The 72,089-nt window shown below is 38.5% G+C and overlaps 2 protein-coding genes across 2 annotated transcripts; one reads left to right on the forward strand and one right to left on the reverse strand.

The window, feature by feature from the left end:
- The first annotated feature begins 7,450 nt into the window (after nucleotides 1-7,450).
- On the forward strand, nucleotides 7,451-10,119 carry lbx2 (ladybird homeobox 2). The gene is made up of 2 exons (XM_026179230.1): nucleotides 7,451-8,175; nucleotides 8,958-10,119. Exons 1-2 carry the CDS (start codon nucleotides 7,851-7,853, stop codon nucleotides 9,419-9,421), a joined length of 789 nt encoding a protein of 262 aa, XP_026035015.1. The 5' UTR covers nucleotides 7,451-7,850; the 3' UTR covers nucleotides 9,422-10,119.
- Nucleotides 10,120-14,768: 4,649 nt separating this feature from the next.
- pcgf1 (polycomb group ring finger 1) lies at nucleotides 14,769-27,007 on the reverse strand. The gene is made up of 9 exons (XM_026183314.1): nucleotides 26,856-27,007; nucleotides 23,005-23,110; nucleotides 22,708-22,860; nucleotides 22,401-22,472; nucleotides 19,433-19,535; nucleotides 19,185-19,230; nucleotides 16,449-16,535; nucleotides 15,226-15,306; nucleotides 14,769-14,946 (listed from the first exon to the last, which is right to left on the reverse strand). Exons 1-9 carry the CDS (start codon nucleotides 26,940-26,942, stop codon nucleotides 14,896-14,898), a joined length of 786 nt encoding a protein of 261 aa, XP_026039099.1. The 5' UTR covers nucleotides 26,943-27,007; the 3' UTR covers nucleotides 14,769-14,895.
- Nucleotides 27,008-72,089: the final 45,082 nt, after the last annotated feature.

The following is a 72,089-nucleotide window of genomic DNA, read 5'->3' on the forward strand; positions in this document are numbered from 1 at the left end:
TTAGAAGTGTGGATTGTATACTGCCCATCCATACAAAGACATAAAAAGTCTGCTCTTCTGAAGACAGCATGGATAATGTGACCCATGCCATGTCCTGACCTCCAACCAATTGCGGCACATTTCTGCTTCTCCCTCAGCCTCGTTCTGCTGGAGGTTTTTTCCTGCTAAAGTGGAGTTGTTCCTTGCACTGTCACCAAGTGCTTGCTCAAAGGGTCTCTTTGATAGTTGGGTTTTCACTGTATTGTTTTAGGGAAATTACCTTACAGTGTAAAGTGCCTTGAGGTGACTGTTGTTGTGATTTGGCATTACATAAATAAAATTCAGAATGCTTTGATCAAAACAACATTCACACAACCTTTATAGAGGCATTGTAGACATGCAGAAATCTGGAAAAGACTACAGATGCACTTCTGAAGATCTCGATGTGCTAACCACAAAAGGACACATTGTCTAGAAATTTACGAAAATTCGAGATTGCTACTCTCCCTAAGAGAGGCCAATCTTCAAAGAATATACCAAACACAATTCTAAATAGGGTTTAAAAAAACCCCAAAGTGTAACAAGAAGACATCTACAGATAGCTCTGCAATTTATTAAACTATCCATATTGTATGTCCACTAAGGAAAACCCTGAATAAAAATGGTGGTATTGGAAAGAAACCTGTTCAAACACACAAACACAGACAGCGAGAGAGAAAGTATGTAAAAATACATGACATTATGTTTGCAGGAAAATAAAAATAAATAAATAAAAAAACACTGCACACCTATCCCAAAGTCACATTTCAGCTGTGAAGTATAATAAATGTGAGCACTTGCTCTGATACATTGAGGTCTTGACACTTTGCGGCAGTGAACGATGAATTAAAAACATCATGGCAGCCCTGGCTGGCTGATGCATCATGAGAATAACCAAGTAAATCAAGAACAGAGTTGCTGAAAACACACACACAAAAACGTGCTTTAGAAATGTCCCAGTCAGTCCTGACCTTAGCCCGATGCTGCGGGATGACCTCAAGAGGGCTGTTTAATCAAGACATCCCACAAATATTGATAATACTGAAAAATGTCTGCTGAACAAATGATCCTGCAACGTTCCCTCGGTGTTAGGAAAGTATTTTGAACAGCTAAAGGAAATGCCTTATGTAGGTTGTTACTGCTAAAGTTACAGCATTTAAGAGTTCACTTATTTTTTTGTAGCCTGCACTGTGAATGGTTACTCTGTGTATTCTGCAATGGCATGGAAAGTACAAGAGTTTATGTGTTATTGGTTTTAAATCAGGGTCCGATAGCACTTTGTCAGTAATCAGTACTGGAATTCTGGCAGTTCTGGATTCACAGTTCTTTTCTGTTTGTGTGTCTTTTAATCTTGTTTTAATGAGCTACTCTTAATTTTGAAAACAAATTAAAATAATTTTTTTTAAAATTTATTTTAAATTCTCACATTAACTGAAAGATGCTGTTAGTCTTACTTTTGCAAAATGTATGCATAATTTAAAATAAACAAAGAATATTACACTGTTACTCTCAAATAAAATGTTGTAGGTTGCAATGAAGCAATTGTCAAATTAGAGTCATCTTACCCAGCTTCCCAGGAGAGAGCTACCTTACTTTTCAGGAGGTCATAAATCATCATGAGGAAAATTTATAGCAAACATGAAGAGGTTTTAATGACAGCAAGTTCAATGACTGATGCAATTCTGAGCTGATTTTGTTAAGAACGTATGTGATTTTCCCTTTTTTTGCATGGTGCCAAGCTGCAGTTTAAACTGTCCTGTATACCAAAGGTTATGAAGGTCTTAACTCTGCTATCCTCTTGGCTTGTTTAGCGTTCATGCTGTGGTCGCTCCTGATCACAGAGCAACTGAGTGGCAGAATCCCATCACCGTCTATAAATAGATCTGGCCACGTGAACTATGTGAGTGTCTGTATGTGTGTTGACAAAATACTGAATTACTCTACAACATATCCAGTAACTTTTATCTGATAATTTCCTGGAAAACATTTTCAGATTACATTAAAAATAGATTGCTGGTTATAATATGCTTAAATGCAAGATTTCCTGAACAAAACTGTAAAAGTAATATTTGTATATTTGTATAAGTGTGATTTAAAAATTCTGCAATAAACATGAACAATTAATGAGAATAAGCAGCTTTCATATATAAATGTAAACCCACATTTGACACTATTAAAACTGCAATAATCATAATTATAATAATAATAGTAATATAGTTTGTATCACTGGCAGTTCTAAGTGCTCATCCGTGGGCGACATATCAAAACATCAACAATGTAAATCTCATGTTTCATATCAGATTGCATGCTCTGTACTTCCAGTCAGCAGGCTAATTACACAGTAATGAAGCTAGTCAAACAGGACAAACATTCACCCGTAATGCTGTAATCCTGCCTGAACCTTCTTGTCATCCTTCTTTATGATCTTAAATGGGCCCCAGTGGGCCATTAGAGGGCAACTAGGACGACCACAGTCAACTCCCATGAGAGAGTTGGGGGTGGAGAGGGGGGCGGCGGGCTCAGGCAATGAAGTAGCTTTGTGTTTAAATGTGTTGGAGAGCTTGGAAATGCTTATGTTTATTTGAAAATCTCAGCAGCCTTGCAGGGAATGTCAGTGATGCTACCATATAATGCATAACAGTCACAGGAGGTGACTTGTTGATGGTAGATCAACACAACATGCTCACTTCAATCACTCAATCCATCTATGATGGAAGCAGGTATTTTATGTTTATGACGTGAGGACTGTGATCTCTTCATCAATCATTGCAATAACAGCAGTATCTTGTTCATGCTGTCTGTGACTCAGTTATTACCCATTAATGTTACCAGTTAGAGATTACTGGAATGTATTATGTTTAATTTAAAAGGATGTTCTAATTTTATTCTACCTGAGCTTGATGTCTGGGCCACCTGACAATTCAGAAGTTGTTCCCACTATAATTAATCGCATTTATTGCATACTTCAACTACTTTTGAAGAAAAAGGGGCAAACATTTTCTACTTGGATAGGTATGTTCTTGTCAAAATAAGAATTATAATAACATTATAGTTATTAAAGCAGCTGTGGCTACAATGTAGCTTGCCATCACCAGTGTGTGAATGTGTGTGTGAATGGGTGAATGACTGAATGTAGTGTAAAGCGCTTTGGGGTCCTTAAGGACTAGAAAAGCGCTATACAAATGCAGGCCATTTACCATTAAATATTAATATTAAATTATGTTTGTGACATTTCAAAAGCAAATCATGAAAAAAAGAAAATTGAATAAATGATGATGAAAACAGTAATTATTTTCATCATCTTTGCCAGGTGGCATAAGTAGGAGAAGTTTAAGGCAATAATATCAAAAGTTTGAAGCAAAATTACTGTTGAAAATGTTTAAAGCTAGCAAAGAAGTCATGAAACCAATACAATGATTTAAAATCTACCAGCAGTAGGTGCTTCATTGTGTACAAACTGTTACCTGCAGACTGATTCTAATCATAAGAGTCAAAACTGCTCTGTCACCAGTTATTGTTCCAGTGTCTCTCTTCAGAAATACAACCAACAGCTTTCAAAATAATATATTAAGATACAACCCTTAGGATAAAAGCTTTAATGTATGGTGTTGGATTGAGACTGCTGACCAATGAGAACTGACAACGTCACAGCGCAAAAGGACGCGTCACTTCCAAACAGAGTGAAGCTGCTGTGAAGGTGAACACCTGTGCGTCTCCGCTGCCGATTGAGTTGTCAGACCGTAACGGTGCGTTCAAGGACAGCTTAGAAAGAAGACACTCCTGTACTGACACCATAACAACACCGTCACCCACGAGTTGGCCTGATACTTGATGTTTTGGGCGAGAGCGAGGCAGGTGCACGACACCATCGCCACTACGCAAATAAAAATAAGTAAAAACTAATAATTAAAAAAACAAAAAATAAATTCTAACCCTTTATGGTCAAATTTATGGTCCCCAAATAATAATTCATTATTATCCATCTGCATTCGTGTTTTTATTATTTTGCATTCTGCCCACGCATCGTTTAAAACAGCCAACGAAGATATTTTCCTTTCTGACCAGAAGCTATTAGTATGGCTGTGGGTGGCAGAAAACTGAATCTATAAAAGGTGCCACACATGATCCACTTAATTTGGTATCACACCGACGTAACGTGGAGCCTCATCAACACGCGCCTTCATCAGGCTTTTCAGTCAGCCGCACAGTGTGTTTTACAGTGGAAACAGTCCAGTTAAGAATGGAAACAAACACACCCACAGCGCCCCGAGCAGCCTTCTCCTGTATCATGTTATACTGAGAGGCGTTTACAGCTGTTTTGTACAGGACGACATGCTGCGCTGTAAGAGCTGCCTCTTTACGACAACATTAAAGCCTCCACGGCCTTTGCAAATAGAAATTATTAGTATTTTAATTTCTTCAAGGGACAGATTTACCTCAGTTATCGACAGTGACCTTGAAAACATCAGAATGGGTTTAAAGTGTCTGTTTGGTTCTGTGTTTATAGTGTTTATAGTGACATTAAACTAAGTTGTTATTTTTATCAACAATAAAAATATATTTTATAAACATTTCTGTGGATTAGTGGGGTGGGCATAAATCGTTTTAAAATTATTAGTTTGATAGTTAACAAAATTAACTTAACGATAATAATTTTTTATTTTAAAAATATTTTAATTAGAATGCAATAAAGAAACAAACGTGTCTATGGAACCTGTGCATGTTAAACGTGAATATCTACTTCAAAATTAGTTTTTCCTGTAAATGTTTATTATTTAATTCTAGAATGAGCAAAATGTGCTTTACTCCATAATTAACAGCGTTGTCGAAATCGAAAGAAGTGCATTCATATTTATCCTTTGCTTCGAGACTTTTTTTTTTTATTCCTTTTGTGAAACACCTGAGTTGCAGCGGTGAAGATGCACGGCCTCTTGCAAGGGGAGAAAAGACTGTCGGTAACGCGTTACAGCACTGTAACAAATTACATTGTCGCTATTATTTTTTGCAGTTGTTGCATTTGTCATCGCCTTCTTTGAGTCTCCAGTGGAGCCTGAATTGCATCCCCTGATATTCGCCCTGGACCGCAGTGAATTAATTTGGTGATTAATGACAGAAAGGTTGGCCTTTATCGGGAGGGAGTTCTCACACTGCTTTGAATTTATCGAGTTAATGGGTGACACAAACACGCTTGGCCCTTCTGATAGTAGATCTGTGATTCCTAAAGATAAGAAGAAAAAACGAAATGTGACGCAGTACTACCATTCAATACACAGCTCCTCACAAAAAGAAGCTTCTTAAATGATTTTTTTAAAGCATTTAACGCGCAATATTTTGGAGAGCGATAACCTAGGAGGCAAAAATCGAAGCGAATCATCCAATTAAATCCCTCAAGAGCTGATGATTGATGGTGTCAGCTGTTCTGCTTCTAATTAACGTTTAAATTAAGCCAGAGGAGGGGAATATGTTTCGGACCAACTTCACTTGAGAACTGAAAGCCAACTGAACCAATAGTAGAAAGGTCTCAGGGTTATTTAGGCTTAAACCCAATTTAAGGTTAATCATGTACAGAAGTCCGGATCTGAGCGGAGCTCAGAGGAGGTCCATCTTTGTGAAGAGCATATAACTACACCTCAAGTAGAGGATTTTTTGCCCCTTTTATAACTATGTTTGATAGATGATATGACTAATAAATATGATACAATGCCCAGATGTTTTTAAATGATTTTGAATATTAAAAATGTAAAGAGAGTTTTGCTAAGACAAAATATATATTTAAAAGTACTCGCCCATGTCTATAAAATCAAACCTTTTTTCTTTTTCTTTTTTGCACAGCAAAATAAAACAAGATTAGCTTCTAACTTCCTTAAATTTCAACCTAATTTTGAATTCAAGTCTGAAGTGTCAGGTTAAATCGCCTTCTTTGTGATATTAATATATTTTCAGGTACCAGCACTTTCTCCAAAACCGTGCACATTTCTGTCCAAATTCCCTAACTGAATTTATCCCCACCAACTCCTGCTCGTTATGGAGAAATATGTATTCAAAGCAGTCACAAAGGGTGGACCTCCAAGGCAGATAATAGAATTTCCTGCTGTTTTATAGCTCTGTCCCTAAACCAATGTCACCATATGCTCCTGTTGGCACAAGATTCTCCGCAGTGGCTTCCTGGGCGGCAGGCTTTACCCAGTGGGGTCACAAAAAATATGACTGTATTGTAAAAATGTTTCTCCAGCGTTTGTAATATTCAGCCCCCGGCCGCTTTCAGCAGGTGGTACTCGAATTCTAATACAACTGCTAAAATATGGTCTGCATTGTTTATTTATCATGAGAAGCTTTTGTTGCGTTTTGCATAAAGAAATGCCCATTAAAGTTGCGCTTGATTCAAGGTGGCGTATGTAAGATACATAATTCTGTATCTTAATATCTGAAAAATGCTAATTTAATTCAGCCGACAAGTCTCATGTAATTCATCTAAACGAATATATCATCCAAATCGTGACAAAGACCACCGAACCTTAAATAAAACAAGGTGTGTCCCTCTGATCAGACGTACCTGCTGCTCTCCCATGCGTCCCACGCGTCCCACGCGTCCTCCTTTCTCTCTCTTTTCTCTCTTTACATCCTAAGCCTCCTTCAGTGAAATTCACATTCTCCGTCCTCAGACTCTGAGCCACAGCACGGCGTCACCTTTATTATTCGCTTGTTTCACGGTACAGCATTAAATTACACTGGAACTCGGGGTTTTACCTGCAGGGAAATACCGGAGCACGTGTGGCATTACCAAAGAGAAACAAAAGAACTTAATCGACAAAACCGAATAAACAACTGAGTCCAGAGATTAAGCTGACTTTCTCTGTTCTTTCATCCTCGAATCTGTCCACAAAATGAAAAGATTTTGTAGCAGACGTGTTTTCCCCAGAGACTTCAGCACATTACTATTTTTAAATTTATTTTTAAAATATAATGACAATATTTACTCTCAGATTCCTTATTTCCTGTCGTTAAAAATAATGAATAAAATAAAAATCCAAAAAATATTCTATCGTGGTTCTGTTGCATTTTAATATGTCCCATAACCGAGTCCCTCAATGTGCTCATTGTGTCTATTTTTAACTCAAATTTCAGTCCAACAAGGCGTCTGTATAACACATTACGCAAAACGTTATATGCGTAATTACGCACAAAAGTGACAGAACGACTAAATTCACATGACGGCAAGAGATTGTTGCTGGTTCTTTCTTCCTCCAGACTTTTCAATAATGCAGAAATGTTGGTGGCTCTATTCTAATGGCTATTAACTCTCCCTTTTTTAGGAGAATACTCCAGCAGAGGGAAACAGATGCATAAACATTTCAGGGCATCTTTCTCCTCGGCAGCAACAGACTCCTCCTATTCCCCACGTCCAATTAGTTATTATGGTCCGGCCCTTTAAGACGCAGCAGCGGGTCAGCAAGTAGTGTAGTGTTTCTCTAATTGAACTTCGCCCAATCAACAATAACTCGTTAGCAGTCGCTTTCTTTTTCTCTCTGCCTGTGAAAGCTTTCTTGCCTTGCAGGGTTTCACCCCCTCCAGCCGGTTACTTCCAAAAGATCTACATGGAACTTGGCAGAGGAACTGGGACTCTGAAGGGAATATAGTCCGGCTGCCTTTACAACTACGCCCGAAGCATGGTTATTTTGGAGGAAGGCTCTTACACGAGCTAAGTTGCAGCATTCGTTTCAAAATATTGTGGAGGTCTACGAGAGCACCAGAGTTAAACTTGTGGACGCTTAAATCTGCCATTTGAATGAAATAATCAACTTTCCTGAAAGCAGCACTTCTTCGGGACTGCGATGACCTCCAGTAAAGACATGAAAGCAGGTTCTGTGTTGCAGTCCGGCGGCGAGGAGAGGAGGCGGGCTCCCTTGGACCAGCTGCCGCCGCCGGCCAACTCCAACAAACCGTTAACGCCTTTCAGTATTGAGGATATCCTTAACAAACCCTCCGTGAAGAAGTCGGTCGCAAGTATCTGTCCGGCCAGAGTGCTTGAGAAAGTGACGGGCTCCAACTCAGCGAGGAACGGGATCACCACTCCGTCCTCGCCGCTGTGCGCGCTGGAGGAGCTGGCCAGCAAAACGTTTAAGGGTCTGGAAGTCAGCGTTATCCAGGCAGCGGAAGGTAAAAACTTTCTTGACCCAATTTTGAATTTTCGGGAAGGCAGGATAAGCATTCAAACTAGTTTTTAAGGGGAACAAGTACAGTAAATGCGGGATTCAGAACTAAGGTCACTGCTAGCTGGGTTTGTTTTGACTTTTTAATACAGACATGCTAGGACAGCTGCATGGGAATGCGTGTAGAATTCAAGATAAGGAAAAGGACACGGAACATTTACGCATGCAAATATGCGTGCATATCATACATAAACTGATGTAAGTGGGTAATCTTTTGAATATGCTCGTGTCTGTTGTCAAAACATCAAATAGCCACTATGGCCTGCTGCATGCAGCGCTGCGTTGGATTAAATAAACAGATTTTTTTTTCTTTTTACAACTGACGCTATTTTACATCCTGATTCCTGATGTAGGCCTGCAGCAGAAATATGTAAGCATAGCTATTCTTAGTCAACTCCCTTATTTTTTGCTTGGCTAATGATATGGTGGGAATTGAAAGGTTAATTTCCAGTGCAAATTTACTTCTTTCTTTTTTTTTTTTACACAGTATTTAAACCACTCCAAAATGATCGCAGCAGTGGTTACCTTGACTCTGCAGGGTAAAATTTAAATGTCGTCATTAGAAATTAAGTGTGATAAATAGTTTGCTACAAGGAAAATGTCAAAAGCAAGCCCGCAGAGCGTGGTCAGACCTGTTCTGCACTGCCCTCTGTTGCTGTTGGAGTTTGAGGGTAAGTGACTCTTGCGGCTATTTCATCCCTCTTGTTTTTCTTCTCCCACTCATCCAAGGTCGTGAGCATGTAAATGCTTTTGGACAGAGGCAGACGTCTAAGAAGAGGAGAAAGTCGCGGACAGCCTTCACGAACCACCAGATTTATGAATTGGAGAAGAGGTTTTTGTACCAGAAGTACCTTTCTCCGGCCGACCGTGACCAAATCGCGCAGCAGTTGGGACTCTCCAACGCGCAGGTCATCACCTGGTTTCAGAATCGCAGAGCTAAACTCAAGAGGGATCTGGAGGAGATGAAAGCAGATGTCGAGTCGCTCAAGAAAATCACCCCACAGACCCTGCAGAAGCTTGTCACCATGGACAACATTGAGGACCCCCAGAGTGGGGGCCCCGGGGCCAGATCGCCCAGTTGCTCCCCGACTTCTCAAGGACAACGGGCCTTCCCACAGTCCCCCTCCTCGTCAAGAGACCAAACCACGGATGAATTCTCGGAGGATGACGAGGAAATCGAGGTGGACGATTGACAGTCAGGGGGGTCTGTGATTCATAAGCAGCAACAACAACAAAATATCAAAAGGGGACATTTTTCTTGCCAAACTTTTGCACGGATGATAGACAAGAGGAGAATACACACATATATAAACATTTCGGGAAAGTTTTTCCTCCCCCATTTTTCTTTTCGTCTTCATGTTAATTTATTATTGGAACTTGTAAAGCCTTCCGGGTCTGTCATTTAAGTTTCACCACAAAAAAATCTGAGGAATCCCTGCTATTCTTTCAGACAGACCAAATTGTTATGGTACAGGAAGACTGATAATTGTATAGACTAAACATTTAAGTATACATTTTATTATTTCGTGATTCAAGGGGGTGGAAAAGTTGTGCAATTATTTTTGCCATTTATTCGCCTTTTTTAATAAAATTAATCGGACGTGACAAATATTTAAATCACACCCCCTATGATTTTTTAAGCAAATAAACCCCAACTTGTAGGTTCATCCTACCTTAAGAGTAGACTTATTTTTTTTGTCCTGAGAGAAAGGTGTGTCTGCAAGCTTGGAGGCCTATTCGCAGCGCAAAGAAGGCGTCCATCGCTATCGACTGCAAACTTTTACACGCTCTGAATTCTGTATATAGATCAAACATCCTATGCGATAATTTTATTGTAACATTCTATTTAATCAGCATCTATGTAAATAAAGGTTATATGGTATTTCAAGAAGCTTTCGGCGCTGTTGGATGTGTGATTGTGCACATGAGCCCAAATTTAAAAAATAAACCAGAGAGTTAACTGAAATAAACGGGGTTTGATTTTACATTTTAGAGGGAGGAAAATGGGCCATAATCCCTGTTTTCTATAAAAAAAAATCTTCTATCATAAAGACGCACTAAATAGAATTCAAACGACCTCTGGATTTGCTTTGAGAGTTTAAGAAGACACATAAAACATTCACCCTAAAATTTGCTTCGCTTGGTAAAAACGGGACTTTCTGAATAATTGACCTCTGCTTTCAAGCCTGAAGTGCCATGACTTCAATTAGCAGCCGTCCACCGCCTTTATTCCCATTCTCTCCACCGGCTTTGAATACATCTTGTCGCAAGAAGGTCCCGGTCTGGCTGCGGTGTTAAGAAAAGCTTGCCTCCACCCCTGCGCCATATGTTTTCTTCCTCCTTCTATGAATCGTCTTTAACACAACTAGTGGACATGATTGATTAGGTTAACCCGCCTTTGCCTTGCATAAAACAGCTTCCACCGAGCCGTGGGCAATAATGGCACGCATCTGCCACTCTTGACTCGGGTTTGTTTGGAAAAAAGGAGAAGAAGGCACCAATGAATGGCAAATGGGTTAGTGTGAGGATCCTAATGAATAAACCTCAATGGGAGGCAGTGGAAATGCGACGTGCTGCTGCTGCTGCCAGCCGACCATTTGCAACAGTTTTGTAGCCACACCAAAAGTTTGGTGAATGTGCGTTAGTGAGGGAGGGGAGGTGGCTGCTGTTGTAGTTTATATAATGACAGAACGTAATTTATCTTAAACTGAGTTTCCCTTAAGCTTATGTTCAACATAAAAACCGTCCTGCAGGATTTTTAAAATTGCTTTTCCGCGCTTCCCTTTAAAATATTTTCGAGTTATTTTTTTTTCAATTTAGAAACCTAATCAGATAAGCGTATTCAAATGTATGATTTTTAACCGAAATTAATTTAAAATGCTCTTAATATTTCAGAAGAAAAATCGGATAATTCGCATTCAGTTTGTCGACCATGAAATAAGGAAAATAAAAATGAATTTAACAACATTTCAAATTAAATTAGAAAGAATAAAACATTTTACAAAATAAACGCAAAAGGTATCACATCGTTTATTTATTTATTTTATTGCTAAGAAGAACAGACTGAAAAATGTTTTCTTATTTGAGACAATTGTCTTTTATTTTTAATTGTCCGTTATTAGAAAAACTCACTTCAATCAAAAAAAAAAAAGAAGGTGAAACTGAGGGAAAACTAAAGGGCTTGTTAGGACCGAGTTTTTTCTTCTCTTCTTTTGGGCGGGCAGATAAACACAGCAGACTGGCAAACACAATAGAAGTAATCGGCTGGAATCGTGGAGGTTGAAAAGTCAAGTAGGCCTTTTATTATAAAGACACTCTGGCAGCAGGAACAACGCAGGGGATGGAGCCTTAAATAAAAGTCAGTGTAAAATGGATAAAGCTACCAATAGGATTAACCTCCTGATAAAGCTACAACATTCTCTTTATAAATAACACTTCAATTCATTGTGATTTTTACTGAGCTTATAACAACCGCTTTAATTATTAATCAGATAAATCTCTACAATCCTTTATTTTTTTTGTTACAAAGTATCAATTTCATTAATTAAAACTTGGTTTAGAAATAATAATTAACATGTTTAATTGAATTGCTGTATGAATAGCTGTTTTTCTTTGTATGGTAACGTGTACCATCTATTTGACTCTTTTCTTCAAATTGACTTTAAAACACAGATGGTCCTGTGCATCAAGAGACAGCAGGCACTTGGCTTTCAAAGTCACTGGGTCACGTTTAGATGCACATTTATAATTTAGTATAAAGAGGACCAAAAAACCCAGAGACAACCTGTAATGTGGTTAAAAGCTCCAACAGAGAACTGGAAACATATATTTTGGCGTGAAGGTCACAGCTTTAGAAGATTATCGTTTTGTTTGCAACATAAGAGTACCCTGAAGAGACATCCTCAAGGGTGGAAAATCACGTGTGTGTTTGTTGGGGGGGGGGGGGGGGGGGGGGGGGGGTTTATAGTAACGTTTAGATGTTATCAAGCTTAATGTAAAAAACATGGAAAATACTTTTTTCCCTCAAGCTCCACCATGAGAAATTCCAGTGATTCTTTACTCAACAGCTGCCTTACTACAGCTTACTGACCTCCACACTTGGAAAATTGTTTACCCCTTGATGAAGACGAGGATTTCTTCAATATGAACTCTAAAGTTATTTCTAACCTTTGCCCTTTAAGACACATGAACACTGATGTCTGTCCACATCTAGCACAGAACAAAAATATCCTAGATGTTATCTATGCAATATTACACAACTGTTAAACATTTACTGTTATTTTTTTTCTTAATATAAATGTCCAAAAAAGATCTTTAAGAAACCCATCGAGCAGCCCAGCAAACTGTTGCTTAAATGGTTTGGCAGCAACACCACAGCGTACTTAGAAAGAGTAGAGACAGAAGGCTTGTATGTATTATCAGATCATGTCAGGTTATCAGAGACTTTGCTTTCACTCAGGACAAGATCGCACACATCAAAGCTAGTCCGATAACTGAAAAGCACCAAGTGTGCCATCTAGTGCCCATCTGGGAGGATTCGCTTTGCAAGAAGGGCAAAACAGCCACAGAATGTGACAGAGATAAAACTCAGTGCAAAGATAAAACTCCCTCAGTTTTCCCCAAAAGCCATGTGGAAAAATATCCATGTGTTATAGAAAGAAGGGGGGGGGGGGGGGGGGGGAAAGAAAGGAGGTGGTTTTACATTCTGTTATTCCAAAGAGAAAATTCACTGGACTCACTGAACAATATGAAGGTCACCATAAGAAGCGCTGCAGTGACTCTGAAAACAGCAGTTCGGTTGAAACGGGGGAGCTTTCTAAAGCACTTATCTCCAGTTTGGGATGTGAACCACAGATTTGTAACAGAGTGTGGGAGCATGGTGCTTCATAGATAGGGGCATTTATCAGGTATGCAGGACCTAATGAAAACTTTTGCTGGTTTCAGGGATTGTTTGAGACCATATAATCTCAGGATGCGTCGCCACAAATTTCGTGATTTTTAAAAATCTGTATATTGCAGGAATCCTAACTTATGAGTTGAAATGTTTAACTGCTAAGAAAAAACAACAACAACAACAAAAAGTTGTAACTAAGTGACTTTGAGGACAAACACTTTAAGGTTCAGACTTTTTATATTACTGAATTACTTCGTAATTTTCCTGACCTGCTTTGTAAATAAAAGCAAACAATTCATGTGGATGACTGGAAAACACACACACACACACACACACACACACACACACACACACACACACACACAGTTGCATAAGCAGTGAGCTTAAATGTGCATGTAGGGATAATCCTGAGTAATCTACACACTGACATGTTTACAGAGAACTACCATGCAGGGGAGGGATAGTAGTTGTTTCCAAGGCGCTGAATATCGCTCAGATTACAGTAAGGTCAATTATAAAAATGGAAAAGACATGGCATGGCTGTAAATCTAGCCTGAGCAGGCCTGTAAGAGAGGAAACCAAGTGGTCTGTGTCAACACAGAAGCAGCTACATGGCTGAGATAGGAGACGCATATTCACACTTCCTAATATTAGGAGTCACAGGTTTCTGACTGGACAAAAAAACTACTGCTGTGGGGCGTGGGCGACTATTAAAACCACGATCTTTGAAACAATCATACACCCAACTTTTCTGTGAGAGGCCCCAGAAAAACTGAAAATGCAAAAACCAGTGTGAAATGTGCTGCGCTCTGCAAACAAACTTAGAAGATGTTTTATTTCAGAGATAAACTACCTGCAGAAGCATGAACAGTTTTCTCATGGAAGATGGGGAAATAGTCCAGATGTGTAAAGCATGGCAGACGTATTCGGGGCTGTATCTGCAGCCAAAACAGATTTTACTTTAATCATGAAAGTGGGGAAAAAAGCTAAGGAATCTGATTTTGTTTTTCACATTTGATCTTTATATCTTCTGCACATCATTTATTTTGCTAGTAGTCATTTAAAGTTTAAAACTTAAACTAAAAAAAAAAAGAAATCATGAAAAACATCCAATAACTTCATGGCAAAACAAGTAATGATTATATATTTTTAATGTAAACATAGGAAAATAATTTGTGTTCAATTTTGAAATTAAACGAAACACTGCACTCACAGTGCCAACACATGGCTGCAGTTAAGCTATTTGTTGACAAGTTTTAATAATAAGGCACACAACCCCCCCCCCCCCCCCCCTCCAAAAAAACCCAACCCCCCCATAAATAATATGGTTTCACAACTGCAGCCGTAACCTCACTAATGATTATGGATTTGTACGCAGGGAAAAGAAAATCCACTGCTGAGTGGATTTTCTTCATTGCCAACTGGATCATAACTCACACGTACTGAATAACTTATTGCAGCTTTTATCAAGATATTAAATCAAACTGCAATGAGCACCAATCTCTTTGTATTCTGTCCACAACCCTCCATTCAGCCTGTCAGGTGATGTGTACAATAAATAATGAATTAGACACCGAGAACCTTTTGCGTATGCAGGCCTTATGCTGATGGAAACATCTACCCAGTCATTAACACAAGCTCATTTTTTCCATTTAAAATTTTATTTTCAAAAATACAAAACAAGGAAAATAAGTATATGTACACAAACACTATTAAAATAGAATATGTATTGTACAAAATATGTACAGCTTTTGTCCAACTGAAAAACAAGTCCTATCTGTTCCTTTTGTCCTTGATGGTGTAGTGAAGAACTAATGGCTGGGCCTAAAGGGAAAAGATATTGCAGTATTTAAAGTGAGATATACATAACCATACACATCTTGCACAGATAACACAAAACCTATCCCACTACTTCCAGACTGTTTTATTCAATTGAAACAGATTGTTTTAACAGTTATTTTTCAAGCTATGACTGGAATTTTTTATTATACATCTTAAAACTTTCTCCTTATTTACCAACTGAATTCTAGTACAAAGGAATTGTTCAGGTGTAAAGAAATGTGTGGCATTTATCTGTGCTAGCTGACAGTGGGTGCACTGTACCTTGCCAAACCAGTGTGAGAGCCATAACCGCTTCATGGTCATGTGATCTGGCAGAAACTCGTTATTGAACAGCATCTGGACCTGTAGGGAGGCCATACAAACAGATGTGAAGAAAAACTTGATATAGACTTCTATTACTTCTTTCTTCACTGAAAACATGACTGGGCAGCTTGCGTTAATGACACTGCTACTGTCATGGACTAAACTACTTTATTCTGAATTTTTTAAATGGAATTTGTCCCTGAGAGACCTTAATGAAAACAAAAACAACCCAAAAACATAATAGCACATTTGTTTGACCAGTGTGTCCAGGCTTTATTAAGTCTATATGTGATGGAAAGAATACAAATCTATTTTGATCCTTTTGTAGCACACATGAGGAAAATACAGCCTGAGAGCTGGAACTGACAGAGCAAGTCAGCTAAGGTCCTAACAGTAAAACACTATACTAATGTTATTATTACTGCATATAATACAGCCCTCTTTGGAAGATTAACCAACATTTTAATTAGCTTTTTTTTTTCTGTCTGAGAATCTAAAACCTATCTCAGTGAAACACAAGAAAACAAAATGGGCAAGAAAGAACAGACAAAGATAAACACAGAAATGGCTTATGTTATGAATGCGCCACAATGACACCCGCAAACAAAACATTCAAGTAAGGACGAGCAGAAACATTAATAGGTAGAGTTGTGATTTATAATGTAAAGATAAAATGATCTTAATGGAAATTAAATTAAGTCCGACTTAACCATTTTGACACAAATAAAGGTAAACAGTAAGTTCTTTACTTCTTAAACAAGGATGCAGCTTTATTGTGTCTGTTGGGTTTACCAAGATGTGACACAGTTTAACACATTTAAACTGAAACATGTGGTATGTCGTTAATTATTAGTAGCGCAAATGCAAACAGGAAAAAGGCCCTTTAAGGTATGTAGTCCTGGGGTGAAATTCTAGCTATTATTAGAGAAATTCACTGGATTTTTTGGTCTGAAATCGACAAACATGTCTAATAAAGATTAAAAATTAATTGTAATTAAGGGCCAGGATAAGTTGACCCTGTAAAAAATAAGCATGAGGGATCAAGAGTGGGGTTGGTTAGACAGATCAATTATTTTACACAGTAATTAAAACAACTTTTTATATCAGGGAAGAACAAAAATGCTGGGAAATAATATTGTAATGTTACAGTTTGATGAGATAAAAGAGTATGGCTGACTTACCTGGTGTTTTTCTACGTTTAATCGATGACAAAGCACTTTCCGTAGGTGCCTCACTTCTGCTCGAACAGAACAGCGAACAAACTTCTGCTGCAGAGATAAAGTCAAACAGTGCACTGTAAAACTTCAGACAAGCAATATAATGAGTCATTAACATGTTCAAACTGAAAATAATTCAAATAAATTATGGCCAGCTGCACATTTATTTTACTGCATAGCCTCCTATAACCCCAGGGGAGATGTTCAGGGACTGTTCTTGTTTATTCTGAAGGTAAATATGTCAAATTTATACCTTTTTCTTAAAAAAAAACCCTGTAAAACTGATAAACTGGGCTCAGTTAAACTTCTGGACTTTAACACTCACACTTTGTATTGATGGAGGAACTGTTGCAGGGTTGAGTCAAAGTTTTATACCAATAGTTATAAAAAGTATTTATAGATTTGTCTGTAAAGCTAGAAAAGCACGCCTCTGTCTTAACAGTGGTCTTAAATTTTGTCCTTAAAATAATAAAATGTTTATAATATCAACATTTGTACAGTCTCACCCACTCTAACCGTGTTTTGTTACAAAAGCACATTTCAAGTATTAAGGAAATATAAACTAAGATAAATTAGATGGGAGTGAAACACCAGGGTGTGGCTTATTCGTGTTACAATTAGATTTACAGTGAAGAAAAATTCTGCTTCCTGCTCGACATTTTCCAGTCCCGACTGACTTATTCGACACTCTTAAGCCACGGTGCTAAACTTACTTATCCCCACGAAAGCAGGGTGAGTTTTACTGTTCTTTTTGTAGAACTCAGAAATTTGCTTTAATTATTTCACGTCTCAGTAAAAAAAAAAAAAACAACGCAGACTACGACTGCAAATGCAGAGTAGTGAGAAAGTGGTCAGGGTGAAGTACAACTGAATATAGTCACTAATTTTTTCAATACTAAAAGTTGTGATGAAACACCTAAACAACAAAGCCCAAATCTGCCTTATTATGAAATTGAACCCATGCAAAATCAAAATTAACTCTCCCAATCAAACTCCTCTTAAGTGGAAGAGTTTAGGAAATGGGCATGGCTTTGGAATCACATGAACGTCTGTGAAACAATGGTGCCCTCTGCTGGAGAAACAAGTCATTGCACTTTTGATGATTTACAGCAGCGGTCCCCAACCCCGGGGCCACGAGAGTTGAGGCTTGGCTGTGAAATTTATGGGTTTTGTCGGTTTTTGTCATCATTTTTTATCGTTAACTCGGTTTACCCGGGTCTTTTCCTGTGTGTTATGAATAAATCTTTTTTTTTTGTACCAGTACTGGTTTTATTTTGTTATATTTATCTGCGACACCTGAAAGGCCGGCCCGTCACATAAACCGATCCGTGGCACAAAAAAGGTTGGGGACCGATGATGTACAGCATGTTTGGATTAAATGGATCCCCTAATAATCCTTATACCCAACCTGAACTGGACAATAAGTTCCATTTTACTTTGTACTTATCTGTCCTTCAATAAATTTGTCAATCAAAATTAACCCATTAAACCAAAATATGGAAATGTTTAGTAGGCAACATTTCCACCAATATATTTTTCTTTTTTCCATGTTTCATATTGTCAAAATACTGTGCAATAGACATTTGGCTGCTACATTTCGTTAATGAGTATATTTCATTGCTTACTTATATATTCTGTATTTATATATGTATAATAATAATAATACATTTTATTTAAGAAAGTGCCTTTCAAAACACTCAAGGACATTGTACACAACCAAAAACAACAACAAACATAACAATTATGTATGTATAAATTTAAATATATATGTATATATTTAAAATTTGTTGTTGTAATGTACAGAAGCAAAAGTAGAAAAAAAAACTGTCTGTCCAAATATATATGGACCTGTCTATATACAGTACGCTGAGTACAAGTTTTGGCTTTCCAGCAAAAGGAAATCCCCTGAAACGAAATAAGAACATTTCACCATTTCTGTAAGTGTGGGTTTCAATTTACTGCATAAAATAATAGTTTTTTGCTTGTAAAGTTGAGCATTCCAGGTTTGAGAAACACTGTCCGAAATATATATAGAGCAAAGATCCATTGAAGCCATTCTAGTAGCAGCCTTCATTTTCCATGAATCCAAACGGTTTGGCCCAAAGAATAGATGACATAACAACGAGTAAGCGGTTGTGCACTTAGAGAGCAAAAACTTGACAAGTATACATTAATAGATCTGGTCCCCAAAGCAATTTAAAACAATGTATTAGTTCCAACTATTTAATGATACACTTCTTTGTGATGTTTGATCTAACACAGCTTGTTTGACATAAGGACCTCAACACTAACCACTGCTAACATTACCCAACAGCTTAAGCCTCCGCTTTCAATACGTGGGCCAAAGATACTACGAAAATCCAGTTATTGAGAAAGAAGCAGTTTGGTTGGGAAATAAAGAATGATTATATGCCTCACTGGTGTATTTCTCCCACTTATCCCTGTCTCTCTGTGAGTGTGATGTTTCATCAGCAGCCAGACAAACCAGACCTTCTATGTCCGCACTTGTCACTGTGCCATGTATTTGCTGTACAGTTAAGTGTGGAAATAACTTGTAAAAGCTTCAAAAAAATGTGCCCCGGAGACATGTTTGAAAGAGGCCACTTTAAAAGCAATAATAAACACTTAACAATCTCACAAAGTAAAAAGACTTGCTGATGTACGTTTATGGTACTCTATCAGGGCTTATTAGTGACTTACCTGAAGAGTAAGCTTTGTTTTATCTTTTTTTTCAGCTAGTGATGAACTGAAACACAAGAAATAAAGAGCTTTGAAACATGCATGCTTTGTTAAAACAGGTTTATCTTGAACCTCATAGCTTACAACATGCAGACTAATATAATCACCTTCATATTTACATTCTATCAGCCTTATCTCAAATAAATATTTTATTAAAGTACACACAGATCACTTTAAGATAATCCATTACAGGCAAAAGTACAGCCTACCTTAACCTTTCTAAACACAGTGAAACCTGCTCGTCGTATCTGTAGAAGTGAGCTTTTGAGTGGTCAAAGCTTGTGTAAGGTACTGTAGCATCTGGTACACCATCTAGACAGAAAAAAGACAATCACAGCAAAAATTGGAGTGTTGAAATGTGCTGCAGTAAATGTCTCAGAGTTGATTTTAAGCCTCAAAGTGTGATTTAAACACTTTCTGACTTAAATTGTACTCAATGTTGGAGTTATTTGACAAAATGTATCCCATCATTGTTGATTTAACTTTTAAAAGAGAAAATTCCAAATTCTGAAACTCTGCACAGAGGTTGGTTAAAAATGTTAACTCTGTCATCAGTTAACTTAATAGCTTTAACTCTGTATAGAGTTCATTTTGAACTCAAGTTAAGCCCAGCCCTCCCAGACACCCCCAGTGCGGACATTTTTCTTCATCAGTTGGAGCCTCATGGAAGAACAGTACTGATTTTGCACCTGCATGCAGTTCTACAGGGTAAGTAGAACTTACAAAGATAGTTAGAAACTGGTGCTATAAAATGTATTTTGTGCATTTAAAAGATTTAAACAAAGAAAATATGCTAGCTATTGGCGCTGGCAATAAAGAGTTAACGCAAACTGTTAACAGCTTCTAACTATCTATCTATGTTACAGATCACATTCAAGCTGTTAGTGATGAAAAAAACCAAAGTAAACTGTTCAGGCTGGCATTAATGCCCCTCTATTGTTCGATGTTTTGTGGAATTTGACATGCAGTTTGACATCAAAAGAACTGCAAAAAAAATAAAGGCAACGTGCTGTTAACAGTATTCACCGATCATGGTGAGATACACTAAAAAGTATAATCAAGCACTTTATATTCAATTGAACAAATTATTTGACATTTTCCTTTTCTTTAGTGTTTCCTGACCTGTCTTCTGCTTCTGAGTTGCCTGACTCCAACTCAAGCTTCAGCTCACGTGCCTCAACTATAATCGTAGATGAGGTCCCATGCAAGAGATGCAGAGTTAACAATACTGCTGCAGTATTTGCTAAACAGGTTGCTACAAAGCTTGACACTTGTGCTTTGTTTTTTCCTCTCAAGTTCCTAGAAAGATTCCTTATTGCCAGGTTTTTCCTCAATGTTCATTTTTCTCTTTTTGTTTGTTTTTTCATTTTTAATAGTTAATTGAAACTGTCTTAGGAAGTAAGTTTGGTGGTGACCAAGTAAATACAGGAATACCAAGCAACAAACACCACGAAGGATGCCACAAGATGACAAATGGTTAACATACTTGTGGCTCACATGATTGATAGTCATGGGTATGTATTCAGTGTATGTTGTGTTCTTTATAGTTGTGCCAAATAAATGCATACTAACTGACTAAATTTAAAAAACTTTAAAATTTCTTGTGTATCTCTAAAAATTGATCTACTTTTTACAACTTTCAACTTTAACTTTCCCTGTTTTCATTGTAAAACAGATCAGTACATTTGATGAAATTGTATTAATTTTGTGTCTTTTCATCTTCAGCCTTTAAACAAGAAATGTCATCGCTGTTGTTGTTGTTACATCTCCTTCCACCACCACCAGGAGGACAAAGGTCCAAAAATCAGCGCAAGTGATGCAAGTCAGAGACTTGTAGTCTTTCATAAGGTAATTATATCATGAAATTTCAATAATATGTCTTTGAGCAATCTCTTCTATATTTATTTATTTATTTCTGTATTTGGACATCATTTCTGTGAATAATTTTCAGTTTCCTTATGTCAACCCCAGTCATGCTGCAGTCTGGAAGAGCATCTCTGCAATTGATGCTCTTCCAGAGGAGGTATGGTTGGCAACCATACCTCCTCGCTGTCAGGCATCAGAAGAGCAAGACTGACACCTTCTACATCACAATGGATAAGCATCTCACATTCCATGCCAGGCAGCCACTCACTTGGAGCATTTGATGAACTTTTCAAAGCACACTTTGTGTTTAATTTGTCCCAAGATAATATAAAGCTGGACTTGTTATTTCCAGTGCAGTTGAAGAAGACCTGCCTGTCTTTTGCCAAACAAGTGATTTACTTTTGGTTGAGATGTCATCTTTTTATGGGAAACATGTTGTTTACAGAGTGTTTTGATAACCATCTATATGCATTCAGAGTTGTACATACTGAGGAGAGATGCATAGTGAAAATGTCAAAAATAAAGTTTTATAAACCTTTCGATATGCAAAGGTCATACAATGTTTCAGATTAGACAGTCTACATTGTACCCTCTTAACAATTTTTAGATGACAAAATAAATGTCCTTTTTGGGAAAATTTATTGTGCGCAATATAATTCTTTCTCAGAATTTAATTTTAACACTTTCCAGTGTAGAAAGCCTGATACTATAGGGAGTGAAGCCAACACTAACCAGAAGGTTAAAAACTGTATCTCAGCAGAGTCACTTATTCAGTCTCTAAAGTGTTACTTTAACTCTGTTTTGCGAGTTAAAACATGAACTCTGGGAAAGTGTTAAATATTTTAAGTATTTCAAAAGTGTTGATTTAACTCTAGAGAGTGTGGAGCTATATAAATCCTGAAAAAGTGTTGAAAATGACTCTGTGGGAGTTCATTTAACACTGGTCTTTTTGCTGTGTGCAGTTTGACTCAGGGCAGACAATCACCACCTCTGTCACTAACTGACTATGGTGCTCAGGACTTGCAAAAAAGCATAAATGCTTGAAATTTGATGATAACCTTGAAAAAGAATTTGCAGCTGTGGCCAGTGTGGCATAATTCTGTCCAGTATATCAGCCAAAAGGTAAGATTTGTGTTATTAAGATAAACATCAGTCTCATAGTCACTCATTAACTAATTCAAAACCACTGCATTATTTGATAACAGCTTGGTCAATATGGCATGATTTGCATTCAACCAATTAATGCACTGGATTCCAGATAGTGTCTTTTTGTATAATGCTGACAGATGCAAGAATAAAATGAAGACTTACCATCTCCAGCAGGTTGAATGACTCTCTCTAATCCACGTGACTGATAAAATTCCTTTATTCTTTTGTCTTCACCTAAGCAAACACAACAAAGGATTTTACTAAGAAAATCATTCAAATGTGAAAGGCAGCAACTCATAAGAACAGCCTACATCACTTAAAAACTTCATTCTGTTAAAGGATGCTTTCATTTGGTTATTACTCCAGCATTCACTTGCTTGGCAGGTGCAAAACAAGCACACGTGCCTTGAAAAACTAACCGACTCCAACTATAACTAGCAAATAGTAGAGAGCAGTTTTGTTTACATACTTTCTTGTAATCCAGGCACCAGTTTGTAGACAATGTCTTGCATCACTCGATCCAATTTGAGGTTGAGTAACGGCTGCGTTTCATGAATTTTGATGTTGCACATTGGACAATATTTGCTTGTTTGCAAATACTTTACGATACAACTTTTACAGACTGTAGAGGAAAAAAAGAAACAGAGATATTTTCTTCACATTATGCTGATAACAGACAGTTTAATAGTGCCTGTGAAATGGCATTAAGGCTGTTGGCAGCAAATGATATTAGAATAAATGATCATTTGGCTCTGTTAACACTCACAGGTGTGTAAACACTCTGTTATTGTTGTGGCATCTATGAAGTAGCCTGCACAAAGGTAGCAGACAATGTGTTCGTTCAGGTCCTTGATCTTCAACTTCACTTCCTCCTGTGGAGACAAAAACAAAGTGTTTTGACAAGCTGGCTACTTTGTTAGGTGGAACTGCTTGTTTACACAAATATCTAGCAGGTCATATGGCAGCAACACGAAATTTAGGCATGCAGACATGGTCAACAGAGCCTGCTAAATTTAAACCCCAGTATCAGAATGGAGGGGAAAAATGACTTGAAGTGATTTTCAATATGGCATGGTTCTTGTTGCCAAAAGGACTGGACTGAGTATTTTGCTACTCTATTGGGATTTTCACACACAAACATCTCTAGGGTTTATAGACAATGTTCCCAAAAAGAGAAAATGCCTCAGACTGCTTTGACAACGAATCACTCATGAAACCAAGGTATGCAGAAGAGCATCTCTGAACATGTCAAACCTTGAAGCAGATGGGCTACACCAACAGATGGCCACACTGGTGCCACTATTTTCAGCTAAGAGCAGGATATAAAACTGGACATTGTGTAACTAACACAAAAGCATGGATCCATCCTGCCTTGTATCAATGGTTTAGGCTGGATGTGGTCCAGTAGGAAAAGGCCCTATGTCACAAAGTACAAATCTTTGCTTATTATGTATTAGAGCTGGGCGATATGAGATTTTTTCATATCACGATATGTTTTTTTCATTTCAGGCGATAACGATATCTATCACGATATAAGCCAAATAACTATATTTGTAAGATTTAAATGTGCCGTTGCTCACAAGTAAAATGTGAAATAATCAGCAGCTTGTTTTGATTTAAATATTTATTTCTCATAATAAGTTCAACAGGGTAGATGTACTTAAGGAACATGAGACTTTTTCAGATAAATAAAGGCAAATATTGCAAACTACACAAAAGGCAGCTGCTAAAGCGTTTAAGTTTCAAAATAGAACAAACGAAACAGACTAAATTGTCAATTCCACTTAGAAACAAAATATTAATTCTAAAAATAAATCTTAGTTTGTTTTACAGAAGAACAGACAAAACTGACTAACTTTTGTCAATATCCAATAAACTGAGAACTAAAAGGAAATTCTCAATCTCTCCTTGTTGTATAGCTTATCTTTTCAAACAGTTTTAACAGTTACTTTAGTCTGACAAAAGCCGAATGACGAATTAGCGCTTCCATTCAGAGACTGAGGCTACGTCCACACGTACACGGGTATTTTTGAAAACTGAGATTTTCCGTTTTCGTTTTAAAAAATAATCCCGTCCACACATAAAGGGAGAAATGAAGGAAAACGCTGCTATGAACATGCCAAAGCAGCAGGTGGTGCTAGATTCCTAACCGTGCCGATATGCTGGCCAATCAGAAGTCTAGAAGCCTCGGTGGGAAAAAGTAAACAAAGCTGGGGCATAGAAGCAGAACCGAGTCGTATGTGCGGAGGGACAGTAACTGTGTGTATATGTAAGCATTTAAACACTGCAGAGAGTAGAATTAACAGTAACAGTATTGTAGAAATTCATTTCACCGAAACAATAACGTGGCGCACAGTGTGACGCATGCACCAGTTTATTGTATTTCCAGACTTGTTTTCGGCACAATTTACAGTGCACGCTACTCTGTTTTTTGTCAGACTTGAAATAGCCGAAATACCTTCACACTACGGAACTTCTATGGCTCTTCCGTTCGACAATCTCTCCGGCATTGGAACCATCATCTGTTTTCTCTTCGGTCACGCTCGGTTGATTTTTCTAGTCGGCACACTCATTTCCTCCATTAGGCGCTGGCTCCATTACCCGCTGGCTGCTTCCCAAACAAACACACGTGCGGCTTGGCACTTGTGCTGTACGTAACAAGTCACGCGACGTGACGCTGCGGCTGTGATTGGTTCGGCTCTGCGCTACTTAATTTGGATTGGCTGACCTTTTTTTTTAAGAGTACAAGAGCGGCGAGGTCTATCGCGATAGCTTAATTTCTCTATCGAGTAAAAGTTATATCGCGATACATATCGTTATCGTTCTATCGCCCAGCTCTATTATGTATGTATGAATTGTGTCATTTATGGGAAATATTTAAAGTCAAAATAAAAGTACATAAAACTGTAAAGATTCTTACAAAAACACTGCTTTTATGCATTTATGTCACAACATTGATGTCTAATTTCTTTGAATGTAATGGTTATTGTGATACCCGTAGTAGAATTATACTTACAAAACAGTAAGGGTATAATTCCAGTGAAAACACTGCTGTGAAATATAGCCAAAGTCAAAGGGCATATGGCCAGTGTTTAACAAAACAAATAAACCACTGATTCATTTGAGTTGTTGGTCTGATGAAGGCTGTTCCATAGTTTAGGCACTACATGTACAAAAATCAAAATTATGATTGCCTCTGGATTTAAACTAAGAACATGGAAAAATAGGGAACAGCTTATAAGCCTTGATGAGATGAGAGAAGGACTGCTGGCAAAAGCAAGCAAAAGGCCATAAAAAGAAACTCTGCATTTAAATAACAAGAGCTATGGATGAAGGCACTATCAAACTAGAAAGCTTACTTAAAAATCTGAATGAGCTGGGATTTTCACAAGATAAAGGTAACAGACTATTAAGGACAACTTTGTAGTGCAGTGTATTCCCCTCTTTCTAAAGGAACAACAGAGACCAAATTAAAATGTCCCCTACAGCACAATTCCTGTGGAGTCATAGTATGCGGTCACTGCAAAGGTCGAGCATTCTGACTTGTACTGTTTTTATATCCATGCGCACAATGGGCCTTTGAATGGTGATTCTGCACTTAAGCCCAGTTGATCTACATACAGTTTTTGTGGGTTTTGCTATATTTTTAGCAGACATTTTTTTTAAAGTTTCAGAAAATTTAATATTTAAAAAACTTAGAAAGGTGCAGTACTGAAGATTTTCTTTGGAATGGAAAAGGCTCTTTAGTGGGTGCCATTTTTTTTAAATGTATGAAAACTCGGAGTTTAAAGCTGAATTTAACAAGAACTTTTTTATAACTCATCCCTGTAGACAAGTGTCTGTGTTTTGCTCAAGTAGTCAAACATGAAAACGTGTTTGTCCAGCTCAGAGAGGTGCTGCGCTAAGCTGACCCTGACCTTTGACCTCTGTGGGAAAGACCCACGAACCGAACAAAAACAAAAGAAAGTTTTCCTACTAGTGGCGCCGGTGAATATTGATACAAAACATGGGTTAAACTGAAACAAAGGGGGACATTTTAATAGAAAAGTGGAATGATGTTTGTCACGTTTTTGCACAGATTTGGTGGAAACTACGGGCAGCATCGCGATGAAACATTGAAAATCGAGTAAAAGCAACGAAGCGTTCTCTTACTAACAACTGCGTACGATCAAATCAACCACAAACCAACAGCAGTTCGAAACGAGAGCCGTTACTTCATTACACAACGAGAAAGAACTCACGGAGTGCAACGATCGTTACCGCCCCACTTCACTCACACAAGGCTTGAATTAAATGTAAATAAACAAAAAAACCCAACTTGAACTGAGAATAAGTGCTAAATGTGTGCTCTGGAAAAAGCAAAATAACAGTTAGTTGAAAAGGTTTCAGCACGCTGCTCTACAAAACAACACGATCGCACTCATGCCCTCTACGCATGCTCAAGCACGTCTCTCCTCGCAGCGCTTCAGCAGCATCGCTCTCCTCTCTCTCCATCAGCGCCGCGGAGGCGACAACGATCTGCCGCTAATACGTGGGATTAAGTCCCCCTTGCTACACTTCGACGCTCGGTACCTTCCCCCCTCTGTGAGGACGAGCTCAAGTAACACCAATACTCACCTCGTTTCGCAGTGGGTCCAGTTTGTAAACGGACTGTAGCTGATTTCGTAGCCGCATCGCTATGGCCATCGGACCTTGCTCCGCCATCTTTGGGACTTATGCTAAGTTCCGGGTAAACCGGAAGTGGCTGTGGTGGTGTTAAGTTGAGGCGGGGAGCTGCGAAATGAAATAGGAGAAAAACGAATTTTAAATAAGGACAATAAAAGAATAATGACTTAAAGAACGAGTGGGAGCAAACGCCGATTTTTTCCCCAATGGAAACATAAAAAAAACCCACAATTGTTATGAAAAAAATATTATTTAAATAAGGGCGTGAGAGTGTGGGAAACGGCTTAAAAACTAAAGATAATACTAAATAGATAATAAAATGGTGAAATACGTGGCTGAAACTAAATTAGTCATCTGTTAGCTAAACTGTCAGAAAGACGTGTACGCTCACTGGCAACTTTATTAAGTACACTTTTTAGTACCAAATTGGACTCCCTTTAACCTTCGGAACGGCCTTAACTCTTTTTGTCTGAGTCAATATGATACTGGAAACATTAGAAATTAGAGATCTTAGAGACTGTTGTACATACTGACATAATAACATCTGAGAGTTGCCGCAGATTTGTGAGCTGCACATTCTTAGTGTTACTCTCCCATTCCACCTAATTTTATTAGTGCTTTTGGATTAAGATTTAGTAATAGTGGAGTCCATATGGGTACAGTTACATCAACAGTATTCAGGAAGGCTGGGACATTTATATTGTGTTTAATTGGTATTAAGGAGGTTAAGGTTTGCCTAGAAAATATCCCTCACAGCATTACACCACTACTACCAGCCTGAACCATTGATACAATGGCAGATCAATGCTTTCATGTTGTTTATGCCAAATTCTGACTCTACCATCTCAATTGAGACTTAATTTCTCAGTTGAGTTCAATTCACCTCATCAGGCCAGGCAACATTATTCCATTCCATTATTCTGTTGTCCAGTTTTGGTGAGTCCATGCATATCGTAGCCTCAGTTTCCTGTTCTTAGCTAACAGGGGTGACACCTGGTGTGGTGTTCTGCTGCTGTAGCCTAACTGCTTTAAGTTTTGATGTGCTGTGCATTCAGAGATACATACCTTTGTTGTAGCAAATGGTTATTTGAGTCACTGTTTCCTTCCCATCAACTCAGCATTCTCCTTTGGCCTCTGACATTTTCACCCAGAGAATTCCCACTCACTGGATATTTTCTCTTTTTTAGACCATCCATCCATTCGCTTCCACTTATCCTTTTCAGGGTTGCGGGGGGCGCTGGAGCCTATCCCAGCTGTCATAGGGCGAGAGGCGGGGTACACCCTGGACAGGTCGCCAGTTTTTTTTTTGGCCATTCTCTATAAACCCTAGAGATGGTTGTGTAAGAAAATCTCAGTTGACTGGCAGCTTCTGAAATACTCACATTAGACTGTCAAATTTAAATAATCTTTCTTCCCCTTTCTTACGTTCTGTTTGAACTAATGTAGGTGAGCTTGACCATCTCTACATCTCTAAATGCATTGAAATTCATTGACATTCAAATATCTAACCAGTTGGCTGATTAGATTTGTGTACCTAATGAAGTGACCAGTGAGTATTTGTGTTATTATGAAGTTAAAGGTTACAGAAAATGGTTGTAATTATGATTAATTAAAATGAGTTGAAATAGTCAAGCAATGGACACATGGTAATGGAAAAAGAGGCTAGTAACATTTTTAGCTAAACATAAGCGATACATGTCTAGAACATCCAGGATCTGTCTCCAAATGGTAGTAGGAGTGTAATGTTTAGTAAACTTTGTCACTGAGATAACAGAAATGGACGTTCATGTTAAAATCCTCACAGATCATTTTAAGTCCAACCCACCTGTAGCGAGGATCTTTTTCCACTAACTGTAGAGGTGCTTGAAGGCTCTTGCTTCCCAGACAGAGTGGCTCAAAACTCGGCAGACCTCCCTTAATTGAGGGAAACTGCCATAAGCAAGCATTAAATAAAGCATATAAAGAGTAGTTAAAGTAAAACTCTCCTGTATGTATTGTGTTTGACTTAATGGTCAAACACAGTACACCAAAAACCGTCTTTAAAATGCCACTAGTCTCTCTGGTGATTTAAAATGTGTGTATGGCTAAGTCAGATTTTTACTTAAAGATTCTGATCAGTTGTCACTAGAATCCTAAATTCTTTAACATTAAAAGTGTATTAACAGCTTAAAAATTTCCACCAACTAAGATCTGTTACAAAGGGAGCTGCTGTTAACCAAAGCGGTTCTAGATATTCTTGGGTTTGGCCAGTAAGGATACTTATAGAAAGATAGAAATGGAAGAGTAATTACCCTCAACTCAGCTTTTTTTGCACTGTTGCCTCACAGCAAAAAGATTCTCTGGGTTTGGATCCACCAATTAGCTGAAGCCTTTCTGTGTGGAGTTTGCATGTACTCTCCTGTATGTCTGTATGGGTTGTCTCAGGGTACTCAGGCTTCTTCCCACAGTCCAAAGACATGTGGGGATTAGGTTAACGGATGATTCTAAATTGTCAATAAGTGTGAATGACAGTGTGAATGTTTGTCTGTCTTTCTGTGTTAGCCCTGTGACAGACTGTCCAGGGATAGTCTTCGAGCTCAGTCTAGGAAGCATTCATTCATAAGTTAGTCTCCACTTTTGGCAATAGAGGGTGCTGCAGTCACACAATTGATTTAGTTGTCTGCAGGCTTTCAGGTCTTCTGATTTGCTGCTGATTAAATAGATCTCTGTCTATTTAACATCACATATGTAAATGTCATTTATACATTCAGAGTTATTGAAGCTTCTGAAAAGATGTCTTTGTATCTGGCAAATTGACTTAGGGGGTCCTGACTCTTGAGTTGGTCTATATAAAGTATTGACACAAACAGCCTTGGTAACTTAGTCAAGTTAGTACATTAAATTACTGAGTTTTCTGAGTTAGTGTTTTATTGATTGGACACGGGAATGTACTTGATAACAGACTCATGAAGACTGCAGTTTTTTATGCAGCCATGTATCGTATGTAGTTAGTAGTTGGGACATTTCAAGCCTGCCTTTGGATTGACATGGGGGAAAGTTTGGTATGGTGGTACAATACCTTAAGGCGTCCCTGGAGAAAAGTTGAAGTGTGGGGAAAACACCACAGTCTCATGTGTTAAACCACAATCAACAGCTACATGCAGAACACGGTAGGTCTTGTAACCTGAATCCTCTGACTGCAGTACTCAGGCATCGTGGAGGGTGGGCTGATACCACCACTGCAGACAAAAATTTGTACTTAATGCTCACTGAGGAAATTAGTTTGGAAACCTTTATGCCATGAACTTACACAACAGCTAAAGTGAGTGTAATTGGCTTTACTTGTCTGATATTTCTAGTGGTAACCCTTTTATTTGGGAGAGCTTGTGAGTGAAGTGCTTGAACTCCTAGACAGTTAGAGGGCTGAATGGTTATTTCTCTTCCCTTGCTGAACAACATCCATCAAGGGTCTCTTGAGAAAAGAAGTGAACCATCAGCTCAGTGCCCCAGCAGCAGAGAACTGTGGTTGCCCTGGGCAGCTCCCAGACCTAAATGTGTGTGAATATGAAGCAGAGTGTTGAAATGAATGAGTATAGGCTCAGCAAACATTTTCAAAGATTATCGTGTGGCTTATGTATTTGTTATTTAAATCAATAGATTATATTGTGTTATGGTGTATTTTTGGTATTTCTCTTGGGTTTCACAGTGGAGAGACATTGCATGCTTTTATATATGTAATGAAGCTGAGGTTTTGTTAGTCAGACATTGGCTAAAACCAGATTATTTTTCCAAAAATCACTTACAATTATTTACTTATGGTTAAAAGCAAAGTAATAGCTTTGTGGAAAAAATAATTTTCAAACAAAAATGAACTCTGGGCTGTGGCAAAGATGCCTTTAAATTAGTGTGTACCCTTTAAAAATAACAGTCGTCTTCTTGGCATTATACGTGGAGGTCTGCCTGATCCCTCCCAGAGGGCTTCCAACCTGTGGACCACCCAAAGCTGCGGTCCTAGACAAAGACCTGCCCCTCATTCATCCTTTTGTAATTTCTCAGTGCAATGGAATGAGTGGCAGGTTTGTGTTATTCCTTACAAACTCAGTGACTCCATGGCAGTTGAAATGGCTATGTGCAAGTCATTTATTGTGACTATCGGGACTGTGTTTTTTGTAGCTGTTTAAAAATACTCGGATTTGATGTAACCCATTTTAAATTTTGGTATTTTAAAAGATGGTACAAAAATTTAATGGCTAATGATCACAATCCCATAATATTGGCCTTTAATATAAAATTCTACAAGGCTGTTTCCTTTTCCAGTCATTGTTTTCTTAGTCAAACTTGTAATACCTTGCAGGGATTTTATTCAACAGATAATAAGACAAGCACTTGTCAGCAAGGTCCAAATAAGATCAGTCACTATAAATTGGAAATTACAAAAGGCACAAGTAATATATTTTCATTCTTGTACAGAACAGCTGTGATCAGTGTCGCTTCACTGAGCATTCATAGTCGAGCCTTGTGTCCCATGCTGGCTGCCATTTCCTCTTGCCATGTAACGTCTTATCTGCTAGGTCTGCAAGGTCACTGCTTATCTGATTGACAAAGCTCTGACTCCACACAATATCCAAATAACCTGAGGGCCTGGAGGCACAGTAAGATCACAGCATGGCCAAATCTACTAGTCGGAAGAGTGAAAGCAAGTCAGAGAAGAGGCAAAAAAGCCAACAAGGAGGAAGAGGATCAAGATAAATCAAAGGCTTTAATTTAATGTCATTACTTCATGTCAGAATCATGGAAAATGAATCCCCCTTTTTCACGGTGTGTCCATAATCTGACAGTTATTTCAATAGTCCTTCACTTGTGTTGGAAATGATTAGTTTATCTGAGGGATCAAACACCTGCCAAGAATACAAAGGCGCTGCTATTATGAAGAATTTGAGGATTATTTGCAATTAAATAAATCAGACAGATAACAGGAAACGTCTTTGTCTGTCCTTGAGTCTGATGTTAACTGTCACTCCTCCTAATTCAATCATCCTTGAGGATACTCCTTTAAACCACAGAGCTCTAAATCAAATGAAAACCCACAGAGAAGCTTGAGATTCTGTTTACCTCTGTTCAGGACACCCTGTGCTAAAACTACTCTGCAGTAGGAATCTGTGTTCTACCAGGCCAAAAAGGAGGCCCCCATCTTTCCTCTACCCCTCGTTTTCTCTGTCTCCCCCCCCTCTCTCTCCCTCAGAGCAATCAGAGCATGCAGGGGTGGACTTCAGCTTTTGTCTCCTTTGCTCTAGCAATTGGCCACCAAGTGGCAAGCTAATGATGAGAGCCCTTTTGGAATTACTCCAGAGAATACTGCTTGTGCTGCTTGATGGGCGAGGGCATAATGAATGATGTAGGGCAAGCCCTTAGGCCTCCCCCTGGCACAAAACCTACAATATCACAATTTTAATCATTTTAAACACTGAAAAAAAAGAAAAAAGAAATACATGCACAGGAATGTGGCTCAGTGTGAAAAAATGTTATGATGTCACAGAAATGTGCAGCAGGCACTGTGGCCTAAAGTATGTTTGTGCATTTGATTGTAAAATTATTTGATTTCATCTAAGTTGTGGATACTTTTCATAAATTTTATTTATAGTTGTCTCCCTCTACAGTCAGTTTATCTAACTCTAAGATCTGTCTAAGATAAAAACCGAAACAGGCCTTAACCAAGCATGTAAAACAGCATAAAAGGGAATTAGATAGAAAAAAATGAAGGTAAAAGATATAATAAACATGCAATTCATAAAGCAAGGAAAATGATCTTTAGATTATATCTATCTATCTATCTATCTATCTATCTATCTATCTATCTATCTATCTATCTATCTATCTATCTATCTATCTATCTATATATATATATATATATATTAGGGGTGCAACAATACTCGTGTCGATATTGAACCGTTTGATACAGTGCTTTCGGTTCGGTACGCATATGTATCGAACAATACAAAATTTTAATTTATTTGATCAACTTTCCTTCTGTCGATGCTGTCTGTGTTGAGCGCTCAGTGGATCTGCGCTCGACAGTGCAGCCTAGGCGGAGTAGTCGAACGCAGATTCACTGAGCACAGGGCAAGCTAGCGACACAGAAGTTAAACTCTCCTTGCAACATGGCAAATTGAACCTCCCCCACCCTCATTCAGATCTGGCGTTTGGAACTATTTTGGTTTTCATGTGAAGTATGACCCTGAAGGTAACAAAAGTAAAACAGCATGTCGGATGTGCCACGCAATGCTCAATTACATTGGTGGGAACTAGTGCGTTAGCGCAGTTAGCTCGTTAATGTGTTGGCCGTCCAGCCCCACGCACGGGGCGATCCGCGGTAGCTCGTTAACGGAGATTTGCCGTGTTGTGGCATTAACGTCATTTCAACGAGATTAACGCTGACAGCACTAGTGGGAACACAACGAATATGACTGCACATTTACACCGACATCATCGTAGTGCAAAGACAAGTGGAAGCAGACAAAAACAACAAGCACGCATGCTACAAACTTTACCCGAGTCATTTAGACAGCCGTTAGCACATGATTCTCCTTATGGGGACCTGATATGTTTAATATGCTGCTGAGAATATAGCCCAGAAGAAGCGTATAGTATAGCTTTTATTTTGGAAAGAGCCATTTCTCTGTAATAAACTCTCTTTTCCAAAGATGAGTGATTTCTCGATCAGATAAATTTATTTTTTATTACTTTGTTGTTTCAGCAACATTAAATTTAAAAACTGTACTTTTGAGTTAAAATATATATTTATAATTTTAATAAATGACAAATTAAAAAGGCATGAACATTTTTTTGTATCGAAAAAATATCGAACCGTGACACCAAAGTATCGAACCGAAGCGAACCGTGAATTTTGTGTATCGTTGCACCCCTAATATATATATATATATATATGTATATATATATATATATATATATATATATATATATATATATATATATATATATATATATATATATATATATATATATATATATATATCATGGAAGGACAGGCCCCTGCACGGTATGTACCACCGGCAGATAGAGGTGGTGGCTGATATCCGGAAATCCTACCAGTGGCTGGACAAAGCTGGACTGAAAGACAGCACGGAAGCACTAATCATGGCAGCACAGGAACAAGCACAAGATCCATTGAGGCTGGGGTCTATCACACCAGGCCAGACCCCAGGTGCAGGCTGTGTAAAGATGCTCCAGAGACAATCCAGCACATAACAGCAGGGTGCAAGATGCTAGCAGGCAAGGCATACATGGAACGCCATAACCAAGTGGCTGGCATAGTGTACAGGAACATCTGTGCCGAATATGGCCTGGAAGTTCCTAGGTCAAAATGGGAGACGCCCCCAAGGGTGGTGGAGAATGACTGAGCTAAGATCCTGTGGGACTTCCAGATACAGACGGACAAAATGGTGGTGGCTAACCAACCGGACATAGTGGTGGTAGACAAACAGAAGAAGACGGCCGTAGTGATCGATGTAGCGGTTCCGAATGACAGCAACATCAGGAAGAAGGAACACAAGAAGCTTGAGAAATACCAAGGGCTCAGAGAAGAGCTCGAGAGGATGTGGAGGGTGAAGGTAACGGTGGTCCCCGTGGTAATCGGAGCACTAGGTGCAGTGACTCCCAAGCTAGGCGAGTGGCTCCAGCAGATCCCGGGAACAACAGCGGAGATCTCTGTCCAGAAGAGCGCAGTCCTGGGAACAGCTAAGATACTGCGCAGGAACCTCAAGCTCCCAGGCCTCTGGTAGAGGACCTGAGCTTGAAGGATTAACCGCCCGCAGGGGCGAGTGGGGAATTTTTTTTTTTTTTTATATATTGTGTATGTGTTACAGAAGATATAAGAACAATAATTTGACAAAAGCAGTCTGGAATGATCCAAAGTAAACAAGAAGCACTTAACTGACATGTAAAGAAACAAATGTAGAGAGAGTAAAGGCAGTAAAAACAAAACAAAACTCAGAATGTAAGCAGAGAGGACGACATACCAAAAAAATACACTGAGTTAAGAGGTGCTGACAAGCTAAGTTTCGAGAATACACCACATCTTCACGGTGTGTGACAAAGCAGTGCAAAACATGTTCACATCCCATATTGTTTTAAATGTCCTGCAGATTTTACCCGAGCCAAGTGAAGTTACTCTATCTCTGTATGGTTATCTATCAGAAGCTGGTGGATGCATGTGTTATATCTAACTGTCATGCCGGTAATTGCGGAATTATTGCAAACTTTCAAGATACATTCTTTGACATCAGCTGTTGTTGATGATGTCTGTAACAGCCCATGCACACAAACGCTTTTATCATTCCTCTTTTTGTGCTGTTGTAGTTACTTTGCTGTGATAAGATAGAAGAGAAAAAAATAGAGCTTCTACATTTTACCAAGTGTGTAATGGTGCTTTGAAAACTGTAGTCCACAGTATAAATAAGCTAGAGGCAAACTAATGAATGACATTATTGGAAGATACTGAGATAAGATTAGTTTGCCAATAAGAACAAGTTATCCTGCCAGTGTCGGAAGAAAAGAAAGCCCCGTATTAAATCTTATTAATGTGGCACAATAGAGCTTTGTCTGTCATCTATCGAATTTTCATTACTCGTGTGTGTGTGTGTGTGTTTGTGTGTGCAGCTTTTCAAATTATGCGTGTGTGCTTTAGCCTGTGCTCATCAAGAGCACACAAAAACTCACGCAGCCATGGTTACACGGCTTTCACTTATCTTAGTTATTTTAGGATTATATAATGAGTCTGACTTTTCTCCACATGTGGTAGAGCACATTACCCTTTTACTTGTAAAATCTTACAAATATATTGTAAAATTCACTGAAAACATAAATAGATAAGGTTTTCTGTGTCACTGGAATTTAATTGAATACTATGAAACCCTAAGGACTCACACTGTCAAGCATAGAAATCCGCAGTTAGGGTCAGGGTTAGAAGGCAGTTTGTGGAGTGAAAAGAAAGTGTTAAGATAACGTGAAAATACGTGATGTGTTATTTAAATGCTATTACATGATACCAGTCTGGTCCAAATTCTAAGATTGGGTAATTCTTTCCACCTCCTTAAAAGTAAAAAGGATAAAATACTGTTCTGTCTTTATCTCTCACTCTCTGATACCCACACACACACACACACACACACACACACACACACACACACACACACACACACACACACACAGACTCATGTTAAGATAAGGTGATTTGTTACTTGTGTTCATAATCCACACACTCATAACAAGGAGCAAATCTTGTTATTTATGGATATGGGTATGTTGCATAACACCAAATTTCAGATGCTTTTGTGAAAATATAAATTCCAATCAACCATCTACTTCTCAACATTGTTATATCTCACGTGATGTTACGGAAATGTTTGACGGCATGCTGAGTCATTCGTGTACGATTGCCAGCTTCCTCTGCCCACTCTGTTCTCCTTTTGAAATTTAAGCCCCACAAATGGCTAAGGCACACTTCCTCCTGTTGTTTTCTACTGTATCTCCTCTGTCCAGGTACATGCTTACTTATCATAGGCATCTTATCTTCACGGACATTTAAGAGAATAAGGGTAAAGGAATAACATGCGCTGCAGAAAGGAAGCGTCATCTAAATCCCAATGAAGGATGCAGGCTAGCCAAGTGCCACCCTTAGAGTCAGTCTACAGCAGACTAGAGCGATATCTTAGGTGTTACTGTTTTGTTAAGTTTTAGATGTTTGCCAGTCATATAGTATTTTGCTTGTATCATTTGCGCTTCTTGAATAAGTATGCACATGTAATTACACAAGCACAGACGTTCATCCATCCATTAAAAAAATAAAAATAAAGAATGGCTTATCTGACACAGGGTTGATGGGGTGACACAGGGTGAGAGGGGGGCACACCCTGCAGCCTGAACAGTTTGTTGCAGGGCTACACAAAGAGACAGACAACCAGTCACACTCACATTCACACATATGGGCAATTTATAATCACCAGCTAACATGACATGCGTGCATTTGGACAATGCAAACCACTACACTACTGTGCTCAGCACCGAGGTCATAAAACAAAATCCTGCAAAAGGTTATACTGACTACAAAAGGCCACAAAAAATACTAAAGGCTGATATGAAAAAAGTGTGCTAAATAAAAAAAAGATGACCCAGACAAGCAATGGTAATTGGAAGCAAGGACAAAAGCTGGTCAAGTTCTTTAAATGCTGAGAAAAGCTGCTTCAATACTTCCTGTCTTTCTTCCTTTATCATATGATCTTCTGGGCCTATGACAATATAAAAGGAAACAATCCCATAATTCTTTGTGGCAGAAGCAGACCTTTACAAATTGTGTTTATCTTGCACAAATGTACAGTTATTTTCATACAACAATATCACTTGTGATTATTGTCAATAAATATGACTTGAGAGGAGGGTGAGTAGAGCACTTTCAAAGTGACAGTCTTTTGTTTGACATTGTTGACTGATAGCCTATATTCCCTTTTTAATATTTCGACTCCAAATTTGGTAATTAAGTGATCCAGATCACCAAATTGTGCATGGAATACCAGTTTTGGTCAACACAAAGCAAAGTTTGAGAAACTGAAAAATTGATAGCTAGCTCCTTTGAGTGTCTTTCACTTTGAACAAGATGAAACTGTCACGGTCTGGCTGGCAGACCGTGGGGATGTGGGGAAAGGAGGACCCAAAACGCAGACTCTGCGATGCAAACAGTGCTCTATATTCACAGTGAAAAACTGTAAACACAATAACTCCCCGTTGCTCCCTTGAACCCCGTGTGCGTGCTTCCCTCCGACGTCTGTGCTCGTGCTCGTGCTCCCCGCTGTTGTGTTTCCGCACACCCTGTGCGTGCTGCCTTTCTGGACCACTCTTCCTCCTGCAGGGAAACCATAGAGGCAGCCGTCAACACTAACCCTCGGCGGGCATATACGAACAACACAGACATATGCTGACACACTAACTTGGTACGATAACTCAATGATCCCGCGTCGGTGGGAGCTCCAAGACTCTCCTAAGTAGCTCCCCCGACGAGCCCTGATCAGCGGCAGGTGTGTGGCTTCGGGTGTGGCCAGTCCCTCCGCAGGGCCACACCCCTCAGGCCTGCAGGTGGCCGAGCTCCATCCTCCAGGCACACCCTCAGACATACACACCCATACCTCGCCTAAACATATGAGTGGGACACAGACTAACACAGCACAGAGAAACACACATATGTACACGCACAGAGAAGGAGAAACGACACCAAAAATACATAATAATAATACGCAGGTCCATGACTGCCCAGGGATCCTGGGTCGCCCAGTCCCAGGACCCTGACAGAAACAGCATCTTCCAGTCATTCAAAGGGGCCATGACCTTTATCATGCACAACTTTAAGCTGTCATACAACTTAAATCAGCGATTCCCTTTTTTTTTTACCTTTTTTGTGCCACGGACCGGTTTATGTCCGACAATATTTTCACGGACAGGCATTTAAGGTGTCGCGAATAAATACAACAAAACAAAACCAGTACCGGTACCAAGAAAAGAAGATTTATTCATAACACACGGGAAAAGACCCAGGGAAACCGAGTTAACGATAAAAACGATAAAAAATAACGTTAAAAAATGATAAAAACCCTGAGAACCATCAATTTCACACCTGAGCCTCAACTCTTGTGGCCCGGTACCAAACGACTCACGGTCCGTGGCCTGGGGGTTGGGGACTGCTGACTTAAATAGATGAATTTAAACAGTTGTCATCAGAGAATAAATTAGCTATCTAGCCCAAAATCATTGTAACAGCATTTATATTTATGCTGAAATGTCGGACATTTTACCATGGGAGCGTATGGACATTGACTCACTACTGTGTTGGTTTCACTTTTCAGACCCACAACCTTAGCAGTGCTAATACAATGATGAAACAATGCAAAGGCAATACAAAAAAAGTTCTTGGTTTCACGACCAAGAATAACAGCCTTTGAAATCTGTAAGTCTTACCTTTACCTTATGCCATCTATGCAAATTTTCAGCAAGCATCATTTTCAACCAACTGTAGTTCAATTTCCTAAATTTCCTAAACCACGGTGGTCTTCTAACACCAGCTTGTAACATTCAGATAGATGAACATCAAAGCATTACTCTGCTCCAAGATGCCTTTGAGAATATTTGTGTGTGCGTGCATGTGAATTTGTGTGAGATAATGGCAATCCTTTGATCCCCAAGAGTGATTTGGTTGAAGCTTTCTGGTGCATTATTTCCCTTTTGGCCTCCTGTAAAGAACTTTGATGAGGACCCAGAAGAGAAGACCCTTATTGCCTGCACTTACTGTGTCAATAATGGAACTGTTTTGGAGACTTTACCCTCGTCTAATCTTCTTCTCTTCCAGTCATACATGCAGGCAGTCTTTCATCTATCTTTACCATCTCCTTCCGTAGCATGCAACTTCTGAGATCGTCAACCCGCTCCACCACCACTTCTCGCTGCAGGAGGAAGCACTCTATCTACAAGGGCCGTCTTAATGACGCTCACTGCTCACTCTCACTAACACATACAGGATGAGATTATGAGTGTTGTGTTTACAAAACACATTACATGTATATGATATCATTCAAAGGTACTCATAAGTGAAAAGAGAGCAGCCACTACATACTTAGATGGGATTTTTTTGGACATACAACAGATTTTAAAACAAAAAGTACTGGACATTTCCAATATAAAGCCATAATATTTTGACGTGTTTATAGAAATCTTAGTCACAGTTGGTCCGTAGCATTTAATTACTGTATATATGACTTTGAGATATATTTTATTGCATTTTTCCAGAAATTTTAAGCCTACGCTGTATTTAATACACATGAAAGAAAATCAGCATTTTCTGGTTTATGTTCTGTCTTAATTTCTGGTTTAGTTCAGTCATTTTATATATTTGTAGTGTTGATCTTTTTTACACTTAACAATCAGATGAATAAATGTATCAAAAGATTTCCCTAAGGATCATATAAAAGGTGCTTTAGCCATTTTTAAATTTTAATCTCCAGAGAGCAATGAATGTCTGTACAAAATCTGGTGTTAATCCATCTGATAGATATTGAGGGACTAGTTGCAATAGAGAAAAAGTCACATTTCACCATTAGAATCTATCCTTTGGGAATCCATAGCAATCCCTCAAACAATGGACACGTTTCAGTCTCTCTATAAAGAAACTTAAAATCAAGGAAAATAAAATGTTTTGGTTAAATGTCTCCCTAGTTACTGGTTACCAATCTGTATAACCCCCCCACCTCAGAGAGCCCAGACCTCATAAAATTAAGAAATTGTTAAAGGCCATGCATCATTTTTTAGGTCATGTCAAAGACAGCGGCTGCTTGGAGTAATTACAGGGAATCAAAGAGTAAGTGGTGCAAGATCAAAGGAAGGCATTCTTCTGTAATCCTGGGGTGTTGCAAATCTTTTGTAATCTGGTTGCTGTGTTCCACCACTGTTTGACATCTATTTACTGTATTAAAAGGAACGGTGTCATCAATTATGGGCCTGCTAGTGCTGTTGTTTACTTTTGCCAAGCCCTGAGTGCCGGGGCCACTTTGTGAAATATAGATTTCCCCTCTCCCCTGTTTACTCTCTGCAGTCAAAGGTGTGCTGTCTCGCTTGTCCTCGGCTTTGGGTTGGGGGTTGTCTGTTGTTTCATGGTCTGTGATGTAGGGTCAGAGATTACTGGGGATAAAGTTTTGGCGGCTTGCAGGTTTTGCATGTTTGCTTAGCATTGACATGTGGAAACTTACATGTCCTTAGCAATGAATTGGCTGCAGTCATTTCATGTTTGTCTATGTGGCTGCATGAATATTCAGATTAAGTCTTCTTAAGATGTCTTCTTTCTAATTTTAAGCTTTATCGGTTGATTTTCACTGAGGATTAAAGGCCTTTAAACATCTCTTTAAATCTGTGCTATGTTCCCATGAAAAACTGGCAAAACATAAAAATTAACCTGCTGAAAAGGACTTTTATATTTTCTGTGGTTCACTATGAAACTAATTCAAAATCTCAGTGTCTGAATTACAGTTAATCTGTGCATAGGCCTAAAGGCAATCTGGGAAAGCAACACCTATCGTCTGATGACTTAGCCTCTGGGAATGTCATCCAATGTTTTAAAGCGGATATATGGGCCAAGAGTTCCTGTTTTCCATGTGTGGGGGTCATTCCTTGCCTACAGATTTTTATTTTTTTATATAGATCTTTCTACAGAAATTAGTTTGCACTAGCAAAATCAAGCAGCTATGTGGAAAATTTAATTTTCCATCAAACAAATAAGTCATAATAAGTAATAATTAGTAATAATAGCACACTCCAGATGAGTGGTCCCCAGCCATTGCTTCATCTCTGGTTTTATATCTTTGGCAACTGAAACTGCTTAACCAAAATTATAGATTGTCTTGAAATACATGCATGAATGTATGTATGTATGTATGTATGTATGTATGTATGTATGTATGTATGTATGTATGTATTTTTTTCTTCTCCATTCATTATCTTACAATGGCTCTGAGGATTTTTCTTACATTTCATTCCTATCTCAGAAATATAACAACGATCTTAACTTGAATGCGATTGGCTCTGTTGACAGAAATGTAATCATATAATCACAACATGCTTGATTTAGCCCTTGTCTCTGTAATCTGTGTCTCTTTAAATGCCCCTTCAAACCATTTCTTCCTGCCACAAACACAGTTTTGTGTTTGTGGCAGGAAGACACAAAGATCAGGGATATCTGATTTTTAACTCAGCCTCTTCCCTGCACTCAGACCGGATACACCTATTGTCTGATCTGATCATATCCCTCTCCTGTGAGGCTTCATCACAGTTACTCAATGTGAAGGATATGGAGGTCTGAAAAGGACAACCAGTCTAGTGCACACATTTCCCAACTAATGGAGATTGTGAGTAAGAGGCTTTAAGGTGGGTGGATCAAAGATATGATATGATTAAAGGAGAACTAAAACATGTGGTTCCCTGAGAAATAAATGAACAATGGACTTTTTCAGAAGCTTCTGTTACTATTTTTTTCTTTGTAACATATAAAATAAAACAAGGAGGTGAGCATAATTTGTGCTTACTTTAATTAATACAATATTCATTTACATCTCCTCAGCCTTCTGCTTAATGTTTATAGCTTTAAACATATTACTAGACATCCAGTTCAGAATTCTCAGACTGAAAAGAAAAATCTAATTTAGATTTTGTGCCTCTTCCTTACACTTTAAATCATAGGTGTCAAACTGGCCCGCGGGCCAAATTTGGCCCACAGCCTAATTACATTTGGCCTGCGAAGCCATAACAAATTACTATTAGAGCTGGCCTACTGGTATTATACAGCTAATATATATATTGTTTAGTATTAAGCTTTGCTAGTTCCATATTCAGTTTTCCAGCAAAACTTATTTGAGTCCATAAGAAAATATTCATTCTTATATCTGGAGGAAGATTTTTTTTTCAATAAATATTAATGTTAGCCCGCGACTTTGTTCCAGTTTTGAAGTTTGGTCCACTGTGTATTTGAGTTTGACACCCCTGCTTTAAATCATCTTGGCAAGCTCAAGCACATTCAGATTTTATGATATCATGGGTGTAAGTCAGTTACACAGTTCCCTTGTATCATGCTTTGATGAAGAGTCGCTCTGGTCTGATTAAAAGCTCGGTATAGCCATCTATCATATTCCAAATACCTGGAGTTGTATTCACAAAATAACCTAAGGCTAAAAGTAGCTCATAACTTGCTTAGGTAGAAGAAAATATAATGGGTGTGTAACTCTGAGTGTTACTACTAAGTGATTCATAAAGCATTAAATAGCTCATTAGTCTGACTGAGGTTAGCAGTAGTCCAGAGGACTCAGGTGTCACTAAGATCTGCTCACAATCAGATGTAGCTGCTGCTGATCATCTGCACCCCTGCACACATATTGTTTGGTTGGTAAAATGATGATGAAAAGTTGCACCTTTGCAGTAAGAATATAGTGACAGATCATGACAAATTAAAACACTGTTCTCACACAGGGGATGGTGGTTTTCTCAACCCTCTTTGACTTTACCTTGATGCAGTTACAGACATTTCTTGACAGTAACAGTATTGTTTAGATTTATAAACCTCCATAATAGCAACTGATATGCGATCAAAACACATGCTTTACTTTTTTTAAAAAAGGTTAACCAATATTGATTGATTAACTAATTACAGGAATCTGTATACACAATATTTCAGCTTTCAGGGGCTCAAATATCGGCAGTTACCACTCAAAGCTGGTAACAGGTCTGCTGATTCCATACATCCTGCATCAAGTTTGCGAAAAGGTTTTAAAAAGAAAACTGCCATACAGAGAGACTACCAGTGGTAAGATAAGACCCTTTGTGGATATGACCCGTGGTCTTTACAGACAGTAAGAATGATGTCTACATTAGCTCATCCTTAATCAACTAAACTAAAAATTGAGCTACATTCTCGTTTAATCAAAGATTTCTAATCAGTGCTTCTCCACTTTGATAAGACAGAGAAGCGAGACTGTTGAAAATCAACTCTCTTAAACTTGGTGCTGAATTACGTGTAGGTGGTCTAATCATCTAAGCTCCCCATCAGGACTCATCCTCACTAACTTTTTCCCCCTTGTGACTTCACTTGACTCAGTGACACACACACACACACACACACACACACACACACACACACACACACACACACACACACACACACACACACACACACACACACACACACACACACACCTAGGTATACACAGCCCACATTTGTATTGCTGCTGACCAAAGAAGACAAATCAGAAAAGCCTCAGGGCTCGGCCTATGCGACCAAAGAGATGAGGTCATCCGACAGAACCTCATTTTCCCTCAAATTGCACCTCTGATCAGTGCGGTGTTTCCTGCAACAATTACACTCACCCTCATTAGCAAATAGTGTGGAGAAGAAAAAAAGGACCACTTGGTTTATGAAGAGCAGGATGTTTAGTCCAGAGAGGATTGCTGTGTTTTTCTACCCCCCCTTCATCTACCATCATGTCTTGAGGCTTCTTCTCAACATCACCTTTTGATTAGTGAATTCTGGTTTCTAAATCTTGCGCTTGAAGTCTGAACACGAGAGCGCTTACTTAATGTGAAGTCCATGATTTGACATTTCTTACAAGAAGTCAGTCTGAGTAAATGACAAATGCACAGACTTATTTCAAAAAGAATTTAAAAGAACAGTCCCTTTAGGAATGTATTTTTAGACATGAAAGCAAAACTTTTTAAAGTACCGTATTTAAGTTATTAGCTATTTTCAGTCTCACAAAGGCTGAATCACCTTTCCTTTTAGTTGTTTTCCTTCGATATGGGGCACTTGAGGAAAACATGCTGCAGACATTTTACATCCAATTAGGAGAGTCACATTTCTCTTTAATAGAGAAACACAGATACACACATAAACACACACAGACAGTCTCTTTTAAAAGACAGCATACACCTGGCATCTTGAAGGTCAGATACAGGACAACTGTAGTACCAAGTGTTTATTAGAAGTGGTTCTAGAAATGGCAAAGTTGGTCTATCTGGTTAGTTTAAACCATATTAAGTATAGATATTTGCAGTCCCCATTGGATGACTACTGATGGCTTTGGGGTCCCTTTCTCTATCAGTAGTCACAGTTTGTCCCCATTGAGCATTTATTTTAATTTATTGGTTGGAAACAGCATACAGTTTACAACATGTTTGTTGTAAACAAACTACAACAAACACAATGACATGACTTTTCATCAAGCTCCTTGATCAGACTGTTTGTTACATTTTTCCAATCTTTGCTTTATGAGCACCGACACGCAAAGTATCAAAGGTATCATCCCACTCATTTCTTGGGTATCTTGAATCTTGCTCACTCCTTGTTTGCAGAAATATATTGGATCTGGGCTGAGTGCAAGGTGATTTCTTAAGATGGACACTTTGGCAGTGTAGGACCTTGATTCATCCCCAGAACACGGGGGCCCTCCAAAAGCTGGAAACTGTTATAATTCATTCATGCTGCTCTAGGCCAAACGGCTCCCACTTGAGTCAGTATGATCTACGAGTGACCATGAGCCCCAGACACATGTAAATGCACACCACTAATTGGTCCAGCAACAGACAAGGCTTTTAAATCAGCAGTTATAGCACCTGTTAGTTCAAACAAGATGGGATAGAGATTGTTATATGATTTGTTTCAATATTTCTTGATTTCAGATATGTTATATGGTTTTATTCGCTTGGCTTGTAACTTTGTTTTGTTTTGTTTTTCCTCTCAGTTTGCTCTTTTTGGTGATGTTAGTACATTATTTTTCAAATAATGATAATGGTTACCAGGTTAATGTACTTTTTAAATCCAGTGTAAGCAAACATTTATGACTATTTAAAAGGAGAACGTGCAATAAAATAATGACTATGAAAGGATAAGTAGTTGTGCCTATTTTACTCCAGAGACATCTAGTGATGTTTGCATGCTAACTAGCTAGCACCAGCCCCTATACCCTCACAAGATACAATGTTGTACGTCAAGATGAGATAGTGAGTCACTGTAGTGTACAATCTACCCTAACTCCAATATGGGAGGAAGTAGAAATAGGGCCCAGAGGTTGCATTTTTCTCAATGCTGATGAAGGACAGGCAGTTAACTAAAAACAAAACAAACAAACAAAAAAAACCCCAGTTATGGCTGAAGCTGTTTGAAAGCAGTCATTGAACGGCAGAATTAAGGGTAGAGTCAACTGGCTAGAGTTTCTTTTTGGCCTAGCAACCATTATTCTTCCTCTCATACTGCTTATGTCCCGTCCCCAAGGCCTCAAACTATGCCGAGGACTGAGGGCCTGGTACCCTCAGCAAGCCAGGATTTTCTAGCATATCTGGGATAATGACTGGATTCCATATGTTACTGCCAAACAACAACTGACCCTCCTAGATTAAAAATTCTATGTCTTTATATAATAGTAGTTACAATAATTGCATAGGAGATCAAAACAGTTCTCAGATCAGCACCACTTGTTAGGTTTCATTTTGAAACATCCAGATGAAATGGGTAAAGAACTTATAATATAAAATAATGAAAAAAAAAAAAGTTGCACATGCAATGCCAAATATATGCTCATCAGTTTAACTGGCAATTTTATATTGGTTGTAGTTAGAATAAATGGTTGTCTGTCTCAGTTATCCCTGTAATAGACTGGTGAGCTGTCTAGGGTATGCCCCACCTCTCGCCTATGTCGTCAACACAGTGAGAGTTTATCAACTGTCAGCCATTGATGAAGGTAGTGGATAGACTACTCACCTAAGACCACGAGTTAAACACACCCTTGACCCTCTGCAGTTTCCATACAGACCAAGTGGGAGTGGATGATGAAATCATCTACATGCTGCAGAGAGCTTACTCCCATCTAGATAGTAATGGCTGCATGGTGAGGATCACCTTCTTCCCTTCTTTGATTTCTCAAGTCCAACACGATTCAGCTGCTGCTACTGAGAGAGAAGCTAAAGGAAATGCTACGAAACACATCCATTGGATCACCAATATGATGTTGTAGTTCAGTACAGGAGTTCCACAGGGGACTACATTGTCTCAATTACTGTTCACTTTGTACACTGCAGAGTTTTAATTCAACTCCCGGTCATGCCACATCCAGAAATACTCTGACGTGGCATGCAGTGGTTGGATATATTAGTGATGGGCAGGAGGAGGAGTACAGAGTACTAGTGGATGATTTTCTGAAGTGGTCAGAGCAGAAAAATCTACTTCTGAATGTAAATAAGACCAGAGAAATGGTGATCAACCCCAGAAGCAAGAGGAAAGCTCTTTGTCCTGTCTCTGCATTGATGCGGTGGAGGAACACAAGTACCCGGGCGTCCACACATCGACAACAGGCTGAATTGGAAGACAGAGGAAAAAAGGGGATGAGCAACATTTATTTTCTGACAGAAGGAAAGAAGCTGACATCATTCAGTGTGTGGCAGCAAAATGGAGAGATTTTCTAACACTCATTTGTGGTGAGCGCAGATTTTGACACTTTTGAAGCTGTGGTGGAGAGGAGACGCGCAACAAACTGTTATCCATCATGGATAATCCTATCTACTTTCTACACCATATTGCACCATACTGACTATTGAAGCTCTCTATCAGTAAAAGATTTGCATTAGATTCTTGCCAGCAAAGACTTTATGTAGGGATTTAGACCTTGCATTAAAGCACGAGGCTGTACTCTACAGGAGGCTGTACAGAAACATGTTGACAATAAATTGCGAGCAAGGAAGTCCAGCTGATGCAACAGATTTTACATTTAACGGCTTATCAGATTCAGAAATGCCATACAGTCATCTTTCTTCTTCATCTTCTTTAGCTGATACCTTTGGGGTTTGCCACAGTGGATCAACTTGGTGGACAACTTTTTTGTCTTCTTTCAGTTCTATCTTTACCATTGTCTGTCCAATATATTTAATATCCCTTCTCTCCACATTTCTCCGCCTTATCTCAAAACTGTTCAACCTGAGCTGTCCCTCTGATGTATTCATTTCTAATCTTGTCCATTCTGGTTCTCCCAATGGAAACCTTAGCATCTTCAACTCTGCCACCTCCAGCTTGGCCTCCTGTCTCATTGTCAATGCCACTGTTTCCAAATCATACATCATAGCAAAACTCACTACCATCTTGTAAACTTCCCCCTTTACTCTTCCTTTTATCCCTCTGTCATAAATCACCCCTGGTACTTGTGTCCATCCATTTCATCCTGCCTGAACATTCTTTACCTGCACTGTGCACCTTCCATTGCTTTGAATGACTGACCCCGCGTACTTAAACTTAACTACCTTCACTATGACTGCTCCTTGCATGTTCAGTGTTACCCTTGTCTCCCTCTCATTTATATAGCCATTGTAAAAATAAATGTAGGCATTGTCAGGTTTTATTTATCAGGATATAGTAAAGAAAAATCTATTGGTGCTTATTAAATTCTAAAAGTCTGTAAAGCAGTTCAAATGATGCACAATAGACCAGTTAATTTCATTATTTAGAAGAAGAAGTTTGTGAAAAGAAATTCAAATAAAAGTACACCTTATAATTCAGTACCTTGTAAAATCAAATTTAGCATCATTAACTTGAGGTTATCGCTTTCTGTATGACTTTGCCAATCTCTCATATTGTTGTGGTGAAGTTTTAGCCCATTAGTCTCTACAGTGATCTGTTATTTCATTAAGTTTTATTGATGCATAGCTCTGTTAAGGTCCTACCTCAGCATTTCAATCTGGTTGAGGTCTGGCCTTTGACTGCCATGCCTTGATTTCTTTTTTCACCCATTCTGTTGTAGATTTACTGGTGTGCTTGGGATCATTGCCCTGTAGCATGACACACTTGGGCCAAGCTTTAGTTGTTGGACTAACTACGTCAAGTTGGATCCAACTCAACTCGTTGGCTCTAAGATACCCAGATCCCATGGCTGAAAAACCAGTCCAAATCCCCACCTTTCCACCTTTCTGACATTTGACATGAGATTTTTGTGGTGATATGCTGTGTTTGTTTTTTTGTTTTTATTTCTTGCCAAATGTGGTGCTGTGCATTATGGCCAAATACCGCCCCTTTTGCTAGTCTTGTGGTTTCTTCAGATGAATGACCTGAAATGCATCCAAACTTTCAAAACCTCTGCTTTTATATACATGCACACACTTTCTCATAATCAGGCAATCAAGTGTATTTGATTAGCAGGACCTGGCTCCTTCTCACTTCCTGATTCCTGTGGAAGCAATAAGGGTGTACTTAGTTTTTCACAGAACTGCATTAGTACTAGTGTTTCGTCCTGGCAGCTGTCCACCTCTTCAGATCATTGTCTTTTTCCTGTCTTCATCTGGTTCCTTTTGTTCTTCAGCACAATGTATTTTGTGAACTCTATATCCTCAGCTCAGAATCGTTCATTCAATTTTGCAAGGCAGCATCTAGAGCTGATAAAACAGCTTTGACATTCAAAATATTTTTGCTTTCCTCATTGCTGCTCTATTGTTCATATCTTACAGCATCGCAGCATCGCAGTGTCAAGAATGTTCTCTTGACATAATTTGACCCACAATGTACAAGCCTGTCAAACATAATATGCTTTCAGTTATCTTCAGTGTCAAAACTGAAAATGTTAATTGTCACATCAAAATTGGGTGGGAATAGATCAAATACTGGACCTCCGCTAAGGAAAATATTAACATATTTTTGTAGTGATCTTGTGCAGGCTTCCACGCTCATCAATGAAAAAATAGAAACTCTCATCATTTGTTTAGATGACGTTGTCCTAGCAATGCTCTTTGATGTCCAAAGTTTGTATTCACTTGCAGAAACGGCTAATGTAACCCATACTGTACCTGCAGACAAACAGGGTTAAATGCTCCAGACTGAAGTGATCTGAAAGAACAAGACAGAAGATGTGGTTTTCATTGGTTTTGGAGCTGTTATAATAAGTTTAAATCTAGTGAATGTGTTTGAATAAGTAATAAAAAGAGACAAATGAAGTCACTTATTTTGTAGACCTTTTTAATGCCCATAGTATTTTAAGTAATTCGACAGACTGTAAGCACTGTTGCCTCACAGCAAAAAGGTCCTGGATTCAATTCCACTTCCCGAGTCTGGCCTTTCTGTGCGGTTTGCATGTTCTCTCCATGCTTGAAAGGGGAAAATGGCTTCCTCTGACAGTCCAAAGTCATGCATGGTGTTGGGTTATATGGTAATCCTAATTGGTGATATTGATCATAGATGTCATAGGCAGATAGTCAGTCCAAGTGATTTGGCAACATAGCATAGCAATTCTTGGTGTTTCAAGTTCACATATTCTGTTTTCTAAGTTATACAACTAAGAATACAAAGGATAATTACAATAGGCATTATCCATTCAAGAATACATTTACATTACTGTATTTAAAGACACAGAAATTATTCAGTGATAATGAGCACAGAGGTTTTTTTTTTTTTTTTAACTAGAATTAGTTTGAAGATGCACATTAAATTAATTTTGGTATAATTCTGAAAATAAACACCAATAAACCATGCAGCCATGCAATAAACACTTTGTAAAGTAACTTCTAGAGCAATGAGCATGGGTCTAGTGTGGGTATTTGAGAATATCATTGTCTTTTTTCCTCATCTTCAAAGAACCAGTATTATTCAGTATCAGTTAATGCTGCTAAAAATACAACCAAAGTCACCAGTGCCACATGGTAAGTGCTTTATTGTTGAAGTAGTGTTAGTGTTCAAGTAGTTGAGGTGAAGACTAGTATAAAGTTTGAGACACTTGTGTAAACATTCACATGTCGTTCAAAGCAGCCAAAACTGAAAATGCATAACCTTAAGAAAATTACCCATAGAGAGCAAAACAGGTTTTTGGCTTTACCAGCCTGGCTACTTATGGAAAGGAACTTTATGGCATCTCAACACTGACTTCATTTTTCAGAAAACATTGCACCTTGTTAGAGCAAAGGAGAAGGCGAGGAGGAGGAGAAGTCTTCTGTTACTCACTTTGTTTTTACAAGCACCTTTGCTTGGTGAAACAAACCTGGCTTAAAACATAAGCTGGCAAAGGCTTGACAACTCTGAATAAGTTTCCTGTTGGTGCGTTGTCAGAACAAACGGTTTCTGCCTCAAACAATTCAAATGTCCAAATGGCTTGTCATAGTCAAATGGATATGCCATGTTTCAGTCAGTCATGTGGTCCCAACAGGTAAACTTAGTCCTACTTTGCAAGCTGACACCACTTTTGTGTTCATTCAAATTGTTTTTATCCTTTTCTATGCAAATGACACATCGGTTGACTGGTACGCTGATCAGGTGCCTCCCACATGCTTGTGCTTGCTCCCTGACACATGTTGAAGCCTTGTTGTTTGCCAGTGGTGCTGTCAGGGGGGGGGGGGGGGATGTGATACACAAATACAAGAAGAAAAATGCAAATGCAATTGCAAATGCAGTTGTCTTTGCATATTTATGTTCAGATGCAAATTACAATTACAACCTCTGATGTGTCTTAGATGCATTTGCATTTAAGACACATCAGACAATTATTAAACAAAGTTTAATAATTTTGTTTATGTAGATGCTCATTTTGATAAACAAACATTGTTTTTGGCATTTCATGGATGTAATTTAGGCTCATTTGCATGTCCCATAAAGGTACAGGTGAAATGAGGGAAAAAAAATCTATGTGCATTACTTATCAACCACTTTTATCATCCCAGTCTTTCAGTGCATATGATCAGAAATGTAAGTGCATGTAAGATGGGCAAAAATATTTGGTTCTGTCTCTCAGAATTCCTTTAATTGGAGTTACGCAAACTATTAATCTGTATAGTTACTGTTTGGGCTGGCTGCGCAAGTTAATTACTCAAGCTCTGTCTTTAGTGCCATGTCAGCATTCTGTTTGATCACTTTACTGATTAATTACAGCACTGGCTGCCAGTGCACAAGAGACAATGTTTTCTCTGTCACGACTATGCTGTTTTAATTATTAAAAGAGCTCTGTAACAGGTGTCCCTACTTTCCAAAAATGTTTAGAATCTAGCTTGATGCCAATTATAGGCGCAATGGTGCCCAAATCAGGGTTGGATATGCCCTTGGGTTTGAAGTCATTACCAGGGATTGAAGCCAGGAGAGACAAAAAAAAAAGATTATGTTAAAAAGGTTCTAATTTATTCAAATAGGGTGCCACAAACCATAATTCTTCTTGTAATAAGGAAACATTTGACCTGCGTTAAGTATTTTTTGCTGAGATCTGTCTCTTTGTGAGACAGGCAGTTGATTTGTCTTACAAAGAGCTATACATGTTTTTTCTAATACTTAATTCCCATGCTTATTCTCAGTGCTTAACATTTTTGGAAAGCAAAGCCACTTTTGGTTGCTCCCTTGGAGTTTCCACCAGGTAGCTCCATGTGACTGCTTTCGCAGCTTTTTTTATGCTGGATGCCCTTCCTGATACAACCCTCAAGAATTCATGTCTATTCCTTGAACTGAACTAGAGCTCTTTCACTTGTTAGGCAAATACGTAAACCGCTACACTATGGAGTCAGATTTTTTTAAAGCTTAGGACTAGCATATTTAATTACTTATACTGTTCACATGAAATGGCCTAAGATCCTTTTTAGAATAATTTCTAGGAAGTTGTATATCACTTAATGAGTCTGAGATCTCGGATATGAAGTCTCTTGTGTGGTAGGTTAATGCCTCACTGGATTTACTCAGGATTTTTAATTAAGCTTTCTACTTTCTGTTGAATGTTTTAGGTGTATAGATAAAGAAAATCCTTTCAATGCCACTGTTGTTTGAAATAACAGACACTGAACAATTGTTTCCCAGCTCTGTTGTGACTACGGCTATCCTGTTGCTCTTCACTCATATGGGAAAAAATCAGTTGTCTGTTTTGGGGAGGATCAGACTCCTGCAACCTAGCAGAGAATAATGAAGGGTAATGGTCAGATATTTATTGCTGTTCCAGAGAACAAGCACTCGCAGGACACTGAGGAAGATGATATCCAATGCCACCCAAAGACCGTAACAAATGACTCAGTATTTCTGAGCATCAAAGAAGCTGAGTGCAATGTGGCGGCTGACCTGCGAGGTCGCTGGACTCCATGACATCAGACACAGCATTATGTCATGGTCAACCTCAGCCCCGGAGTGCTAATTAACACCAGACAGAGGAATTATGGACAAAGCTCAGGGCATTACCATTCATCACTGAGCAGCTTAGTTTGTTTATTTGCAGATGTAGACGAGAGAATAATAACAGATTGTGTAGATTAGAGGAAAGAAAACCCAAGGGATATATAAATTAACAAATATAATGGTAGGCAAACTTTGTTGTCTGCTACACCGCTGCTGATTAGACTGCAGCGCTACAATGTTTCCCATGTGACTTAGCACTCCTTAAAGTGGACCTATTATGCTTATCTATATTTTGTTTTTAATACTTATAAAGTATTGTGCAAAAATCTTGAGCTTCCACTCATTTCTTCATATTTTACCAGGAAAGTATAATATATAATAGAAATATAGTATATAAGGCAAAAACAGAGTTTTTATAATTCTGACAAGCTTGAAAATCAATATTTAGCATGGTCACCCCATTCTTCAACAAAGCCCGAACTCTCTTAGGCATCTTGTTGTAAAATCTTTAAGTATTTGTCAGGTATAGTTTTCCTGGTATTTCAAGGACATCCAAAGATGTATCTTTGGGTACTTGCTGCCTTTTGTTTTGCTCTCTATAAAGATGATTCCACACCGCTTCAAAATGTTGAGACTCTGGTGAGGCCAGAGTCTGAACGGTTCCACTTCCATTTTTCTATTCAGATAAGCTTTTATTGCAATGGCAGGATTTTGGGGACCAGTTAAGCCATTTCCAGTAATGCTTTTCTGATGGTATTGTATAGCAGATCAAAATATAACAATACCTTTTTGCATTATAATGTTATTAATTTTGACAGGATCCCTAATGGCCCTGGCTGAAATGCTGCCCCAAGCAATGACAGAGCCTCCACCATGTTTTACTGATTGTAACTGACACTCGCATTTCTCCTAACCTTTGCTGCACATATGGCTATTTAAATTAAAATAAAATAATCAACATTCTTCACTCTATGGCCTATTCTCTGTCCAGTTCTTGTGTAATTTGGCACACCTCAGCCTTTTGTCCGTGTTTCTCTTCCTTAGAAATGGCTTCTCGACAGTCCCCCATCCACTAAGGTCATTTCTGATGAGGCTTTGGCAAACAGTAGATGGATCAACTGCAGGGCCAGATGCATCTCTTAGGTCCTGAGTCAGGTCTTTGGTGGATTTTTCCTATTTCTTAATGTCTTGACTTTCAGATACTGTTCGTGTGCTGTAGATAGTTTTTTTTAGGCCTGCCACTGCTTCTTTTGTCCTCCACTTTTTCAGTTTCTTCAATTTTTCAGAGCACAGCACACACCAATCTAAAATAGACCCAATTTTCAGTGAATAGCTCTTTTGAAAGCATTTTGTTTGTGCAAAATCGACCGCTTTATACCTATCAAACAATATTATCTTTGTAATCTTTGAAGAAATTTCAACAATTTAAATGCTTTTGTGACAGACAAGTAACAAAGTCCTAAGGATACAATTTAAAATGCATTCTTTAGGTTGCTGGTTCTTTGTCTGTTTTGTCTTTTGTCTTTGAGTTAGGTGCCTTCTTTATGCTTGATATAGTCAGCTGCAAAAAAAAAACAATACTATATCAATACTATCACAGTGGTGTACGCTCATGTTAAAAATGGTGAATATTTTGAAATAATAAACAGTATGTGCATGTAATACTTGTGAGTATTACTTGCACCAAAAGCTTAGGCTGCAGACTACTCAGACAGTTCTTCCTGCTTTATATGATTGCTCTGTAAGAGGCCAAAGAGAGGGGATATCTTTAATATGATCCTCTCAGGCACAAATAAAACCTTTTGTTTACAAAAGACAACGAATCACAGCAAAATTTGTTTAAAGGCAGGATGGCCTTAAAGGGGGAGTAGCAAAAATAACTTGTTTCACAAAGTAAAATAGCCAAACTAGGTTCTGCACTAAAGGTCCAATATAAGATAAAAAATTAATTATTTTAAATTGCAAATCAAGCAAGGCACTCAAGTGAAGCCCAAAGAAAAAAAAATAAAGTTGGAAATTAGCATAATAGGTCCACTTTAATGTGTCATCAAAGTTTATGAGATTGAGAGGCCCAGGGCAGCGGCTTAAAAGCTTGTACATAAAAGAGACAATGTTTGCTTTGCTGCCTTTAAATTGCTCACCAAAGAGAATTGGAGAGCTGAAGAAAGAAGGAGAAAGAAATGGGGAAAAACAGATGTAACTGATTCGTGGAAGAGCTTTCTCTAAACAGTGAACAACAAGTCCTCCCTGTGCTTTTACACATGAATTAATGTAGATTCCAGACGTATTTTAAGTCCATCTGAGACACCCCGACTCACCGGTGTGGTGGAATTTCGTAGGGGTGTGAGAATCTTGTTGTAATGGGCATTCCAATGCAGCAACATTACCACTATTTCCCAACAATCAATCAGAGTTGTTTATGAAGAGAAGAGGCTACCAGACCTTGCATATGCGGTTGTTATTGTGTGTATAAGGTATGTGTTCCTGTGCATTTTTACATTTGTATTAAACATACAGGAACATCGTGAGGCCAGGTAATAAACAAATCTAAAATTATGTTTTTCTTCCTTCAAATATCAGCCATCTATTCTTACTGTTGTCCAAACTAAATTCTGTCCAAGGCCAGCCCAAGAAGCTGAGTATGCATTTTTTCCTCTCTTTTTCAACAGATAACCAAATCAGATCTACAGTAGAGCCCCAAACCATGAGAAGTTTTCTCAAGCTGTATGTCATGTAGGACTCCCTGAGGGGGAGCTGACATGTTGTGGAGGGATGAGCACCCGACTGCAAAAAAAAAGCTGAGATGTAGAATTAAAATAGCAAAAAGGTGAGTTGTTCATTTTTAGGACTTTGTATCACAAATTCCAACAAGAGAACGCCCACAAAATTCTCATAAAAGTCTATAAGAAATCAAATCCAAGAAACACACAAGAAAACACAAAAGGTAAGCAAGTGGGCAGAACAGAGTAAAATGCATCAATCAATCAATCAAGAACATGGCTTTTTATACTACAAACACTGAGGGGTAATGAGGAGAGTGGAAACAACTGGTTTATATGAAACAGGTGAAGACCCAGAAGACAAACATATAACAAAATAAAACAGAATGTAATAGATCCTAAAGAATGAGAAAACCAAATATAACCAAAAAAAACAAACTATGAATAAAACATAACACCAAATAATGTACAAGAATTTAGTCCAAGACTCAAAACTCTAGGTCCACAACCCAGGATCATGAATAGAGCATAACACTGCCAAGGTTTGGGATTTAGCTCACTATTGGTCTGGCTACTTTAAAAAGTAAATGGTACGGTTGTTAGCAAGATCAACAAAAGTTATGGCTGTAAACCTGCTGGTCAGTTTTGGGGGGTTTTTTTTGTTCATGTTCTTCCTGTACCTGCTTGGTTTTCTCTGCATCTCCAGTGAAAGGTATGTTAGGTTCGCTAGTGATTCTCAATGTGTCACGATCTGCAGACAGGCCGTGCGGTGGTGTGTGTGATGGACCCAGGTGCATACACAAGTGAGTAGACGGGAGTGGACTTAACAGAAAGCGAGCCTTTATTATGGCTGAAGACAAAGTGCACAAACAAAGCAGGGATGGCGTGACTAGACTATAACTAAACTGGGAAAACCAATACTGCGACAAACTAAGAAAACTCAGACTATGATGATCACTGCAAGGACTGACCGGGAAAACATGGAGGTGAGAACACAGACGACGCGACACAGACTGTACGAAACACAGAGACTAAATACACATGAGGGAAGATCAGGGGAAGTGGATGCACACGGGGAACACAGGTGACACTGATAATCATAACAAGACACGGCAGGAGTGAACGTAACACTGATGGGAGATGGGCAAAGTAAAGCAGGAAGTACACAGAGGTTCAAACAGGAGGAGAGAGAGCACGGGGAGAACGCAGACATAACGGGCTGGGGAAAACATAGAATAAAGCACAAAGAGAGACGAGGGCTCATAAATACACAGAGGGGCACACAGGGGGTAAGAGTCACGAAGGGAAAACACATAAGGAACAACGTAACAGATCAACCCAGGAAGCATGGCCTAAATAAAGAACAAAATACAAAAATACATGAAAACTAAGAATACTGGGCCCACATGGCCCAGGACCATGACACAATGAGACAATGAAGCGAACCCAAAAGTCTATCTGTCTGAATCTGTTAGGTTTCTGATTAACCAGTGAGCTGTTTCCGTTCAAGGTTTACACTGCCTTTCCCTATGTCGGTAATGGTTAAAGAAAAAAATAAAAAAATAAAAAATGTATTTCTGTAACCATAAAAGCAGCCACACAGGAGTGAATCATTAAAACATTTTATTTGGTAATACATGAACTTTCTGCTCTCACTAGCAAACTGAGTCATCTCTGTGATGTAAAGGTGAGATTGAGTCATGCACAAACCATCTCAAACAGTGAGACCTGTTGATATTTTGCAGCATACTGATAAAGATATCTAAAAAAAGAATAGTAATAAACATAACCTAATGTTTTCCCCATGTTTAATAAAGCACATAGCAATGCAGTGCTGTCATGTTTTTTCCTCTTCTGCTCTTCATCATTACTAAACCCAGCTAATATTTATACATATATTGGTTTGTCTTTGCAGTAAATTTACACATTTCCAAGTAATTGTGGTTTTGCACTTTTTTAAACTGTAAAACTGTGTATATGTCAAACGAATTCTATAGCTAGGTCTTTTCCAGCTCGACATTGTTATTATTGGGTAGACAACTAAAGAAACCTTGCTGTATTTTTACTTGCACTAGAATATGTTTTAAGTGTTTAATTTACTTCATAAAAACAAACAAACAAGAAAACAATTTTGATATTTATGCAAAGGCATTTTGCATGTAAAAAGATAACTGGGGGTGCACATAACCCTCTTATATTTTAAAGCAGTATTTAATGTTGGTCACCTTGTTCTAGATTTCTTTCTGAACTGTGTTAACCTCTGCTTAAACTGCATCTTAAAGCAGTTACAGGCATACAAAATATAATATTACTTAATTATATGCTGAACAGACAATTACATGACAAGTTTTTGAGGACTTGTTTTGTTTTTAAAAGTCTTCATTCTTTCTTAGTGTATTTGTTTATGGCTGAATTTTGAGGTCCTGGGCAGTGCCTGACTCACTGACATTGACATTGCACATGTGGATCTTCTGACGACAGGCACATGTACTACTTTCCATCAGAACAAGTTCAGCCCAAATTAAAAAGGGAGGTGGATGACGTTGTGTGACAAAACAAGAGGGCGTTCCCCTCTGTCTTCCACACATTCTCAACTAATCAGGAACTGCCCTGCCTGGAGACACAGTGTCCACTGAATAACAGCATGCAGTGACAAGGTCACCAAATTAAGTAAAGCTGGAATCAAGAATCTGAAGCCTTTTATAATCCATGACTAACAAGATTAGAAGGTCTCCACTCAGCATACAGGTCACTGGAAGAATTATTTGGAGCTGTGGACACAGAGAGACACTCAAATTTCATAACCTTTACCCTAAAATGAAACATCCATCTTAGTTAACTGTGCTGCAATTGCAAGATTTGTGGTTTGATCTTAAGCCTAGGACAGAGTGTCTTTGAGGTACCGCTAATGTTCCTGATGAGCAGACCGAAGCCTTGCAGCTACAGTACCAATAGAAAAGACAGTCTGTGCTTGGCATAAAACTTATACCAGATGATGCTCCTTGTCTTGTCCTAAGAAAATTTATCACGCAGATGTAATTAATTTCTTAAAACATACACTCAACAAAAAATAAGTGTTAAAAGAATTTGAATTTTTAGGCCGTGGGTGTTTTTTTTCTTTGAGAATAACACCCTATCCTAGCTGTCCCTTGGCTTATGACTCTTGGGATAGTTACAAAAAGTAAGAACAGTAACAAATTTGCACGCATTAATTCTTTGTATTATTAATTATAATTGATTTTTTTTTCCTTACATTTGTACCTCACCTGAGCAACTTAAACTGAGGATCGACATGAAATATGTGAGAAACTTTTTCTAAAGAACTTTTATGCAAATATGAAACACTTTGGTTGTAATTATTCATATGCTTGCAAATATAGCAGTTGATTTCTGGGAATTTGTGTTATCTTTCATCAGTGGACGTTTTTAGTTCAGAATACTCAATAACTTACTGAACTGTTAAAATCATTTATTTTACGAGCATAAAAAAAATAAATAAATAAAGGGATCTTGTAGTTCTGAGAAAACAAACAAACAAAAAAGTTTTATCTTCACTGTGATGATTTTGAAGGTGAATTAAGATTGAAGCTTTTTTTTTGTAAATCTAAACATTCAGTGCCCTCCAAACAACATAAAGCACAAGGAGACAGAAAAGAATTTGAGTCTGGAAAAAGCAGACCAATATGCAAAACAACTCTGTGTCTTTCCCAAAGAAAGGGGAGCCTCGTCTCTGAAAAGATTCCATACATGAGGTAGCGAGGAGAATGCCACACAGGCTAAAAAGACAGACTGGGGAGAGGAGAGAATACACTTTCTACCTCCCTCTCCATGCTCAGTGATCCAGCACAGTGAACACAAAAGCGACTTCAACCAGTTACCTCAATGAGAAAAAAGCCCCAAAAGTGCTCCAAATTGAAAGCACCCATATAAGAATATAACCAGTCCAAAAAAAAAAAAAAAATGCAAGGTATGTCTCAGAAAACCGGCGAATAAGTTATTTGACATAAAAAAATAAGACTGAAAACTGAATAGTAAAAAAGTTGTGAATAAGAGTGAAGTGAGTGACAAACTGACAAGACAATCTTAACTGAGGATCTTGCTCCAGTTACGCATCTCTCATTCAGACTAGACTCGACAGAGTAGACAGGCCCATTCAGAATATTTGCAAAATTATTGTTTTCACATAAGCTGAGTGTTTTTACAAGTACAAATCCTTTTCAACGGCATATGAACTATTTTGGAAAGTAGTGATGATCTGAAAATTTTTTAAATTAATCTTTTTGAAAAAGAACTGATGCCAATGAAGAGAAACAAAATTATGAAAGACAGAAAAAGGAAAATTAAAACAGGGGGAAAATAAAAGAAAACATTATTCTTGATGTTCTATTTACTTCATCATCATGCAAATGCAATATAAACAGTCCCATTTATAAGTATAGATGAATTTTCTATTGTTTATTATTAATATTATCATGATTGTTATTGTTATTAGTGAATAACAGTCTTACCCCACAATATGGTTTTTGTAGAAATCTGCATCTATATTTGTTAAAATGACATTTCTTTACACACTGAATGAAAAGTCTTAAATAAACATTCTGAACAGTAAATAGTGTCTTACCAGATGAGCAATTGTAATCAGCTCAGCCCAGATTTCTTTCCTCAAGTTCTCTATGTGACTTTTGAGAACCACACGCAATCCATGATAAATCCTGAGTGCTTTATGCTGCTTTTAGAGGAGCATAATTCTTGCAGGCTGCTCTTTTTTTTTTATCACCCAGTGTTTATCCTGGGAACACATCTTCTCTAGAGAAATTTCACACAGGACTCGTGAATAACATTTATCTTCACTGGAAGGAGACTACTCTGTAGATTTGTGCCTTTTATGAATGTTCCACTCTGAGGAAAAACGAAGCACTTAGAAATAATAATCAAACCATCAGCCAAAGATTATTTTCTGTGAACAAAGTTTGATGATTGATAATATGTGCAGTTGTATTTTGGGTTTAGATATTAGGTATGATTACGCTATATAAGATTTATCTAACTCTGTTAGAATGCATGCACTTTACTGAGCAATAAAAGATGAACTACATCATGAGTATCAGTAGAATTAGACAACTAATATCAGTGTTGAAGTTGCTGAATTTTCAGAAAGTATTCTTAATGATGCTCCTAACTATAAAAACATTTCATTATAATAATGTCTTTCTGTAGCTGCTGGAAGTAATTTAAGGATATAATTCCTTCACTGTTGCCTTCTTCAGTACCATCTGCCAACACAGTGCAGAGCAGCTGCCTGAACTCTACTTGAACAGAAGTTGATTATCTGATTAAAAGTGTTACACCCTCACTGCACGAGACTCTGGGTACTGTTGTTTGTCTGAAAAAGAAAGTCTCAAATCAGAAGTACTGAACTCCCTAGTACAACTCACAAATGTGTATCTTAAAGCAGATGACTCATAAGGTATGAGGTAATAGCATCCCACTAATTTAGAATGTCTTCATTTAGGCAGGACCTAAATAAAAAAAGACCCCCATGAAGCTATCCAAAATAAGAACCATCCCATATTCAGCTTCAGCAGTTTTAACCTTAACCAGAAATTACTTCATGAATTTCTTCACAAAAAAATTAAGCATGAGAAAAAAGTATTTCTAACTATCTCACAGATGTATCATTACATACAACTACTTTCGATACTAATGGTATTTGTTTAGAGTTTTCCTCTCCCATGAGTCTTTCTGCATTCACTTCAACAATCACTTCCTAAGCAATCTACCTCTATTAATGGGCTACATACCCCAGGTCTTTAATGTTAGAACCACCATGGGGTCATTTTGACCCTATGTCATTTTAAAAATCCTGTGACTCTGTTATATTAAAAACCCACCATCTCACATTTCTCAACTTTCCCTAAAATAAGGTTATTCATCAAACACTGAATTTTGTTGTGTGTGGGATCAAAAAAAGGAAAATTCTGACCACCTGTGCCCAGAACTGCCAAGAACGTCATTTGAACCCCATAGAAATGAATGTAAAACCATTACTCCAGCACACATATTTCAACGTGAAGACCGCTATAACATGACCCAGAGCCAGGTATGGACTGTGACAAACAAATCCTCCTTTACTGCATTTAATCACAAGTTAATCATTATTCAATCAATCATTAATCTCTAGCTCTCTTCCACTATGTGGCACCAGTTGACTGCTCATCCCAGAGCTCAGTTCTGCCAGACGTTTCTTCCTGTTAAAACTGAGTTTTTCCTTCTCACTGTTGCCAAGTGTTGCACAAAAGGGGTCATTTGAATGTTTGGGTTTCCTCTCTGTTATTGGTGGGTCTTACAATTTAAAGCACCCTTGAGGACACTGTTGTTGTGATTTGGTGCTATATAAATGAATTAAAATTGAACCTAATTATGACTGGTAAAAAGAAAGAGTTGCGTGACATGATGAAAAGACGGCAAATATAGTGTGTGCAGGAGATTATGGATAAAGGAAGCAATGGCAGGAGCACTAGAGGTGGATTGAAACTCTTCTGCCAGAAGTAGAGTAGTGGTAATCTTGAAGGAAGAGTAAGTGAATATGTTTGTGGCCGTGAAGATTGTATTCTATATTATATTGAAAATTGCAGATCTAATAACCTAGATTAAACTGGTAGCGACTGTCCCTAGCATGTAGAGATTAGTATTTGGAGCAGACTTTAAAGGAAATGTAGGTGAAGGGAAAGGTGACAAGGAGGTGTTGTGTAGGTATGATGTTAAGAAGAAAAAAAACAGAAGGAAAGACAGTAGTGCATTTTATCAAAAGGATTGGAAAAGGCTGTAGTCTGTCGGATGATTGTGGACATCGAGAAGAGGAAGTAAGTGAAGGCAGAGACAAGAATTAAGTGATGGAAGTTGAAGAAAGAAAAATGTTGCACAGATCTCGGGACGGACTTGATGCAGACTCTGGCTTGTAGGAAGGAGCTAACAAGTGACTGAAGAAGCACAGCTGTAGTGCTTTGGGAAACTGCCAAGAAAGTATTTGGTGTGTCCTCTGGCAGAATGAAGAGGTTAGCAAAGAAAAAGTGTTTTAGTCAGGGAAATGAGGAAAGCAAATAAGAGTGGAAAGTCTGGAGAAGTGGAGGTATGCACAGGGGAGATGAAGAATAAAACTATTTGAAACACGCCCAGATCCATGTGTGTAAACTGGAGGGAGACAGGTGAAAAGTGTCTCACCTGGACAGAAGGAGAATGCAGATTATTTGGTCAACCATCCAAAGGAATGGACGGTGAATAGAGAGGTGAACAAGAGAGTGTACAGTGGGGCAAAAAAGTATTTAGTCAGCCACCGATTGTGCAAGTTCCCCCACTTAAAATGATGACAGAGGTCAGTAATTTGCACCAGAGGTACACTTCAACTATGAGAGACAGAATGTGAAAAAAAAAATCCATGAATTCACATGGTAGGATTTGTAAAGAATTTATTCGTAAATTAGGGTGGAAAATAAGTATTTGGTCACCTCAAACAAGGAAAATCTCTGGCTCTCACAGACCTGTAACGTCTTCTGTAAGAAGCTTTTCTGTCCCCCACTCGTTACCTGTATGAATGGCACCTGTTTGAACTCATCATCTGTATAAAAGACACCTGTCCACAGCCTCAGACTCCAAACTCCGCCATGGCCAAGACCAAAGAGCTTTCGAAGGACACCAGGAAAAGTATTGTAGACCTGCACCAGACTGGGAAGAGTGAATCTACAATAGGCAAGCAGCTTGGTGTGAAAAAATCAACTGTGGGAGCAATCATCAGAAAATGGAAGACATACAAGACCACTGATAATCTCCCTCGATCTGGGGCTCCACACAAGATCTCATCCCGTGGGGTCAAAATGATCATGAGAACGGTGAGCAAAGATCCCAGAACTACACGGGGGGACCTGGTGAATGACCTGCAGAGAGCTGGGACCAAAGTAACAAAGGTCACCATCAGTAACACACTACAACGGCAGGGAATCAAATCCCGCAGTGCCAGACGTGTTCCGCTGCTGAAGCCAGTGCATGTCCAGGCCCGTCTGAAGTTTGCCAGAGAGCACATGGATGATACAGCAGAGGATTGGGAGAATGTCATGTGGTCAGATGAAACCAAAGTAGAACTTTTTGGTATAAACTCAACTCGTCGTGTTTGGAGGAAGAAGAATACTGAGTTGCATCCCAAGAACACCATACCTACTGTGAAGCATGGGGGTGGAAACATCATGCTATGGGGCTGTTTTTCTGCCAAGGGGACAGGACGACTGATCCATGTTAAGGACAGAATGAATGGGGCCATGTATCGTGAGATTTTGAGCCAAAACCTCCTTCCATCAGTGAGAACTTTGAAGATGAAACGAGGCTGGGTCTCCCAACATGACAATGATCCAAAACACACCGCCCGGGCAACAAAGGAGTGGCTCCGTAAGAAGCATTTGAAAGTCCTGGAGTGGCCTAGCCAGTCTCCAGACCTCAACCCCATAGAAAATCTGTGGCGGGAGTTGAAAGTCCGTGTTGCTCGGCGACAGCCCCAAAACATCACTGCTCTCGAGAAGATCTGCATGGAGGAATGGGCCAAAATACCAGCTACTGTGTGTGCAAACCTGGTAAAGACCTATAGTAAACGTTTGACCTCTGTTATTGCCAACAAAGGTTATGTTACAAAGTATTGAGTTGTATTTTTGTTATTGACCAAATACTTATTTTCCACCCTAATTTACGAATAAATTCTTTACAAATCCTACCATGTGGATTCATGGATTTTTTTTTCACATTCTGTCTCTCACAGTTGAAGTGTACCTCTGGTGCAAATTACTGACCTCTGTCATCGTTTTAAGTGGGGGAACTTGCACAATCGATGGCTGACTAAATACTTTTTTGCCCCACTGTATTTACCGACTTAATGAAGCCTAATATGCTTGGTCACATTCTCAGGATGAGACCACACAGATTCCTCTTAATAGATAGTTGCTGCCAAGCTACCCGATTGCTTCAGTTATGTTTTCCAGTCGTAATGCTAATCCCACAATCCTCTAAATACATGTTTAAAAAATGGGGATGGCTTCAATATTAAGTCACGTTAGTAACTAGACAAAGAGAATTTGTCTTTCTTTCTCTGCCATGGCAGTCTCATATTTCTAATTTATTCAGAGTGACTGGTCAAACACCCCCCAAAAAGAAAGAAATGTCACAGTTACACAGAAAATAGCCTAACATTAAAACTCGCCTGGGTTTTATTACTATAATAAAAAATGTGAGTAGTGGGATGGCCTGTGCCTTTCAGCACTCAGCTCAAAGATCTTTTTTTCCCCACTGGACTAATCTGTCATACTTATCACTTTTCTTGTTTTGAAACATCAGGACCACCTCATCATCACTTAATGTCGACTATACTTTTTTAAATAGTGTTTATTGTTGCAAAATTGCAAATCTTTCAGTGTGTATATACATTACATATAAAAGTTTTCATTAACACAGGTTCAAGAAACTCAGATAGGAACAAATCAGGAATTACGACACAACAAAACTTAAGCTAGATATAAAAACACAACAGGAAGTAACAAAAAAAGAATCTTAAAGACATGTAAGCTTAATAAAGGATGGGGAACACAGGTGAAACATGCTAACCAAAGCAGGTAATAAATGGTAAATGGTCTGTATTTGTATAGCGCTTTCACTAGTCCCTAAGGACCCCAAAGCGCTTTACACAACCAGTCATCCACCCATTCACACACACATTCACACACTAGTGATGGCAAGCTACATTGTAGCCACAGCCACCCTGGGGCGCACTGACAGAGGTGAATAGAATAGAATTCACCCTCATAAACTGGAACAGAAACTGGATAACTCTAACACAGAGAGAAGACTGAGGAGAGCCAGAGCAAAGAGCTAAGCACTGAGGAATTACAACTGACTTGACACAAGAGGATAAAAGAGGAAAACACAGACAGGACTAGACCAGACATGGGAGCATAATTGACTCAAGGAATACAAAATAAACTTTAACCCAAAACAGAACTAGATGTGAAACTAAACCTTAGAATATCAATATACAAGGAAACCAGGAAATACTGAAAGTAAACACCGGGTCCTAAACCCAGATATCCGAAGGCTGTCTTTCCAAATGTTGAACCTGGGAAGGACCAGGTGATTTTTTTTTATTATGATATGATATGTGAAACCTTAGAAATGAATGAGTGTGTACTTTCTTTTTACCATGACTTTACATGCAATGATTGTGTCAGTCGAATGGGTGTGAATCTAACACTGCAGTTTAACCATGACCTCTATAAAGTGAGCCAACAAACAAAAGAAATTCTCATAACTCAACAATATGCCTTTAATTTTGGATCACACCATTCTGTTTAAGAAAATATTTGGCTTTGTTTTCATCAAAATATCTCAGTAACCTTGGAATCTGTCAAAACATTTTGGGTGCATCAAGTTTACCTGACAGTGTTCGATTCCATCAGAATATAGGTCTGAAATATTCCACTGTTCCAGATTAGTTGGTGTTTTGTTAAACAAAGGAGGGTTTGACTCTGAGCAGAACTCAGTACTCCACCTCGTCGGCATTACATAAAGCGTGAGCCTGGACTTGGCATAGTGCGCCTGTGACAACGCTCTATGAGAACATGACTGAGCAATGCAAAACCCATGACCCCTTTTACACTTGTACCCCACATCATCCTGTCACCACCTCTGTGTCTCATTCTCTCTGTTTTTCAGTTTTTAGTCTTCTCCTCCCTTCTGTCCTTCCTTTTCTCCTCCTAAACAGCTTATTGTGTGTCACTGGTTTTGGATGTAATGCTCTTTGCAACATTGTGCGGAAAAATAAAACAAGATCTTTGGTACTATCAGCGAGACTAATACCAGTAGTAAAAAGTAGCCCTGAAAGTAATGGCCAAAACTGTTAAAATAGTACTAGTAATGCAGGAATCTTTAAAAGGTAAATTAGTGGTAGTAGTTTTAAGAGTACTAGTAATTGCAACAGTTAAAGAAGGTGCCTGCAAATGTAGCCTCGTAGCTGCAGATGTAATGTTACTATAAGTGTAGTGGTTCTTGTTCAATATGATAACCACAACTCTTGTTGTTTCTGCATCTGGCTTCCTCTCGCTCTCATGCCTGCTAAGACTTGCAGCTTTGCAAGTCCAGCCGGTACACCTTGTACCATAACACAATCATATCCACCTCCTATTTGTTTTGTGTCTCACTCTCCAGCTTACATCCTATCACAAAAAGTCCTGTCACTTATTTAATCACACATCAAAGGCCTTTCTGCTTGGATCATATCATATGAAAATATCACTGCTGTCACTGCTTCTGTTATTGTTAAGAGTAATGGCAAGCTTGTCTGCCCTCTTTGCATATTTTAGGTGGAGCATAGCCCCAGGTAAAAGCATTATAGAAAGTTAATTCTGTCAGTAGTCAACCATACACTTGTAAGTACCACTCTAAACATGTGCAATATTCAGTACAGAACAGACATAAAAGAGCCACAAGCAAAACTGAAAAGCAAGGCAGTCTGCAGACCTAACAGTGTGTCAGCCTTTAGACACACAGGGCCAAATTATGATGGCAGGCCTAATCGGTTAGAGCATTTCCAAAACAGTGGGTACCAGGAAGCACAATGAGTGAAATGGGGTCATTTGATCCTAAAAGAGAAGAAATGCAAGTGATTAGCTTACACTTACACACTTATTGATACCAGATTTGATAAATTTTCCATGTAGTTCTGATTTGTTACTGCTGATTTCTTGTTTATTTCTCATTGATTCTTTGTGGGAAAAAAGTAGAACAGAAAAGGCTCGAATGTAGTGCAGGTGTACAAAAGTTCTCCTGGTGTGAGTTTAACATTTGTTTTTGCGATGTGTACCTGTCAGAAAAAAATCACAGCATTAATCATTATTAACATTGTTTTTATAAAGATACTTAAAATATAAACACAAAATATATGATGGATTAGACAAACTGGATCAGGTTCTCTGCCCAGTTTGCATCCCATGTAGACTGCCCATCAGACAATGCATGTAAATGTGTGATTTCATTCACTAGTATAATGAATTCATAAGGATGAATGCTAATGATTTGGATAGACTGGACTATTTGGAAGAAACACTCAGTTCCCATCCACTCTTGTAACCCGATCGTCAGAGACTGAAGAGCAATGTCATCTCCAACCAGGGCCTCAGCTCAGCTGACTTCCCCGCATACCACACCACTTGGTGACAGACCAATCATTGTCTCTCAACCACTGCAGCCAAGGATTCTTTGGGGATTGAATAAACGCAGGTGAGCTACTGCTCTGACAGGGAACTGAAATATTCCTATATTGTATAAACATTACATCACCTACCCTATAAGCTGTAACTGGCAATTGTCCACAAGTTATCAAAGCTTTGTTGCTCGTTCCCTATATTGCCTCTGGTTCTTTGACTGAACACAAAGGGTAAATTCTACTGGATCAGTTTTTGTTACAACGATGCATGAAAGCTTTAAAAGTGTGCAAGCTTTTGCTGAATAACAAAAACAGACTTTGGACAACTGGGACTGAATTTATGTCACCTATGTCATTATTAGTAAATGGAGACTCACTAAATGTGATCGTCACTAAATTCCCAAGTGGAATAAAAAAACACTCCACCACTTAATGGCTGTTTCTAAAACTGTTTTTATTTTTTTTCACTTGTTATTACATATTCTTTATATTAATAGGTATTAATAAACCTCTGAGCTGCCCTCTTATGTATTTAATATATTGAATTAACGCTAAGAGAAATTCAGCACCAGAACTATACTAAGTTTAAGGACAGACAAATATTAGTAACATCAGCAGGATAGTTTCTATTTCAGACCAAGACATTTTCTTTTATTACCTCTTGGCACTTTTAAAACATTCCACTTATTTTATCTGTCTTCCCCTCATCCATAAAATCTGATAAAACAACCAGACTTAAACAGTTTTTAAGCATCTGCTAATATTTATTTTTCTGTTTTAAGTTTCACATTGCTCAGTTCTTCCTTGAAGGGCTCTCTTTATTATAAACCAGGTGTTTATTGGTTTAAGAAGATATGTGGGGAAAGACAAGACACAGCAGAAGACAAGTTTCAAAACAAAAGGTCATAAATCTGTGAAGGCATTTCTATAATATGTTCCCCTCCCAGACAGAAGGAGTTAACACAGGCACGCATCTGTGATGTTTTGTTTTTTTACACTGTCATGCGATACTTTCTTAAAACAGTGTTATGGCTATGCTTTTATTTATACCAAAGGATATGTGAGAAAATATCTTAAAATACATTATCGTGAGAAGATGACCAATTAGGCTGTTGTCCACAAAAATAATCATCTGTTGTTCCTCTTCACTATAACTTTGTTTGATCAGGTTTCATTAAAAGAAAACTAAAGAACCTATCAACTCCTATAAGCTGTGATTCATATGTTGCAAAAAAGTTGCTATCATGTTCATCTTTCTGTGAAATGAATGAATTCCTGAATTGCCTTGAATCTGATCTTTATGCAGTGTGCACTGGATCTTCTGTATTGTGTCAAAAACAACGCATTATCATAATTTGACACCCTAGGAATGTGAATGAGATGGTTTAAAGAAATGAGACCCTGCAACTGGTATTTAGTTTTGAGTGAGAGCATGGAGCTAAATCTGGCAAGCAGAACTAATTATTAAACTAGATTCTGTATGTAGCCCTTTTTTCATGTTGAGCGAGCAAGCAAAAGTTCTCCCAGACACACCTTAGGATGTCAGAGTTAAAGTATGCATTAACAATGTGATCCTATGGTGCGAATTTACTAAGCACAACCCCGTGAACATTAGAAAAGAAACAACAACAACATGCATGCTGCTCATTGTGCCACCTTCATAGACCCAGTTTTCATCATCAGTCATGATACTCTGCACAAATTTAGCACAGTATTTGATGTATCCTTTCACAGCAAATTCGGGGTCCACAGTCAAATCCAAAATGCACACATTCAAATGATCAGAATGGGATTTCTAAGGAGTGGCTTTAATGGAGCAAGAGAGCTTCAATACTCCCTGCGCTTCACAAGACAACTTTGAAAGGGATAGTGGCCAAATCCCATTAAATATTCAAGGTGATTAAGAAAGGCCTTTATATATTGTTCCTAAGAGGCGTCTTGGTAGACAGCTAAGAATTTAACTCTGAGTTGAAGACATTTAGATAAAAAATAAATAAAACAGCAATTTTATAAAAATCAAATGTGGAATTTTCACTGCGCACTAAGGAACTATCTTAGTAAGGATCCTAGTCATTGCTATCCTATTTCAACTTTAGTCATTCCTCATTCACCCCACAGTTTGGTCAGATCATATGTTCAGAGGCTGCCTAGTCTCCCATCTGTAACAGCTGATAGAGCAGCAGGAGCAGCTGTAATCTGATCATAGATAATCTGGGGATAATCTGTGGATCATAGATCACTACTATATGACAACAGTTTGAACTTGTCTGAATCCTCGCACAGCAGTGACCTCTGTGCAAACAAAAACTCTTGACGGGCAATCTGTCACTCTCTGTTCAACCTATACACGAGAAAGCAACAAATTGCCTTTGAATTGCTTGTTGTGGGTGAAATCCCAGCTTCAGGGGAGCATTTTCTCCTCCTCTCTAAGAGCAATGAATCATAAAAATGTGACAAATATAGTTTGACATTGCTTTTGGGGGCTGATTAATGACTGTAGCTATAGTCACGGTGGAAAGCCCCACACAGACAGGTTTGAAGATTTCTGTTTAGCGGTGGAGCGGTGAAGAAAAGCCTCTTCATGTGTGTCCTGGCGTTGAACACAGGCTGGATGGATGATATGCAATCAGGCTGTTCCCCTTATGTGAACCTTAAAATTTACTTTACAGCTTGCTGCTGTCTTTTTACTGCCTCTACAGTAACAACAGAATGCTCAATTTGTCATCTACTGTATGTATTGACACTTTCAGTTTTACAACAACATTGGGACGGTTAATGTACCATAAATAAGAATAAAGGATTAGTCAGGTTTACTGTCAATCAAGAGATTACCATGCACTCAATATGGAGAAAGGTTGTCGTGTGTTTGATGTATTTAAGATAACAAAGAAGTATGAAGCATGTAGAAATCCTAGCGTATGAACAGTCTAGAAGAGATATCCTCCAGTATGGGCAGTATTAATTGTAACAAGACTAAGAAAACCACTTTTCAGCTTTTAAAAACAAAATATTGTAAGACAATTTGAATCTGATGCAGGCTATAACACTTTTTATGTTGCATATAATAAACACGAATAGGATAGTTTTTCAAGAATGTGTCATGAATGGGATTTCTCCTTTCATCAGTACCCTAGAAAATATACATGCAGTGCAAATACACTGCCTATCTGAGCTCTTAATCAAAGTTACTAGTCAGAACCTGTCGTTTGTATTATTGTCAGTGAGGCTTCACCTAGTAAATTACCTGCCAACTTTTTCTAGATCCCTTACTCACCAGAATATTTAAAATTCTCTGAATTTGTTTTGTTCTACAGGAGCAATTTTGAATATTTTAGCAATTGGCTTAAAACGCTAGTGTTTTGGGTTACAATAGTAAGCTTAGTCACAATAGAGTAAAAATTATCCCAAATTCCTTGCAAATAGAAAAAAATCAAATAGTTATAGGTGCCCAACTTGTTGCCCTAAAGTTAAGCGTGCAACACCCTGAATATCTGGTCAACCACTTTTAATCGGAAGGCGACTGCACAGGTTTCCTACTGTAAGGCATCTGTTGCCAAACAATCACAGTCTGATTCACACTGACTACAATCCCCCCTGAGACAGAGTGGTGAAGGTTTGCAAATGACTGTGATTGGATTTACAAATACAGATAGATGGCAGTAGAAGCAGTGTAGATTTTACTCATTTAATTTGTTAGAAAACCTGAACGACCTGTTGATGTGTAGTAGCAGAAGCACTAAGGTTATTGTTTTGGTGGTAATAGTGGGTGGAATAGGTCTACTTTAACATGTATAATAGTACTAGTAATAGTACTGTTAGTCCTCAAAACTAGCAGTGACTTACTAGCACTTGAGCTAGTCATTAATGCTGAAAAGTTTGGGGATCAAAGTAACAGTTGTAATGGCAGCAGTAGCATGATATCAGCACCACCAGTGGTAGCAGTAGAGGTGATGTAGTTATACTGGAAGTTGTAGTGATGAGGCCTTCTCAGAATGTCAAAGGGAATGTTCAAGTCCCTGTGTTGCTTCAAAGTATCACCACACAGAGAGATGAGCTTTAAGGCCCACTAAATATTTCACAGTTGAAGAGTTACAGCAGCAAAATATGAAATCATCATCTTCAACTATGAAAAGTCGCTGGTATTTCTAGTGTCGGCGCCTATGATAGTAACCATGACTTCATACAGAGCTGTTTGAAAACAACCTCTTTAACCTGTTAAACTCTCACCAGTTTATTTTATTTGTCACCTGTAGCAACATGTTCGTCTGTGTTTTATTTAGGCATGCATTCCAACTGGACTACATTTAGAGAAAGGTTTATCATACCTGTCATACTTTCAGAGCCATTTTCCTCCCTTACGAAGCCTAATATGCTCAGTCAGACCACACAGAGAACGCAGCTTTTTATACAACATCCAGCACAAGTAATTGGTCAACGATGCATTCCAGGCATGCCTATAATTCGCACAATGCACTGGATGTGTTTTATCAAAAAAAATGAACTGGTTGCTACGGTAACAAATGGCTACAAGGTAAAAAGACTATATATGTATGACACCTCTT

This window comes from Astatotilapia calliptera, chromosome 2 (assembly GCF_900246225.1).
Source record: "Astatotilapia calliptera chromosome 2, fAstCal1.2, whole genome shotgun sequence".
Lineage (NCBI taxonomy): Eukaryota > Metazoa > Chordata > Actinopteri > Cichliformes > Cichlidae > Astatotilapia > Astatotilapia calliptera.

Excerpts from the sequence above, each read along its gene's own strand:
- lbx2 (XM_026179230.1), top strand. The coding sequence starts at position 7,851 with ATGACCTCCAGTAAAGACATGAAAGCAGGTTCTGTGTTGCAGTCCGGC. Across the intron at positions 8,176-8,957 it reads CGTTATCCAGGCAGCGGAAG|GTCGTGAGCATGTAAATGCT; the intron begins GTAAAAACTTTC and ends CACTCATCCAAG.
- pcgf1 (XM_026183314.1), bottom strand. The coding sequence starts at position 26,942 with ATGGCGGAGCAAGGTCCGATGGCCATAGCGATGCGGCTACGAAATCAG. Across the intron at positions 16,536-19,184 it reads AAACAAAGCTTACTCTTCAG|CAGAAGTTTGTTCGCTGTTC; the intron begins GTAAGTCACTAA and ends TTATCTCTGCAG. Across the intron at positions 14,947-15,225 it reads TCTCACACTGGTTTGGCAAG|GCCCAGCCATTAGTTCTTCA; the intron begins GTACAGTGCACC and ends TTTTCCCTTTAG.